The sequence below is a fragment of the Lactuca virosa genome, chromosome 5 (genome assembly GCF_052849685.1).
Source record: "Lactuca virosa cultivar CGN04683 chromosome 5, Lactuca_virosa_CGN04683_v6, whole genome shotgun sequence".
NCBI classification, from domain to species: domain Eukaryota; kingdom Viridiplantae; phylum Streptophyta; class Magnoliopsida; order Asterales; family Asteraceae; genus Lactuca; species Lactuca virosa.
In genome coordinates, this window is record NC_136430.1 from 352,058,375 (window position 1) to 352,130,463 (window position 72,089).

Consider the following 72,089-nt stretch of genomic DNA (forward strand, 5'->3'; position numbering starts at 1 on the left):
CACAACATCCCCTTATGATTTTTGCATTGATGATTTGTTAATTCTGATAATTTTGATACATTGTACTTTAATTGGTTTTGAAACACATGATGTATGGTTTTGATGCTTTTATAAATGAAAATTTTTATCAGTATTTTTGGGATGTTACAACTCCTTATAGCAATGTTAAAAGGAGTAAATGTATATTTTAGAAAGAATACTGTAACACCCTGTTCCGAATCGTTTCCTAATTTGGGGTCGTGACCCAAAGATAGGTTATCATAAGGCTTAGGGCCTTTGGGAAAGATAGATTTAGACCCCTTTGGGTGTGGGTAATGTAAGTTAGACGATTCGGGAGTTTGGTTTGTGATTTGGAGCCAAAGGGTATAACCGTAAATTGGCAATTCGGACCTTTATGAATTTTGGATTTTAGTTCGGGAAGTTTTAAGGCAAGGAGGAGTTGTTAGAAGTGTGGAAATTCTCATTACCTTTCCGCGGATATAAGGATCGTCGACAACGGACTTAGAACGAAGAAGTTATGGCCTTCGGAAGTTGGTGGGTTTAAGGCAAAGCCTAGTACACGGGGTGTACAAAGGGAGTACGTTGTCCGTACTACGGAGAAGGATCGCGGGCATCCTTTAGAGTACGTTGGGCGTACTCCAATTTCATGCAAACCCTAATTTAGGGTCTTGGACCCTATTTAAGCTCTTTAACTAAACACCAAACCCTCTTATCCTCAGCCTCCATCCCATTAAACCCTAGATTCGAAACTCTAAGTTCATTTGGTGAGATTTGAGCTTAAAAGTGAGTTTGTTGGTGTTTTGTGGTGAATAAGAAGAAGAGGAACACTTGGAGGTATAACTTGAGCTTGTAGATCCAGGATTACCTTCTCATTTGCAAGCCTTTTGAGGTAAAAAGCTCACACCTTAGTGGTCATGTGTGCTAGATCTATTCTATGGTGTTTATATGCATTTTCAAGTGTTTTGAGTTCAAATTTGAGCTTTTAATCTACTCCATAAGCTATGGATGTTAGATCTTAGCTCCAATAAGCTTCCTTGTTTAAAAAAAATGAAAACTTTATGGAGGATTTTGGTCCATGCAAGTATTAAGACCTTTATTAAGATTCTTTTTAAGTGTTGAGTCCCATTAAGGCATGTAAGAGAGTAAAGTTGGCAACTTTATTGTTTAAGACCTTGTCTAGGGATCAGATCTGTGTTTGGACAACTTGACTTAACCCAATAAGAGCTTAATGTTGATTTTTGGCCTATGGAGTACGTTGGGCGTACGTGGGAGTACGCTCAGTGTAATGTTGGAATATTGCATCAACAACTTGTACATTGTGCTTCATGGTTGAGTACGCAGGGCGTACTCCCCATGATGGCTATTTTGGGCCTTTTAGGGTTTGTGCCTTTTAGGGTTTGTGCCTTGTTGGGCCATTGGACTTTTGACTTTGGGCCATGGATTGACTGTAGGCTTTCTTGGTATTGGTACCATGATAGTTTTTGGGCCCAATTAGGAAGTTGGGCTATATTGGGCCTTGGGGTGCCATTTAGGAAATTGGGTTTTTTGATCAAAGGGGCTGGGCCAAGGTTTTGGGTCAAGAAAAGGAAAGGGTAAAATGGTCTTTTACCCTGGTTATGGGTTAAGTGGCTTTGATTCTTGTTTATGGGTTGAGATCCAATTATTAATTGGATAATTATTTGATGGTGCTAGCGCGCAGGGATTTCCGGATCAACAGTTTGAGAATTTGTTGAGAGATTCAGCCGCATGAGGTGAGTTTCCTCACTATGTCTAGCGGGTTGAAGGCACCAATGCCGACCCATGGTTTGTTATGCTTAGGATGCTAGATGTCTGCGTGACTCTTGCATATGTTATGTGTTCGCATGTTTACCGGGCGGAGCCCGATGCCGGGCGGGGCCCAATGACCATTCTGAATGCTATTTATCTTTGTGATTATTGCATGTGTTATGTGTTTATATGATTATATGTTTATATGTATACCGGGCGGGGCCCGATGACAGACATATCTATATACCAAGCGGGGCTCGATGTCGGGTGGGGCACGATGACGAATGGGGCCGAGTGTATGTATGATATGTATGGTATGTGGTATTTAAGGAACTCACTAAGCTTTGTGCTTACGGTTTTCAGTTTATGTTTCAGGTACTTCTGTTCGAAAGGGAAGAACTCGAGATGACTGTAGTGCACACACCACATCGTTCTGCATTTTATAAAACTCTAATGTACTTGGATGTTTATTGATACACTCTTATTCACCATGGTTTTTTATGATATTGTTTTGGATAATGGTTTTATTAATTTAAAAATCGAAATTTTTATTTTTAATTTTTAGGACGTTACAAATACATATATGGATATCATACATATTTAGCAAGGCTTATCATAAAAGGACTTTCTCATACTCGTGTCATTGACTATGGTCCTTATCATACTCATGACATTGACTATGATCAAACCTTTTCACAAGCAGTTATGATTAGATCAACAATGATATATTTACTATAACTTCATATTCTTAATATGAGTTATAGCTAATAGATTTCAAGAAATACAGCTTTTCTTAATAGACATTTACTAGAAGATATTTATATAGCTTAGCCTTGAGGTTTTCTTAATCCATGTTATCCTAACAAAATGTGTAATGCTTAAGATCCACTTGTGGATATAAAGAAAACACCTCAAGGTTGGAATCATCATTTTAGTATGAAAACACAAGGTATGCTTTTATATCAAATTTAATATAACATTTGTGTTTATTAAGAACTAGTGGGAGCATAGTCATATTCCTAATCTTGTATGAATGAGTCATACTTAATCATGATGAATTACATTCTGACCATGCCCGACTCTTTCACATTGACTTAGAATGTATTTCTAAGATGAAAGACTTAGGAATGACAAGATACATTCTTGGATTGTAAAATCTACACATATAGATAAATATGAATGTTTAAAAGTTCTAAATTGTTTTGCATAAATTAACAATATTTTTGAAGCATTCTTGGCATTGTCACATGATACCGTTTTGAGTCTGTCTCAAAAGAACCTAGTACATAAGTTTAAGCTAGAAGAAATGATTTATATTGAATTTCTGTAACATCCCGTTTTGAATAGAGTGATTAAATAATAAATCAGGAACCCCGAGAAGTAATTATTTTGATTATTTTATATTATTAGAGCTTAAAATTTAATAATAATTATTGGAATGTAGTTTCGGGGGTTAAAGAATGATATTGGACTTAATTTGAAAGGATCTTGAATGACTGGGGTTAAAAGAGTAAATTCTGGACCTATGTTGAAAGGAATTGTTGAGTGAGGGGTTGTGGTGTAAATTACGGACTAGATTTGAAAAGATTCTTGAAGCCAGGGTAGAAATGGTAACATTTGGATTTAAATTGAAAGAAAGAATGATGGAGGGGCTGATCTTGTAATTATGGGAAAATGTCTATAAGGAGCGGGGTATTTAGCCGTTACCCATCCGGTAACCCTAACCCTAGTCACGACTTGTGCAGCCGCCACCCCACTCCCTCTCCACTCTCCTTCTCCAATCGCCGCCATCTGAAGAATCGTCGGACGTCTGGGTCGCCGGAAGAAGCCGCCAGGACCGTTGTTGTTTCGGGGAGGACCGATCGAGGTTGTTGGTCGAGCCTCGTCGCTGCCACTGCCGCCATACGGTTGTTTCACCGAGTTGTTGTGGCCGCTGTTGTTTCCTATGTTGCTACCGCCGCCACCCACGGTGTTGGGTTTATTTTTCGGGCACGACGCGTGTACCGCTGCTGTACTCGGTGGTTCGAACCACCTTCTCCTCTCCTCTCCGTTCTGTTTATTGATACGTCGCCACCACCACTGTTGGAGCCTTAAGACCACCGGGATAGTCGGGGACGTCTCTCTGCCGTCTAAGAAGAAACGCCGCCGCTGCGGACGTTAGTGCGGCTGCTGCCGTTATTTTCCACCACGGGTGGGTGGCCACATCTGTTGTGGGTATGTAAGTCGGGTGCTGCTGTGATTATTGTTTTTGGAGCATTTCTGTTGGCCGGAGATTCAAGGAAAACCCTGCTGCCGCCATGCACCACCGTAGGTGGGTGTGTTTTAGTGGCTGTGTGTATGTATTAGTGGGTGTATATTATTAGTGTGTGTGTGTGTGTTCTTGGATGGTATTGTAAATTGTACAAATGTAATAAAGGAAAGAAAGTCAAAACCACCACCGTGAGGTGGTGGCTGCCGCCACCGGCCGCCGTGTCGGGTGGCGGTGTGCCTTGTTTGGTTTGTGACTCGTTTGGATGTTTGGACAAGGGACTACTAAACCCTAATGGGCCAAAAGAAACCCTAGTGGGCCCAATGAGACCTTAATGGGCCCAATAAAGCCCTAATGGACCTAAAAGCCCAACAAATTGATAATGGGCTAGTATTTGGGTTGGAAACCCTAATTAGGGTTTGGAAAAACTTAATGCTAATAAAACCCAAATTTTGAGAATTAATCGGGACACACACACGGGAATTATTTAATAGTTTGAAATATTAAATAATAATCATTGGCAAAGATTAATCTAAGCAATATTGAACTTAATGGATTAAGTCCTTAGTGGATTAAGTTCTTAATGGGTTAAGTAGGAAACTTAACCCTAGTCATCATTTTATGTGAAACCCTAATTTCACTTGGGCCTTGAGTTGAGCCTTTCCATTGGGCTTTGGTAATCGGATCATTAATGGGCCACCCAAGAATGATCATATGGACTAGAGTGTATTGTTGGGCTTTAGGGTAAGGCCCATGTGAAGGTCTGGGCCCAATTTGGAAAATTGGGCCATAGATGGGCCATAATTGGGCCTTTACGATTATGTGATATTGGGCCATGGGAATTGGACTGGACTAATTGGATGGGCCTTAAGGAAAGACCATGTAGAGGTCTGGGCCCAATTTGGAAAATTGGGCCATATGTTGGGCCTTGGCCCATTACTTGACTTTGGGCTTTTGGAGTGTGAGTTGGACTTTGAGCTTGGGACCCAATTATTAATTGGGTATTGTTTGATGTTGACAGTTCGGGAAGCTGTCAACCAGCAGCTGGAGTTTATTTTGCGGGACTTCAGCAGTGACAGGTGAGTTCTCCTCACTATATCAACAGGGTCTACGGCACCAAGGCCATCCCTTTATGATTGTATCCTGGTTATAGGATGTTGCTATGCTATGTGATCTGTTAGATCTGTATGATTATCTGTATACATGTTAGTGACCTGGTTAGGTCGGTATCCTGGTTATAGGATGTTGCTATGCTATGTGATCTGTTAGATCCGTATGATTATCTGTATACATGTTAGTGACCTGGTTAGGTCGGTATCCTGGTTATAGGATGTTGCTATGCTATGTGATCTGTTAGATCCGTATGATTATCTGTATATATGTTAGTGACCTGGTTAGGTCGGTATCCTGGTTATAGGATGTTGCTATGCTATGTGATCTGTTAGATCCGTATGATTATCTGTACATATGTTGGTGACCTGGTTAGGTCAGTATCCTGGGCATAGGATGATGCTATGCTATTTGATTTTGTTAGATTGGTTGACTGTTATATATGCTAGCGTATGATATGTATGTGCACATGTTTGTTTGATTGGGGGTTTGGGTTGAGGCGGTCCTGCTTTGTGCTGAAGGCCAACATACCCAGGGCGGACCGGATAGACTACAGACCCAGGAGGGTATGATAGTCAGACCGAAGGCCCGGCAAGCGGTCCGGATAGGCTGAAGGCCCTACGAGGCGGTCCAGACTTGCCAAAGGCTCGGAGAGCGGTCCAGATAGACTGAAGGCCTGCGAGGCGGTCCGGTCAGACTAAAGGCTCATTATGCATGCTATTCTGTACTTGCTGATATGATATGAGTATGGTTATATGAGGTTGGTATTTTGGGGGAAACTCACTAAGCTTCGGGCTTACATTTATCGATTATTGTTTCAGGTATTCGGATGACAGCGGGAAGGCGAAGGCGTGATCGTGCACCTCCTTACATTTTTATGATTGATTCTGGGGATACTCTGATGTTTAAATTATTTTGAAAGTAAACTGTAATGATTTAATGGTTTTAAACGTTGTAAAAAGTTTTAAATTTGGCATGATTTTTATGGGTGTTACAAGTTGGTATCAGAGCCTTGGTTTGAGTGAATTGGAGGAACACTCGTGTGAATCCAGTCTCAAATCAAGGAAAGGATTTTAAAATGAAATTTTAAATGGTTTTCAAAATAAGTAAAGGAGGATGCAGGGTGTACGATCAGCCAGAGCCAGTAAGTAGACCCCAAAATACCATACAGTTATTTGATTATGTGATATGTTAGAAGAACATGCTAGTACTAGGCTAGGGATCTTCAGGAATTGAATGATAGAATTGCCTGATTACATGATGCCTGCTAGCCTAGGGTTTCCTTATATGAGATTGACATCATTACTGTAGTTACTTGTGTATGCATCACGACTGTATATAATTAAGATCTTATAGCCTGAGAATATTTGATTTAGCCTTATGTTCTGTTCTTCTTTGATTGGGAGCTTAGGGTAGGATTGGATATTCGAAAGTCTATAGGGTCCAGCATTATGTATGGTTAGCATACACTAGTGCTGCAGCGTTGGTGGAAGTTTCATTGATGGGTGGGTAGTGAGAGGTCGGGAGGCCAGTTATGAGATATTTAGCATTCCTCTAGGAGTGAGGATCTAGCGCTCGCTATGTTATGTATATTGTTAGGGTGTTGTGGTGATACTTGAGACAAATATGGGTAGGTGTGGAAGGTAGTATGGGCCCGTACTACTGAAAGCACAGGACCCATACGCGTAGCAAGGAAGTCACAACCCCTGGGGTTTAGTTGGGAGTTGGTTTCCTGTCATCATATAGGTTACCAGAGATCCTTCTGATGTATTATCAGAATGATGATTACGAGACGTTTTGCGACCGGATCCGGACCAGGATCGGGAGCTGGCAGCCAGGATAGGCCAGTATTGTCAGAGGATCGTATCAGGGAGATTGTCCGGGGTCAGATTCCGGAGATGTTTGGGTCTATCAAGACCGCCATGGTTGAGTATTTCGACGAGCGCTATGTAGCCATTGCTGAGACGGCTGTCGCAGCAGCTTCAGCAGCTGTAACGACGGCAGGGAAAGGATCTGGTCGAGCTTCCCAGTATCGGGGACTTGTTATTGGCACATATTCTGATGAGCAGAGGGCTGCAGTTATCTAGAATCAGGGAGATGTTCTGTACTTGTTACATTCTGTGGGTTAAGCGGGAGAGTCTAGCACATGCGTTCTAGATTGAGGCTTTGGGGGTTTTGCTCGAGGCCGGAATGTGAGTCGCGGGGACTCCGGAAAGGAATGATGACTATGTTCAGCTGGGGTTTTGCAGCTGGAAGTGGAATGTTTGATTGATGGATTGGATTGTCGTTTTGTAGGGCAAGAACTGTGCCCCTCATTTTTCGAGCTCAAAGGAGTGAGCAGGCTTGTGACCCCAAGATCAGGTTGTTTTCCAGCTCGGGGTTAGATGGTTGCAGGGATAGACAACATTATTTCGGTGCAGGTGGGTCGAGGTGGCATAAGTGTGTTGTGAGGTCCGGTTTGCCTTGGATCTCTTGTATCGGGCGATAAGGATTGATTATACGATCTACTGCACTTTTGGGATTGTAGACTATGTCTTGGGAGTAGTTATAGTCCGGTTTAGGGCAGAGGTTGTTTCAGTTATTGCAGTTCAGCTGTGCATGATCGAGCTGGTGAGTGAGTCAGAGTGCGAGACCCTGAATGATACGATTTCTAGATCCAAGAGCGGGAGATTTGTTGGAGCACCTTGGGAAGAAGGGTATTATATGGGAGGTCTGCGGACAGGTCCTACATGATGGTTATTCAGCATTTTCAGGATTCGGTGGTTTTAGTAAGCGTTATTGATTGGCGGGGGAAAGCGCCAAGGGAAGTAGCTCGTTGTTGAGACATTAGTTGGAGTATCTATCTTTGGACTTCAAGATTTGGGAGTGGGATCATTCGAGCATTAGGGACTGTCGGTTTTACTGGAATTCAAGAAGTGTTCAGCTAGTTCTTAGAAGTGTGTGATCACTTGTGGTTGGCTAGTAAAGGAGTACCTAGTTGGAAAGGTCTGGTTGTCATCAGATCGATCGTTGGAAAGAGAGAAGGCTTGGGAATTCTAAAATTTTCATGTATTGTGAAGACTTAGTCAAAGCTAAGTGGGGGAGAATCCTCCCGAGATGCAGAAGCAAGAGTAGTGTTGAAAAAGGGGTAAGTCTCGTATCGTTTTCGGGAAGGAAGACAACCCAAGTGGCTGTTTGGTTTGAGAGTTATGTAGATTGGGAGTTCGGTAAAACTCCTCAGCATGGGAATCGTGTCCTTTCGGTGCTTGATGGCAGAATTTGGGAAATCAGGTTGGGATTCTAGCCACGATTTAGTTCAGTGGTGTGTTAGGTCGAGTGCGTGTTCGACCCGGTTTGGAAAGTGTTGTAAGACTACGGGGGTAGCCGTAGCATTCACTAGTGGTCAGTTAGTATGGAAAGTGTTGCAAGACTATGGGGGTAGCCGTAGCATTCACTAGCGGTCAGTTAGTACTATAGTGTTGTAAGTCTGTGAGTGTAGCCGTAGCATTCACTAGGTTGGTAGATGGCATGAGTGCGTTGTTAGGACGCGGAAGGAACAGTAGTACCCCCAGTTCGGGTGCAGCAATGCGGATGTGGAAACCCATGGATTGAATTTCAGAATTACCAGACGAATTAGATCTGGTTAAGCCAGCGATAAGACTGTAGGAACGCCACTACAGTTATGAGATCAAGGAAGCAAGAGATTGCTTAAGGTCGTTGGTGATATAAGCCTACCATTGGTTAGGTAGCAATCACTTTTAGTCTTGGATTGGATGACGTTAGGATTCGACACATGGGCCCGATCGGTTGTATTAGGAGGTTGTTAGAGCCACAGTGGCATGATAACTAGTGAAAATTAATTCCAGGGAAGGATTTCGTTTGGAAGTCGTGTGAGGCAACTATGTGGGAGTCCTTTAGCTCTGCGACCGGGCCGGAACCCAGTATTTCAGATGAGTGGTACTCGGTTGTGACGAATCAAAGGATTTTAGATGGGATGCAAGGATAGGTCCTTGGATTTCAAGTTATGGGTTAGACCCGAGTTATGTATATAGTGGTGTTCCAATCTAGGGTATTCCATCATGAGGATGACCGGACCCTACGATTGAGTGGACTTGGCGTGTTTGGTATTCCAACCCGAGGGTTTATTGGACCAAACATGTGTGTCATACAGGGGTATTCCATCCTAGGGATGATTGGACCCGTCGTGGGCATGTCTGGCATTCCAGCCCGAGGCTGATTGGGCCAGGTATGAGTGTTGGTGCTTATGAGCTGGTTATTTTATGTATGTGGTTCGGGAACTAAGGAAACATTCTCTTGACAAACCTAAAAGGGTTCATCTCCCAGTTTCCATCCCGTTGTTCATTATATTACTGGGAATTGGTTATCGAAACGAGTTTCTCTTGAATGAGTACCTAATCTCTTGTCAAGAAAAGAATTAGAGATTGCAGTGTGGAATTTGTGATTCTGTTTCGGGTGAGGACCCCAGGTTATTAGCAGTTGAGTAGCCAATTGGGAGATAAGTGCAATAAATTCAACAACAATGATCCAGTGTGGGCAGTCTATCAGGAAGCCAGACCATCTCGAGACTTCAGAATTCGGTTTGAGTAAAGGTGATCTTATTGCAAGGGAATCGTTTATTTTTAGGTTTTAGAACCCTGCGAGGGTTGGTTGCGGTTGCCTTGGAAAGGCTAGGGTTATGCTCGGGATGGTAGCCAAGTAATTCATGTTGTTGGCGTGTAAGGAATGATAAGAAACGATTTCGAGGACGAAATCAAATTTAAGTGGGGGAGAGTTGTAACATCCCGTTTTGAATAGAGTGATTAAATAATAAATCAGGAACCCCGGGAAATAATTATTTTGATTATTTTATATTATTAGAGCTTAAAATTTAATAATAATTATTGGAATGTAGTTTCGGGGGTTAAAGAATGATATTGGACTTAATTTGAAAGGATCTTGAATGAATGGGGTTAAAAGAGTAAATTCTGGACCTATGTTGAAAGGAATTGTTGAGTGAGGGGCTGTGGTGTAAATTACGGACTAGATTTGAAAAGATTCTTGAAGCCAGGGTAGAAATGGTAACATTTGGATTTAAATTGAAAGAAATAATGATGGAGGGGCTGATCTTGTAATTATGGGAAAATGTGGGGCGGGGTATTTAGCCGTTACCCATCCGGTAACCCTAACCCTAGTCACGACTTGTGCAGCCGCCACCCCACTCCCTCTCCACTCTCCTTCTCCAACCGCCGCCATCTGAAGAATCGTCGGATGTCGGGGTCGCCGGAAGAAGCCGCCACGACCGTTGTTGTTTCGGGGAGGACCGATCGAGGGTGTTGGTCGAGCCTCGTCGCTGCCACTGCCGCCATACGGTTGTTTCACCGAGTTGTTGCCGCCGCTGTTGTTTCCTGTGTTGCTACCGCCGCCACCCACGGTGTTGGGTTTATTTTCCGGGCACGACGCGTGTACCGCTGCTGTACTCGGTGGTTCGAACCACCTTCTCCTCTCCTCTCCGTTCTGTTTATTGATACGTCGCCACCACCACTGTTGGAGCCTTAAGACCACCGAGATAGTCGGGGACGTCTCTCTGCCGTCGAAGACGAAACGCCGCCGCTGCGGACGTTAGTGCGGCTGTTGCCGTTATTTTCCGCCACGGGTGGGTGGCCACATCTGTTGTGGGTATGTAAGTCGGGTGCTGCTGTGATTATTGTTTTTGGAGCATTTCTGTTGGCCGGAGATTCGAGGAAAACCCCGCTGCCGCCATGCACCACCGTAGGTGGGTGTGTTATAGTGGCTGTGTGTATGTATTAGTGTGTGTGTATTATTAGTATGTGTGTGTGTGTTCTTGGATGGTATTGTAAATTGTACAAATGGAATAAAGGAAAGAAATTCAAACCACCACCGTGAGGTGGTGGCTGCCGCCTCCGGCCGCCGTGTCGGGTGGCGGTGTGCCTTGTTTGGTTTGTGACTCGTTTGGATGTTTGGACAAGGGACTACTAAACCCTAATGGGCCAAAAGAAACCTAGTGGGCCCAATGAGACCTTAATGGGCCCAATAAAGCCCTAATGGACCTAAAAGCCCAACAAATTGATAATGGGCTAGTATTTGGGTTGGAAACCCTAATTAGGGTTTGGAAAAACCTAATGCCAATAAAACCCAAATTTTGAGAATTAATCGGGACACACACGAGAATTATTTAATAGTTTGAAATATTAAATAATAATCATTGGCAAAGATTAATCTAAGCAATATTGAACTTAATGGATTAAGTCCTTAGTGGATTAAGTTCTTAATGGGTTAAGTAGGAAACTTAACCCTAGTCATCATTTTATGTGAAACCTTAATTTCACTTGGGCCTTGAGTTGAGCCTTTCCATTGGGCTTTGGTAATCGGATCATTAATGGGCCACCCAAGAATGATCATATGGACTAGACTGTGTTGTTGGGCTTTAGGGTAAGGCCCATGTGACGGTCTGGGCCCAATTTGGAAAATTGGGCCATAGATGGGCCATAATTGGGCCTTTACGATTATGTGATATTGGGTCATGGGAATTGGACTAGACTAATTGGATGGGCCTTAAGGAAAAACCATGTAGAGGTCTGGGCCCAATTTGGAAAATTGGGCCATATGTTGGGCCTTGGCCCATTACTTGACTTTGGGCTTTTGGAGTGTGAGTTGGACTTTGAGCTTGGGACCCAATTATTAATTGGGTATTGTTTGATGTTGACAGTTCGGGAAGCTGTCAACCAGCAGCTGGAGTTTATTCTGCGGGGCTTCAGCAGTGACAGGTGAGTTCTCCTCACTATATCAACAGGGTCTACGGCACCAAGGCCGGCCCTTTATGATTGTATCCTGGTTATAGGATGTTGCTATGCTATGTGATCTGTTAGATCTGTATGATTATCTGTATACATGTTAGTGACCTGGTTAGGTCGGTATCCTGGTTATAGGATGTTGCTATGCTATGTGATCTGTTAGATACGTATGATTATCTGTATACATGTTAGTGACCTGGTTAGGTCGGTATCCTGGTTATAGGATGTTGCTATGCTATGTGATCTGTTAGATCCGTATGATTATCTGTATACATGTTAGTGACCTGGTTAGGTCGGTATCCTGGTTATAGGATGTTGCTATGCTATGTGATCTGTTAGATCCGTATGATTATCTGTACATATGTTGGTGACCTGGTTAGGTCAGTATCCTGGGCATAGGATGATGCTATGCTATTTGATTTTGTTAGATTGGTTGACTGTTATATATGCTAGCGTATGATATGTATGTGCACATGTTTGTTTGATTGGGGGTTTGGGTTGAGGCGGTCCTGCTTTGTGCTGAAGGCCAACATACCCAGGGCGGACCGGATAGACTACAGACCCAGGAGGGTATGATAGTCAGACCGAAGGCCCGGCAAGCGGTCCGGATAGGCTGAAGGCCCTACGAGGCGGTCCAGACTTGCCGAAGGCTCGGAGAGCGGTCCAGATAGACTGAAGGCCTGCGAGGCGGTCCGGTCAGGCTGAAGGCTCATTATGCATGCTATTATGTACTTGCTGATATGATATGAGTATGGTTATATGAGGTTGGTATTTTGGGGGAAACTCACTAAGCTTCGGGCTTACATTTATCGATTATTGTTTCAGGTATTCGGATGACCGCGGGAAGGCGAAGGCGTGATCGTGCACCTCCTTACATTTTTATGATTGATTCTGGGGATACTCTGATGTTTAAATTATTTTGAAAGTAAACTGTAATGATTTAATGGTTTTAAACGTTGTAAAAAGTTTTAAATTTGGCATGATTTTTATGGGTGTTACAATTTGCTTGGCAAATGAATCAACCATTAAGGTAATATTATGCACATGACTAATGATTATGCTATGAACATATCATGAGATACCAATTGAATACGTGGTTAAGTCATTGGATGACTTTAAGAACATTCTAAGAGTACTTAAGAAGAACTAAGAGAATGTATATGAGATAATCGGTTTTGAATAAGATCTTCATGTAAAGAGCTACACAAGATGCTAACTTCAAAACAGATTGATATAATTATGAGTTATAATTCGATTCTAACTTCATTATGGAATGAAGAATAAGTTTTGTAGGAATGAGGTCCATTAAAAACATAATTTCACAATCTACTAAATAAGAATACATTACTACTTCAAAAGTTGAAATCCTTGGATGAATGATTTCATTGAAAAATTATGTTGATTTCTGCCATTCAAGGATCACATAGAAATCTTTGTGACTTCGAAAGTATACTTAATCAAGCTAAGAGAATCTATGTCAAGAACACCAATCATATTCTCCAAGATATAACTATACTAAGAGTAAAGTCAAATATAGAGATGATAGTATTCGTACAATTCACACAAATTAAATTTAGTCGGACCCATTAATAAAGTCCTTCCCTTTAAGCTAAGTATGAGTGATCACACTTTAGCTATAGGACTTTATTATTCAAGAAATGAGATTTTGATTTGAATTTTGTATTTGGATATTGGAACATTAAGACAACAACTATTATATTGTTTTGATATATTGGGATATGATCATCACATCAATACTTGTTGTGTTCTATATTAACATGTTTAATCCATTAATAATATTTTTATTCAAAAATTTCATAGTTGGTCAGGATGACGGGAGCAATTATGAAGTAAGACTAATATGAATTGGATTGGTTGACTCTCACTTGATGAACGTAAGCAAGTGGTTGTAACCAAGTTTCATAGATACTTGTCAGAGAACTAGTATTGAATGGACCCGTATCAAGATCAACTCATAGATCGCAGTTATGAGTGATACTTGATTAAAAGGTACTATCTTTGTATCCTTAAAACCTAAGATACATAGTGAGACTTAACTGTAGGGAGTGTTGTGCTTAGATATGGTCAAATGTTGATCCTTAACCGGGTAGTTATAAAGCCGTTTTCAAGTATGGTGTGAACTATGTAGGGGGCTTATGTAGTCAAGATAGGATTTGTTCCTCTTATATGTGAGAGCTAGACCTCTAACGCGTGTTACCCGAAGTTAAACTCCAAATGAGATTGATGCGATCCAAGTCTCATGTTCAACAGGATGTCTGTGACAAAGGGATAACTAATAAACTTACCTTATACATCAATTGGGGCATTAAGATTTTAGGAATTGATGTTGATAGAATGACACTAAGTCATATATTACTGGGGGCATTGAAATGTTGCTAGATGTTCACCACTGTCTATATCAATCTATGACGAGTCTTGTGTAAGTAGGAGAGTGAAATATCTATATGTCCAAAAGTCATTATAGAATGATATTACTAGATAATATATGATCCTAAATGGTCACACTAACAGCAACTTGATGCAAATATATTATTTATAAGAATTTTATTCTTGATAAATAAATATATATCTTGTGATTAATTGGAAATTATTTATTTCATGGAAAAATTAATTTTCAATGCTAAGTATCGAAATATATCATAATATATAATAATGTATGATTTATTATGCCATGTACATCTTTTTGGACCAAAAGGGGGTTTTCTATTATGTGGATTTATATGTTTTATAAGTTATAAAAATTAGAAGAGTTTTTATAGAAAAACTAGCTTCTTCTTTTTATAAAATCTTCAAGGAGACCATATAGGAAAAGAAGACATGCTTGCATTTATTTAATCATAAAGTCGTGTTCTTACACTTGTAGCTTTTTGTTGCTAGATTCATGATGTATTAAAGCATCAAGACTCAATGGGTAAGGATTTGGATTAAGATGATTAAAAGGATTTCATGTATCTCTTATTTTACTAGCCAAAAACCACGAAATTGTGGACTTCCCATCTCCATGTTCTCTCTAGTTTTTGTCTCTTAAAGTGTTAAGATCAAAGTAGGAAGCATTTGATACTTTACTTGAACTCTCCTTTAGAACAAAAGCTTTGTTTTGTTCTTAAAGGCTTAAGAGATTCTTTTATTACAAGATGAAGACTAACATCTTATCAAGTTGGCTAAATGTTGGTGGATATTTCTAGAAATCTTTTTCCTTGGAGTTGAAAGCCATCTTCATCAACTTCCTAATTGCCAAAAGGAACCAAAGTCTTCAAAGGTTGTGTCATTTTCTTCTTCTTTGGTTATGTTTAATCTTTCTAAGTTCTTGCAAAATGATATTTTGGTGGGAATAAAACCAGTTTTATTTTTTTCAAATTTAAAGTCTTTTGTTGTTATCTTTGTGTTTATGAATCATTTTTGAATAAAAACCCCAACAATAGTTTCCAAACCACAAAATCGACAATAAAGGATGTGTACTCCTTATATTTCACAAGAAAACCAAAAAGGGAAATTGTACCAATAATAATAGAAAATGAGTAACCCCCCCCCCAACCCACCCATCCACCCACCCACATACACACACAAATAAATCTATTTCTCAAAGCATGTCCTTAGTTCAAAAGTACGTACCCGAAAATAAACTATCATAACGAGAAAAAGAAACATATATTTTTAAATAATATACATATGTATAACATAGCACAAAAGCGAAAACACAAGTAGAATACTTATTTTGAGGACAATTGTTCCAAGGTATGTGTACTCACCAGAAGTCCTAAGCTTGCAGTCACCAAAGATCTTCTAATCTCAAGCTATGACACTTCCAACTCCAAAACCTCCCAATCAACCGCCTAATATCATTACAAGGTGTCAAATGACCAAAATACCATTCTATGCATTCTAAGCTCAAATACTCTAAATTTATCTAAGGTGAATTTAGGATGCCAAAAGGGACCAAAGGGTGATCTAGAATCTACACAAAAGATCACAATCATAAAAATGGAACAAACCGGATTTAAGGATTATTTTACATTTAGCCAACCAACTCCCAATAACACTCCAAAACAACTCAAATGACTCAAGGAAATTAACATGGGATAAAATACTTCCAAAGAGCAGAAGGAAGGGTCACCAATTGGTTCATATCCTTGATATCACCTTAAAACGTCTACATTTTATAAAAATTATTTTAATCGTTAAAGAGGATAAAAAGTCCAAAAAATAAAGGAGTTGCTTTAAAAGGAAAATTCCTTGATTCCATACTTACAATAAACACACCAAAACCACTTCATGAGGAAATAAAGATGTTATGAAAGCTTTAAACATGGAATATAACTTAATACCAAAACACAATATTTCATTGAACATTTAGAATTCATTTGAACACTAATTAAGACACCAAATAAGCTTATTAATTCCAAATTCCTCAAAGAATTCTTGAATACCAAAACTAGACAAGATGATACGTTTAAAGTAGGAATTCAAGTATGGAACATGGTTCCATAATCATCAAAGTTGAAATCCAGAATTAAAGTAAAGTTTCATTCAATATTTTATAATCTCACCATGAGACAAGGATTGCCAATGGATCATAGATTGGAATGGAAACACATAATCTAACATAATATCAACTTAAATCATTTTTTGAAACCATAAATCTTGATCTAGAACAGTTTGGGTTTGGAAATACTCAATTCATTACATGAAGCTAAACTTGAATCAAACTCTACAAATCTCACCATTAGTTATGAATTAACAAATGGATCATGGGTTTAAAAGGACATAAGCAATCTAATCACAAATCCAAGCTTATATCATTGCATGGAACCAATAACTTGAATCAATAAATCCTAGAAAGGAAAATACCTAAATTAACACCATTGGAACTAAGATTTGATTCAAACATCATGTAATCTCACCATAAGCCAAAAGGTTCACAAATAGATCATTGATTAAATGAAAATGTACCATCTAACCATAAACTTAAGCTCATATAATTACTTGAAGCTTCAAATTTGGATTTGAAGATCTAGGGATTAGAAACCCACCAAATCATATTCAAACTCACAAATCTCCTAACTAGTTGTTAGTTGGAGTTTGAAGATAGATCAAGGAGTTAAACTACATCGAAAATCTTTCAATAATCACTCAATTTAAGCATAAACTCGGATTTCACCATTGATGGTTAAGAAAACTCATCAATATAACTCCAATCTCATAAATCTCACAACCATTTTTTGGTTGGAGCTTGGAGATGGATTAAGGAAAGAAACTACAACATTAATTTTATATAAACATCACCAATAGAGAAAAAAATTTGGATTTTACTTCAACATGAACCCTAATTCAAATTTAGGGAAACATGGAAGAAATATACCTTAGATGCAAGATTATTCAAAAGGTTTGAGAAAGGATTCATCAAGCAATTTCAATCACCAAAACACCATGATTTAAGAGGGAAAAATCAATTATAGAGGTGAGAGGAAGGTTGGACCAAGAGGGGAACAAGTGAAAGGAGAATGGGAGAAAGACAAAAAAAAACACTGATATGCCTACACGGCATCAAAAGCGCGGGGCGCTAGGCTCTTCCTCTAAAATTTCCAGATTTACATTTTTGGTCCCCACGCAAAATTCCTTTCATATTTGGTGCCTAACTTGGCTAGAACTCAATTAAAAAATTTATCTTTTGTCTATAATATGCCATTCCCCATCATAAATTTAGCATACCTAGTCCGGGACACTTATTTGGTCCGTTTTTGGTTCAAACATGGACCCCTGAACCTTAAAAGTTTTCTTTTGACGCCCAAACTCTATCATAATTTATTTATGACTTACCAATAATGTTTATGAGGGTTATTAATAAAAATTATTTACTTCTATATCTATTTATTTATTTCATTTCAATTTATTTTATTTTAAAATAAAGAAACTTTTATTTTTACCAAAATGCTCAAAACTTCTATCCCCAAAAACATGATGTTACAATTATCCACCGCTTAAAAGGATTCTGTCCTCAGAATCAGCAAGGGAAGAAAAAGCCATACTCTTCCAATATGAATTATCAAAACACCTGATTTCGATCATCATAATTAAATCTTGTTGTAGTAATTGAAAAATGGTGTATACCCAACACTAGGAAAAATATATGTAAAAAACCACACTCGTAAAAATGGAAATATCATGAATGAGAAAGTTGCTCAAGTTATGGTAATGACTTCCCTAGACATTAACTACACATGTTTTTTAATCATTGTAACTCATGTGTCTTGTATGTTGCTATTATGCAAGCTTCCTTACAAGCCATTGTAAGCGACTCCTCAAGTACCCAATCATCTGTAGATGATTTTTCAAATGATGACTACCCTACAGTTAACGGTCCTAAAAAAAAGGTATATTCAATGCGTTGGAAGGATGTCGACCATAAAAGACAAGGTTGTTTCTTGTTCTACAGATCAAGTGTTGAACGACTAAAAACTATGGTGAACGTGAATATCATCCAAGAACGTATCCCAAGTGCAAACTTGTCTGGACTTCTTAGCAATATGAACATACACGTACATATTTTATCTATCATTGTATTGTTCTTTTCAATTACCATATGAGCGAAAAAAATATACATGCAAATTAGTCCATTATCATATTTTTAATGAGACCAACTTTTTCATCAATAATGACTAGTTTTTGACATATACCATTGTTTCCCTTATGAATAATCTTTTTGGTGCACCTATATATCTTCTTAAATGCGTTACTTTGTGTCATTCATAGTAGAAGGTACGTGTGTATATATATATATATATATATATATATATATATATATATATATATATATATATATATATATATATATATATATATATATATATATATATATATATAGTAAGGTGGATACTTTGGTAATTCTCTTTGAACAATGACATTATAGCAAACTAGTAGTGACCTATGTTTTCATTAATTTATTTCAGATGTCACTTCTGCCGTTTCGTGTAACTCTAATCCAGTCAAGCAGAGATCATATTTTGAATGTCATCATGAAGATGGTAATCAATTTTATGTGCTTTTGTCTTCCGTTTGTTCTTATAGACATAGTTTATTTGGCCTCATTGGTGTATTATTTATTTTCTAAACTATGTCTTATTTAACTGTATTTTAAATTGTCTTTATTTGTTTTTGGATAAGAAAATTGATAGTATTGATTATAGAGTATGAGACAACACAGTTTATAATACCAAGCATGTCTTTGTTTTTTTTCATTACTTAACGTTTTGCATATATTTGGTTCCACAATTAGACGTATTTTATCATTTACTTAGATATTTGATACAAAAAAATTTAAGAATATCGATGAAAAACAATGAAATTTTTTTTTTCTGCGTGCTGAAATTTAATTAATTATTTTATTTATACTATAGAAAAAAGTATGTAGATATAAGTAGCCTAAATTATAAAATCTCGTTTAAATAAAATATGTGCCACAAAAAACTTTTCTTCTACTCTAACACATAAAAAAGTATCACTAAAAGATTAAAAATTGCAACGGCGAACACAAAAAATGTCACTAAAGGGTTTTAGTGATAGCGTTTCTATTGACACTTATTATGTGTGTCGTTGATCATCTGAGAAACATGTAATGACTTTTTTGGGTTTTTAGTGATACTTTTTGTATGCTACTAAATGACTTATTTTTTTGTAGTGAAATAAGCTAAAAATTGTAGCATCAAATAAAACCTAAATGATAAATCCCACAAAAGAGAGAATTTTTTGCATCTTAAAATGAAAACAATATTTGGTTTTTTCTCAAGAGTGTGTTACCACCATACTATGTAGATAGTAGAAATGACCACTGAGGGCATCCACAAGGTATTAGATTTCATTGAGTTCAATGGATTGTCATATCATCAGTGTCTATTCCATATAACTCTATCAATATTATTCTACAATGCATTAAACTTTATAAAGTTCAATGAAACATATGTAAATATTTACTTAAGAATTAGAAAATACTTTCTATTTCCCATTGAATGTTCAGTGATTATTGAACTCCAAATCCATTGAATGTTAATATGGAATCTCGTAATAGTAGAGTTTCATCTATCCATTGAATTACAACTAGGTTTGTCACTTTATTCAACTCTCTCATTGAACTCTCCGTTGTGGACACTCCTACTCCATAATCGGTTTTTTTTATAGAATAAATAGGTATATATTAATTCCAAAGTTTCATTTACATAAAAAATTTGAAGAAAAAAATATATTTTTATCTCACACAGAATCTATGGTAATATCAACAATTTTTCTGAAAAAATGACAACATTGTATGACATTTTCCTAAAATCACTTTTACTTATATAAGTTTTGTTACATTTTGGTTTCATTTATGAGTAAGAACACATATTTTGGATTCTGGACATCGGAAATATGTTTAATTTTTAACATTTTTACACAGTGAACATTTTGTATGACTGTCATTTTATTATACTTCATATGTTGAACCGAAAAAGAGTAAAATGATTCGGTTTTTAAAGGTCAAAATGCTTATTCCGGAAAAGTTTTTCGAATTTCGAATAGAATGCAAGTTACTTAAAGTGAGTCATTCTTTTGTTACTTTAATACATGTTACTTAAATTTGAAGCGCAAGGAATATGAGAAGGAGCCAACATTGGTGCACGTGCAAGAAATAAGATAGATTATTTAGGCACTAGGATTCAGGTTACGTCTCAGACGAGTCGTGGTACTCGTGAATAAAAGTCATGGTTGATGACTTATGTTTTTACGATTTTATGAGGAAGAAGCACTAGCGTGTACTCTAGTGAGTGGGGCTTAGTTGATTGAAGTATTATACATATATAAATGAATAACATGACATTCTTAAGTTTTTTTAATGCAAAATAACATTGCAATCAATATAAACATACAATTTAAAGGGTTATTCAAATAAGGCGTAAAATATTGTTGACTGTGTGACCGACTAACATTTCTTAGACTTACTCTTAATTTATAATACTGATTTTGCTAGATCGACCATAAACATAGATGGGTAGTCCAACGTTTGTATCTCATCTGTTGGCAGCTGATGCATTTTTTGAATATCGGACCCTCTTCTTGGGATAAGATAGTATTAGGGTTTTGTAGACATCCATCATGACGTTTGTCTATTAGTGAATGTAAAATTTTCATCACTTCACATGGTTGTTCGTATTCAGTGGGAGGTGGCACATGATACACAACCTCTATTTATGTAACTTGATACACATACGTCATGAAAAACGTCTCAATCATTTTATTGCAACGTGGAAATCATAGGTATTTGAAATTAAATATCATGTGACCACATGACTACCAGAGCATTTGCATTTCCTGCAAGTACTTTTCTCTTGTTGCTTAACGATATCATTCTTCTTGTGGTTAGTTACTTGATAGTTGTTTTTTGATCAGGTATACCCTTAATGTTGAAGAATTATGAATCATCCTTTCAATCATATTCTCTGCATACATATACAAGGTAATTGGTTTTTGAAGTTTTATTACAAATGAAAATACAAGATTTTTCCGAGCAATGGTAAAATATAGTTATACTATTATAAGTGTTGTAAAACTCAACCTACTCGGCCGAGTACTCAAACTCAGAAATTTTGACTTTTAAAAAAAAATCTATAATTGTTATTGTTATCTGATCTTTGTTCACAAATTCATTAGAAAAAGTTAACAACATAGCTTGTGGCATGCATTTGGAATCATAATTTTGACGGTAATGTCGACAGAATAAGTCTTATGTGATATGATATGTAAACACTCTATTTTCTCAATACATTCCTTTAGCCTTGAAAAATAACCATGTTCATGATTCCTCACTTTCTATTTTTTTTACCTTCCAATGTATATGTCAAGATTTGGTTGCTTTTGCCCATGGCCAACACTAGGAACATAATTCCCAAGCATTTCCGTTTTAGGTGAGCACCCTCAATCACAAGAAGCGGACATAATCAATTTTTGAACGTACAAATATACAAATTATTTAATAACTAATCAAGTTACTTTTATGGAACGAAACTCTAAAACTTCTTATTATCAATGTCAAATCGTAATAAACTATAATCACTTCAAATAAGTAAATTGAGTTTTCATAATATTTTGGTGTTGGTCAAAATTAGTTTAATTCGGAAAATTGGGTTTTCATAATATTTTGATAATTTAAATAGTTTTAATTTTAGAAAATATTAGTATGGTTATTATTACATATACACGATTTAGTAATAAAATAATTAAAATCATTTTAAATGATAACTTTTTATGTTCATGTACTGTTCTTGACAAATTGCTTTTATTGTGGTTGTTTATAGTTCTCGTTGATGTTAAAAGTTAAAGGTGTATGTTGTTGGTTATTGCAACAGATAAGTTATTATTATTATTATTTTTTTTTTGTAATTACAAAAATTATCAAGATGAAGAAAAACAAACCCAAGTGGCCCAACATCATTCATTGAATCACAGCCTGATTGGACCAAGATGACAGGCCGAACAAAAGCAAAAAGGTAGCAGGCCAAAGGCAGGAAGCCCACCAACAACAAAAATGGAATTTACTCTAAAACTTTTAATTTATTTCCCAATCCAAAAACAAAACATCTACCATATATTTTTTTAGTAAAGAACTACGCAAGTTTTATCAAAATCGTACTTCTGCTATCATTGTGATACTCACTGATACTACACTACAATCCGCTTTCGTACAAATATCGAGAAAAACTATCATACAAAATTTCAGTAGAAATCGTATATGAACAACTTCTTACTGTTAAATTAAAGGGAAACAACAATAAAGCAAAAAAGATGGAATGTAAAGCATTTGTTGATGATGATGATGATGATCAACAAGGTATGAAGTCAAGAAACCATAAGACAACATCTACAGGAAGCTTCACAAGGATTACAGCAAGATTTGCAAGCAGAACACAACAGATGCAGCAAGGGCATATGCAACTCAATATTATCCTGCATTTGCACAACTATAAATACTCTTTAACAATTTTTAATCTATAATTTGAAAGATATACATTTAAAAGAAAAAAGAATTTGTAACAGGTCCATGGATTTCCCTAGATCATATGGTTTTCTTGGGAATTTGATTAAGAAACAAACGTATTTCAAAGTAGGGTGATAAATTTCGATCGATAATCATCCATATTTTGGAACGTTAAAAAAATAATCGCTACAGAATCCATATAAAATAATCGTAACTAGATGAAAAACTGCTATGAATTTGGAAATTTAATCGATTGATGCGATTCAAGATTCAGAAGATGAAATCGATTAGGGGAGGGAGAAGGTGATCATTATATACAAACGTACCCAAAAACATAGAAGATGGAGCCGATGATAGACAAAACTGAGGCAATCAAAGCGAATGGCAAGCTTATTAAGAACGCCAATGGCCTGCATCTGCAACCCATCGTTTAATTGGTTGAATGGGATTTTTTGCATGATAAATTGAATTTTGTTCTTCACGAAAAACCTAGCGCACCCCACATTTTTTGTTTTACAGGACGAGCGATCTTTACGGCGATTGCATTGCTTATAACCGTTTTAATGGCGGTTTCGGCGTTGGTCTGTATTCCTTTATCTTTGGATTCCGTTTCCGTAACTTTTCCTGTGCCATCGAATAGCTAAGAATTGAGGTATTTTTTTTTTTTTTTTTTTACGAATAGGTTTTATCCTTTTTGATTTTTGGTATTGTTATTGTGGTTTTAGCCTAGATTAACTGGAATTGAAGTATTGTTAAGAAAATATTAACCAATGTGAATTACAAAACATGCTCGCGAGCATAAGACAGCATGTTTTGTGACTAGACCACACTCTTGCAGTGATGTTTTTATTGTGAGTGTTTGAAATTATTAGTATGGGCTTAACAATGTCTTGTAAGTATATGTCCACAAGTGTTTATGGAAGAAATAAGGATAAGTTGTCTCTTGAAATTTACCATGTTTTATTATGTCACAACTAGCATTTTAGCTAGGAAATTCTGTCATCATGTAAACATCAACTATTGTAAGACTTGTACTCTAAGCGGATATCATACTCTATGCTTAATTAAAATCATCCATTTGAATCAAAACTCATTAATGAAGTTCCAAAACCTAATGCAATACATCTCATATACTTAACTATAGGTCTAAACTCTAAAAATCCCGGTTCAAACTTATTATGGACTAGGATCCTCTTATTGGGCCTAATGGGCCGGTAAACCTTCTATTTGATGATTTTGGACCAATGAAACCCAATTGGGCTCTAGTTGGGCCCACATTCATCAAACCATAGCAATTGGGCCATGTTGGACCTAAAATAACTCACTTATTCTTATGAACCTTTATAGGCCGTGAACCACCTTAAGGAACTATGATGGGCCGTAAACCCATCTTCTCATGGTAATTGGGCCGTAAACCCCACCCCATTACCACCTTTGGGCAAACCCTCAATAAGAGCCCAATGGGCCGAAAATTCTCAACTTGGGCCTCATAATGTCAAACATGAGCTAATATGCCCCAAAGTTCTCCTCTCTTCTTTGCCCCTCTCATTCTCGGCCCAATATAGAAAAACAAATAAGAGTAAAATAGAGTTTGACACCTCAACATTACCTAGTGGATATCCATGCAAGATTTCATGTATCCATGCAAACCTCAAATCACTCTCTTCATAAGTCAACTCTTCACTTTCCCACCTCTCTCTATCTCTAGGCCACACTCTCCCTCTCCACCCTCATTCACCATTTCAAATCTAACTCATTCTCTCTCAACCTCCAACCTCCTCCCACCCTCTACCTCTCAAAAATTTCGAGTGTGTGTATGTGTGTGTTCTTCAAGAACTTCTCATCAAAGGTCATCATATTGGTAAGATATTCTCTCATTAAAGTGTTTAACTTCATTTTTTTGATAATCTTCACTCCTTAACACTTCATTTCATGATCCATGCTCTTAGAACTTCATAGATCTCGAAAATCACTTCAAGAAAGCTTGTTAAGGCCGAAAACCTCTCCAATTATCTTCCAAAACCGAAATCTCCAAAGCAAAGTGAGTTCATACCCCCTATTTTCGGTTTTTACTTTGTTTTGGGGGAGAATACAAGCTGTTTTGTGTAGATCTATGTGTTTATGCATGCATATGTGTGTTTTCATGTTATATGTTGTGTTTATGTTATAAAAACATGTTAGATCTTTACCAAACTCGAAATATCTACTATATTTGGTGATGTTTGTAAACTAAACCATCATATGTGACATACTATGTGGTGGAAAGGATTAAACATGCTAAAAATGTGTGAAAACTAACCAAAATCGTATAAAGGGCCATTTTTGACAAAATAACCAAAAAGTGAGGTTCTTATGTGACTCACGGTTTTGAGGGACCAAAAGAGTCATTTTTAAATAAAAATGGAGCTTTATGATATTCGTGGTCTTAAAGGGCCAAAAGTGCAAATTTTCACAAAAAAAATGGGCCTTATTTGGGCTTCTCACGGCTTTGGGCCAAAAAGTATAACTTTTGGACTTTTGTGGGCTTAAATGTCATTTTCAACAAAACTGTACCAAAAATGTAAATTTTTGATAAGAGGGATTAAAGATGCGAAAATATTAAAATTTGGGCCAAAAAGATGAAATTATCTATAATGGGCCGAAAATGCACATTTTTATAAAAATCAAGCCAAAAATGATATTTTTGACAAAAGTGAGTTAAAAATGTTATTTTTACAAAAACTAGCCTTAAATACAAGTTTTGTTCTAAAAAGGGGTCTGAAATGTTATTTTTACCAAAAATTGGCCTTAACTGTAAATTCTTGGCTTAATGGGCTAAGAATGTCATTTTTACAAAAAGTGGGCCTTTTATGTCATTTTGGTAAATAATAGAGCTAAAACTAGCAAAATAATAACAAACGGGCTAATTAGGTCATTCTCATGTTTATTGGGCCTTAGTGACCCATTTATATGCTAGTTAGGTCCTGAATACTATTTACATGTTTATTGGGCCTTGATGACCCATTTACATGCTCGACGGACCTTGGATACTCCTTGCGTGCTTATTGGGCCTGTAAATATCTTACATGTGAAATGGGCCTTAGTTGTCCTTTTACATATATTTATTGGGTTTGGGTTATATAAACTCATTCTTTACGAGCCTTGAAATGATTTACATGCTTAGTGAGCCTTAGTAGTTCACTTACATGTTCATTGGGCCTGGAGTGTACTTTATATGTTTTCTTTTCGCGTAAAGTTCGATTAAGGATCTAGTGATACGTGTCGGTTGACACCTATTGAGTGTACGACCGTAGCATGTAGTTATAACCATAGTCTCTTGGAGGGAGAGCGGGGATTTGTGTATAGATTTATACGAGGATGACACCCCACATCTGAGTTGTTCACTACAGCTAGACTAAACTAGTCTAGGGTGACAAAAACCTTATTCTATTTCCGTCGGTGTCCATAAACGCCAAGACAGGCGAAATTTGTTGGGTTTTCTATGCATCAAATACACTCTAAAACTAGGCAGCGGAAAAATCGAAACAACAATATACCTAAGTGTACATGCATCCTATGGATCTATGGCTTCATGTTAATTACATCAACCCTAGAAAACTAAAACATAAGTAAGAAAACATACATCTTATGTAGCCTTTGATCTCCATGCTTGAGATCTTGAACCTCCATGAAGTTGCTTGGATGAAAGGACCCAAACCAGAATCCTTCTAATGGTATCACACCCAATGAAACCAAAGAGTGGGATAAAATAACTAGGAGAAGGGTCAATTTCACAAACCCAAAGGGGTTAGAAATCGTACCTAAGAGGGGGAGGAAAAAGAGTTGGCGAATACTTCAAGCCAAGGTGCAAGGAGGAATAAAATCCCTAAGGCCCTATTTATAGCCTTGGATGCCTCCTTAGGTTTAGTACTCCTTCCCATGTGGGATGGGAGCATAACCACGAAATTTCACTCCTTTCCCATGTGGGATGGAGTGATTTTCATCCAACCCTAATTCCATAAGGTTGTGGAACATTCTTGATTAACCAACTATCGATTAATGAACATTCAACCCTTTAATTAATTAAACTGTTAATTAATTCCCAAAATATATTTCCAATTAGTTTCTAATTAATTATTAACCATAATAATTAATAAACCAATTTCTCCTTTATTTATTCTACTCAATTTGGGTCTTCAGGGCAACCCAAAAGGACTCTGCTATTATTAGAAATATGATCGACAGTTAATGACCTTGGACACTATTCCAACAGTCTCCCACTTGGACAAGTCATCAACTTTACATGGACCAATATTTCTCTAATAATCAACAGAGAGTTAGCCATCCAATGCAACTACCGAACTCTTGATCTAATCAAGATTCAGCCCTTAGATAAGTGATCAACTATCCCTTCGTTCTATGATATCTGTATGAATTCGAGACATGGATAATGGTCAATCTCAAGAATTCAAGATTATGTTTCCCGATATAGATTTGTGACGACTACATCTGACTACTAAATTGAACACATCAATTCCATTCAGGGCTCGGCCAAGCACTTTAAATGTCAGCACCAAATCATTGAGGGACCCAGAGATATCGCTTCTCCTATTAAGGCAAAAGGAACGAATAAACTTTGACTACATAGTTTCTGTCTTTTTCATCAAGTCACACATGGACATACCCTTTATAACTACCAGTTACGGTTAGCGTTGGAGTAGACCAATGCATAACAGAATCATAGAGCAAAACCCCACATGTATCTAGGTTTGAAGAATAGAAGATATTATCGTCTTAGAATTACTCGTGACTGAATCCATGAAGTAATCTCTAAGCGTGGGTTGGTCCAATACTTAAATCTCTATTAAGCACTCATGAGTGTTAGCGCAATCACTATGCTATGTCTAATCAATATGGACAATCCACCAATACTCATGACAATCTTGAATCACTACTTACTTCCAAGAGTATGACCGACTGTGGACGTTTGAGTAAATTAATAATCGGGAAGTGGGTTCCAAACATGCAAAAGTGAGAACGCAGTGATAAGCTAATTGAAATGACCGAACTCCATCATATATTAAGATCACCACTTAATAATCGCCAAATCAAATTAAACTTATACCGCTTAAAGTTCTCGGGGTTTTAAAACAAACCAAACTAAAAGTGTTTAAGCCAATTCATTTACAAATCTAATGCCTCTCGACTTTGTCTGACTGTCAGACATGGTCAATGACACCGGCTTATGGAATGGATCGACAAGATTATCTTTCGATATGAATCATTGACTATGATGTCTTTACATTTGACTCACTATCAAATGTGTTGGTACTTACTGAGTATGTTTCATGTGAGCTCGTGTGACTTGGGATCCATACTCGAGGTAAGTTCACCCAAAGTCACAAGAAACTTCATAAGGACCATCAATGATTGAATTTCAACAAATATGTCACTAATGAATCTCTTTCAGTCACATTGTCCAATTTGCAATTTAACCAACTGCAATATACTCTAAGTATGTTAAATCCACTATGGTGTATTACCTGGTACTCTTTCAAGCTAATATATCACCATTCAGTAAAAGCACGAATTCCGACTGCGAACGGAATTGCATTTATTAATGTGGAACTTAGCATCAATGTAACTCTTACAATGATCTCTTCCATACTATCAATATCATCTCTTCTGTCCTCCAAGGACACTTAAGAATGTTCTTGATCTTGATTCATTGATTCTTGCCAAATTGATCTAATCAAACTTGTCATGCTCAAGGCATACGAGTCATTAGATCTAGTACATGTCATGACATTTATGATCGATCCCATAGCAGAAGCATATGGGACATGACTCATTTGCTTTAGCTCAATAGTCGAACTAGGACATTAACATTGCTCAATGTCATGCCAGCCTAAACTCCTTTTTGAGTTCTGCATGTCGAGTTTCCTCAACATTCAATGTAATTTGGCTTAATCCAATGAATCACTTTGATCTATCTCCATAGATCCTTATTATGTACGTGTTTTGTATCTCCCATGTATATCATAGCGAAACAATTCTCACACCAAGCCAAACTTTTACACTTGCTAAGTTAGAATATAGTTTCTTATGAATCGTACATTATCTATGTACAACACAAGGATGACTACAGTGCTCCCACTAGCACTGACATATATATATATATGGCTTATCTATGTTTCTCGAAATTCAAACTCCTTGAACATTCTCATTGAAACAAAGAATCTAATTACTCCCACTATCTTTGACATATATATGGATTATCTTTATTTCTCGAAATTCAAACTCCTTGAACTTTCTCATTGAAAATAATGATCCATCTTGCGAGATGCTTATTTCGGTCCATAAATGAACTTGTTAAGCTTACACATCTTTCAAAACCTATCTTGGTTCAATTATGTGTTTGTTCCAATCCATGATTGTCTCTACTTGAAGATCCACTTGCACTTAAGGGCTAAGGTCAAGTGCTTGATCTACCAAATTACAACATACACGGATTGAATCTCGCTTTCCATTTCCTCCTTCTATGTTGTAGCCTTTAGGGCCTACCATAGCTTCCGATAGCTGGTACACTCTGATTTCTCCATACCAGTGACTCATTTACCTCAGTAATATAAACTATTATATAACTAGTATATGATGTTATCTATCAGATCTATAAGGAAGTGGTGGAGGTATAGCTCCTTCAATCCTGGATTGAATGCTATGAACAAATATATTCCTCTCATTGGTTGACTCTCGAATCTTATCAAGAGCAATGTGGCTCCCACTAGCTCTTTTGGAAATCAGTTCCCTCTCTTGGACGACTGCCCTTTAAGCAACATACACTTTGTTCTCATATGGATTGTTAAACAATTATCCAAAATGCTTGATGGGTTCACCAACAAGATACAACATCTCTATTCAAATTCCTAGATTGTCGAGCGCTTCACGACGAGCGTAAGCCTCATAATCGTAGACTTCCATATATGGCAGTGAGGGTAGAATCCCACTTCACATACCATAGAGTGTTTCAAGAACCTACTTAGTTGGCACAAGACCAAAGGACTTCTTGTAACAATATTCATGGTACAATCCACGAATTGTTAGCAAACACAATGTGACACATATAGTACAAAATCAATGAACGATTTGTTTCTCTATCCAACTAACACTTCCTAGTGGTAGTGTTTTGGGTGGAGATAGATCATGAAACTCCTTCACGATCACTTAGATGATCGATAAATTTTGGACTGAGATTCTCACTATGAGTGTCTCATCCTATTGCCCAATTGATTCTTAACTTCGCTATATGAGAGCTCTGAACACCTGAGAGGTTCCAGACTCACATTCATACGAAGTTGGTCTTAATATGTATCGTGGTTAATCTGAATGGTCCATTAGTGTGAATTAATTCCAACAGATACTCACATCACCCAGTGATGTGTTCATCATCTATCTTGATAAACAAGATTTGCATTTATCATAAGACTCGAGGTCAAATGATATCCAAAATCCGATCCAACTGGATACTTGGTAATGCATTTCTCATTTATGTATCCAAGACTATGATTCCACAATTACATTTCACCCAAAACTTTGGATGTATTTGAATCAGTACATATTGTGGTCAATCTTAACGACCAATTAGGTAAACTAATTTCAACAGATATTCACAATAATACACCTTATTCAAATGTTCGAATCAATTTTGAACTATTGCTGCTATACTAGCTTCATATATTTCATGAATTTCTTTTAACATGTTAGAATGCTCCACATTTAAATAAGTCAGAACTATCTCATGAATCATGGTATAAACAATTTAAATTATAATACCATAGACTAAACATTTGAAGAGAATTGTCCTTTGATCCCATGAATGTAGCAAGGGCTTGGCATTCATGATCAAATTATCTTCTCCATGTTTCAATCTTCTTACTTCATTTTTAGTAACTGCACATTCTTGCAAATGCCAATACTAATCCTTAGTAAAACACTCAAGGTTTAGAAGTAATGTTTTGATGACATTATAAATCCATATATTTGATTGAACACCAAACATGGGAGAACTAGTTATTATTTGATCCTATGGAAAGTAGCACGGGCTCGTGATCCACAATCAAATTTAACTTCTTCATGTTCCAGTCCTTTCACCTCAAATATACATTTGGGCAAGTTTGCTTTCTTAGTCCTTTTTCTTGTTATGGAAACAATCAGCTATCAGAACATGTCTTATAATAAGCCTTCTTTTTTCCTAGGTATTAGGGCCTAGATTAGGTATACTAATCGCCTTTTAAACCATGGGCAATTGACTTTCTTCTTCTTGACACTTCTATTCATGATAGTAAGTTATGGGAGCATTTTGAAGTATGAGTTTCTATGATTTCCATGTTATTTCCAAAAGGAAACCTCAACATGCTACACAACTCCTTAATGGACATTCCAAGTTGTTCATATCAAAATCAGAATGAACTGATCATATGTACATGTTAGCTAGCCGACTAACCATAGTTAACTCCTAACTCAAGGAAATTCCATTTTACTTCAATATGTCAATTTACAACATACATTTTATAATTGCTCTTTCTAACAATTTAGAATGAAATGTTTGAAGTAACCTAGGAAGAGCTTTAACAAAGGCATGATCTTTCCTTTCGTTTAAGAGAAATATTCCCAAACTACAAATTTGAAAAGATTGATCATCCTCATAGCTAATCCTTTCAAAGGTTTTATAGCAGTAGATTTTAGTGGATAAGGTTATAGACACCATTCAATAAAATTCCATTATAGTTTGTTTTACTTATCCTTAGAAAATAATCACCCTAAATAAAATTATTTTAGAAGACTAGGATCCATATTTGGCTCCATGATGTGTAAAGGGATGCCATAAACACACCATAAAGTTATTTAGGTAGGCAAAGCCCTTTGCCAATTTCGATCACCATGAAATTCCTAGATCTTTGAGATTCATTGACTATCAATGACATGTTAATCTCGGATTATGTTCATCTCAAATTCAATGACGGGGTCGTCGCGGATCATTGAACAGATGGTGAATCGACCATACAAAATTGCGCGGTCCCCGGCTCAAGTTACGCTTGAGATTCGCGAGTTCCACATCATTCTCAACCTATACTCTCAAATTGACGTGTCGGTTAACCACGCGAGCTCCATCAACAAGTTATAAAGAGAATGTGCAACTTTTATGGATAACATAAGATTCACATTAAATAGATTGGGAATTAACCTTGCAAAATCGCATGGTTCCAGGCTCAAGTTACGCTTGAGATTCGCGAGTTCCATATCATTCTCAACTATACCCTAGATTGATGTGTCGGTTAACCACACGAGCTCCACCAACAGAATATAAAGAGAATGTGCAATTTTCATGGATAATATAAACTCACATTCTATTAATAAATCGGGATTTTGTTTTATACTTGTATTTATATTACTTTTAGATTGACCATTATCACTATCAAACCCTTTTGGTAGCTCCATTCTCAAAATGCAATAGGGCGGTGACGGTGGTAAGCGCGAAGCATATTAAAAACCGACCTCATTAGGAATCAAAGAGACCTCTTTAAACCCCTACATTAGAACGGGTGAGCCTAGTCGAGGTAAGACTGACAATGTCAATATTTAAACACGCGAGGGCGCATGTTGTAACTTTCTTATACATATAATAAACACAATTCTAATATATATAAATACAAGGGGTAAATTTAAAACTCTTTAATTAGTTGTCTATTATTAATTCTAATTAATTGCGAGAACGCAATGTAACAATTAATAAATCATGAGGGGTTAATATTCAAATTTATAAATCCATATTATAAATAATATTAAATATTTAAATTCACTATTTAAATAACAAATAAATATTCAAATTCAAATAAACAAATTTAAATAATATATATCAATTAATAAATATTCAAATTCAAATAAACATATTTAAATAATATTTATCCATTATCAAATACATATTCAAATTCAAATAAACACACTTAAATAATATTTATCAATTTTCCAGATTCAAAAACAATTTAAATTAGGTATTTATCCATATTTAATAAACCTTCATATTTGAAAAATGGCAAAAATCCGAAAACCCTAATTCTGTTGAGCTCACGTCGTGAACTCCTTGTTCACGTCGTGAGCTACGACTAGGGTTTTTATCAATTATGAATTTTTCATCCAATCTTCTTCCATTCAGTTTCAAACAAGTTTTTACAGAAAACATGGATCTAGGGTGAAAGTAACCATGAACCAATGGCTCTGATACCACTGTTGGGTTTTCTATGCATCAAATACACTCTAAAACTAGGCAACGGAAAAATCGAAACAACGATATACCTAAGTATACATGCATCCTATGGATCTATGGCTTCATGCTAATTACATCAACCCTAGAAAACTAAAACATAAGTAAGAAAACATACCTCTTATGTAGCCCTTGATCTCCATGCTTGAGATCTTGAACCTCCATGAAGTTGCTTGGATGAAAGGACCCAAACCAGAATCCCTCTAATGGTATCACACCCAATAAAACCAAAGAGTGGGATAAAATAACTAGGAGAAGGGTCAATTTCACAAACCCAAAGGGGTTAGAAATCGTCCCTAAGAGTGGGAGGAAGAAGGGTTGGCGAATACTTCAAGCCAAGGTGCAAGGAGGAATAAAATCCCTAAGGCCATATTTATAGCCTTGGATGCCTCCTTAGGTTTAGTACTCCTTCCCATGTGGGATGGGAGCATAACCACGAAATTTCACTCCTTTCCCATGTGGGATGAAGTGATTTTCATCCAACCCTAATTCCATAAGGTTCTGGAACATTCTTGATTAACCAACTATCGATTAATGAACATTCAACCCTTTAATTAATTAAACTGTTAATTAATTCCCAAAATATATTTCCAAAATATATTTCCAATTAGTTTCTAATTAATTATTAACCATAATAATTAATAAACAAATTTCTCCTTTATTTATTATACTTAATTTGGGTCTTGAGGACAACCCAAAAGGACTCTGCTATTATTAGAAATATGATCGACAGTTAATGACCTTGGACACTATTCCAACAAAATTGTCATTATCTAGTATGGTTATAACGACTCACTTAGAGGAATTAACATTATAAATTTACGGGAAAACCATTCTCATTTCTCTTTGGATTACTCGGTAACTTACTCGCGCCGGTACGCAACCTCGGGGGTTGTTTTACCAGCATTCTCTTTTACAGACAACATCGGGTTGTCTGGGGGCATTCTCTTTACATTCTCTTCATTCTCTTTTGACATTCTATTAAACAATAACACACATGCATTAATACAAGATCAGACACAAACATACTAAACTGTTTTAAGAAAATATAGGATTTTCATGTGATTACAAAGTTATACAAATCATTTTCTCAAACATGCTTATGAACTCACCAACATTTTTATGTTGACCTTTTTAAATTAACTTGTATTCTCATGAAACCGTTGAACAGGTTGAACAGAACGAAATCTGGGATATTTTGTCATATTTTGTTGCATCTTATTTTAACTATTTTGGGCATGTAATATTCAAATATAATACTTGATGTAAACTATGTATGTTGTTATCCTCTATGTGTGGTAATGATGATGTTATGTTCAATTATATACTTTGTGATGATACTACAAGAAAGAAGTCACATCAATGCCCCCGGACGTTTCCACAGTCTGGTTCGGGGGTGTGACAGATTGGTATCAGAGCATTGTTTATAGTGAACTGGCATATCAAATCATACAAGATATGCAACTATAAATACAATGGGACTAAAACACTCTGAATAAAATACATACCTAGGTGTGCGTTAATACTATAACCCTAAAAGTCTCTGGAGGAAATGGAACACCGTGGTCAAACACGGATAGTTATGTAGTCGTATTGGGGGTAAATATAGCCTGATCAACTATATTTATTCAAAATACAACCAACATGTGGTTGGGGGTGTTCATGTTGGGAAGTGAATCTAGAAACTTACCTCGTGTCCAAAAAGCTCTAAGGAACTCAAACCTAAACAATTAAAATACTATAGGAGTATTTGAAATGTTATCTACATACACTCTCCTCACACACTTCTCACCCCTCCGTTTCTCGCGCAATCATCTTGGAAGAATTCCAACAAGGTGTCCTTTACTATCAGACCCTGGTGGCCAATAGGCTAATCGAGGGAGAACCTGGTTTGGTTCAAAGGGAAGATCCAGGTTTAGAACCTGAGGAGTATGTGGAGACAGACTACGAATACGAGAAATCCGATGAGGAGATGGAAGAAGAAGGGAACATTGAGGAAGTCCCTAGCGAGCCTCACTCTTCAGAGATGATACAGGACCATCCCGCAGCACCAGAGGATTACACCGACCGACTACACCTCTTGTAGGAAGAGGTAGCCACTCTTTGCGGAGCTGTGCGAGCAGAGCAAAGGAATAAAGAGATCACTCGAGAGATGAGTGAATTGACTGACCTTGTGAGGCAATATTTTAGCATCTGAGCACCACCACCAAATGCATCCACCCACGATTAGGATCAGCTCCACCCCCACTACTATTCGTTATGATTCTCTTTCGCGTACTAAGATGGTATTTACTAATGAAACAATTGTGTGTTTTCCTTATTTCATGCTATTGCATGAATTCACTTATATGCACAACCGAACCACCCCCCCCCCCCCCCGCCGAAACCACTGGATACTCAAGGATCTCGGAACCAAAATAATCCATGTACTCTGTGGGTGGACTTAATATTCGTGCATAATCTACTATTACTTACCACCATAAATACATCATAGGGATGTGGGTTGAAGCATTTAGAACCATACAAAAAGACGCAAAATTTATAGAGTACAACCAGAAATGACCATCGTTACTTACGATCTTGCTTATCATCATGCAGCAGAAAAGGTCATCCCACAGAAATAACAAGCACACCAATGAGACACCAATATTGCAGATGGACTCTGCTACATTCCAAGCTGCTGTAACAGCAGCCGTAACCGTTGTTATGGCACAACTCAACGCAAACAACACCATCAGAGGTGGAAATAGTGTCGACAACTCCAGCCGAAGTAACAACCCCGAAAACCAACGAGTGACATCTTATCAAGGCACTCCAAACCCCAAACTTAAGAGCAGGAAGTGAGAGTCTGGGAGTAAGAGAAAGGGACAGCCAACTCAAGGATCCTCAAAGAAACAACATGATGTTGTTGTCCATGCGGCCATGACACCTACTACATCACCTCCAGCAGGACCATATGTTGGAAGCCTTCCAAAATGCAAAAAGTGCAATTTCCATCATAAGGGAGCCTGCCGGGAGCTATATTGCAATAGATGCAACAAGAAAGGACACACCGCCCGATACTGCAGATCCCGACCACGACAGAACCAACATCCACACAACAACAACAACAACAACAACAACAACAACAACAACAACAACAACAACAACCGCAACAACAATAACGTTGGGGTTAGTCACACTTGTTACAAATGTAGAGGAACCGGTCACTTCAGACGCAATTGCCCCAAAACCAACAACCAGGGAGCAGGAGGATCGGGAAGAATCTTGACTTTGGGTCAAGGTGAGGCAATTCAAGACCCGACTATTGTTACGGGTACGTTCCCACTTAACAACACTTTTGCTTGCATCTTATTCGATAGTGGAGCTGAGCGAAGCTTCGTTAGTAACAAATTCAAACACCTACTAAATCAACAACCCCAGAAGCTAAACGAAGCCTTCACGGTGGAGATGGCTAATGGGAAAACCGAAACAACTAAAGATGTTTACGTAGGGTGCACATTAACACTAAATAATCATTCATTTCAAATAGATTTGATGCCAATAAATATTAGGAGTTTTGATGTGATAATCGGCATGGATTGGTTAAGCCCCCACCGTGCTGATATTATGTGTCACGAGAAGGTCGTTCGCCTTCACCTCCCTAACCACGAAACCCTAATAATATATGGTGATAAACCTGGCGCCAATCTTCGTCTTATCTTGTGCATCAAGGCGCAAAAATGCTTGCACAAGAAAAACTACGCATTCCTCGCTCATGTTGTGGATAAAGCCAAAGAAGAAGTAGACATTAAAGACATCCCAGTGGCATGCAACTTCTCAGATGTATTTCCAGAAGACCTTCCGGGAATACCCCCAGAAAGACAGGTTGAATTTCGAATCGACCTCATACCAGGAGCCACATCAATTGCCAAATCACCCTACAGGTTAGCTCCCGCCGAAATGCAGGAGTTATCCAGTCAATTAAGCGAATTGTTGAGTAAAGTATTCATCAGACCAAGCTTCTCACCCTGGGGAGCTCTGGTCTTGTTTGTCAAGAAAAAGGACGGATCCTTCAGGATGTGCATCGATTATAGGGAATTGAATAAGCTCACTGTCAAAAACCGATACCCACTCCCTCGGATTGACGATCTATTCGACCAACTTCAAGGAGCTAGTTACTTCTCCAAAATAGATCTAAGATCCGGTTATCATCAACTTCGAGTACGAGAAGAGGATATTCCAAAAACTGCTTTCCGAACTCGATACGGTAATTACAAAATTGTTGTGATGCCCTTCGGTATAACAAAATTGTTGTGATGCCCTTCGGCAGAACGAAATCTGGGATATTTTGTCATATTTTGTTGCATCTTATTTTAACTATTTTGGGCATGTAATATTCAAATACAATACTTGATGTAAACTATGTATGTTGTTATATTCTATGTGTGGTAATGATGATGTTATGTTTAATTATATACTCTGTGATGATACTACAAGAAAGAAGTCACATCAATGCCCCCAGACGTTTCCGTCGTCTGGTTCGGGGGTGTGACATATTAACCATCAATGTAAATGTGAACTCCAAGGAAAAATTGTAGAGAGGGTGTCTCCTTATTCCGTCTGTATGACCTAGAAATTGCGTTTTGGATGTTAGGAGTTTTGCCATATCTCCGATTTACGTAGTGGGAGTGTTAATTGCTATTAGGGGCAGATATTATATGGGGCTAGGGGGGTTGTCCCCCCCCTGATTTTTTTGACATAAATAGTCCATATACTTTAGTTTTATACATATTAGGCCCAAAAATATAAAATTTTGACTATGACCCCCTCTGTTCACCAATTTTTATACAAATTTTTCGGCCCACCCCAAATGAAAGATTGAAGCTCCGCCACTGATTGCTATAAGAGGATGTTAATAGCAAGTTTACTTCTTGGTGCTTCACCATGTTGGCTCCTTCTGATCCCTTGCATATAACTGTATTACTTAGGTTTTTAACAACATAAGGTTATATGAAATATCACACATAGATTATGTTTATGTATCTACCTTTTGCATGGTTGAGTATGGATTTATGGGACGTCAATGTAATTTATTGGTCAAACCATGGATCTTTTTCGTTGCAGGTGATTTAGATACATGAAATATGCATTATTTTCATAAAACAATTTATTTTTCATTATAATGAACTATTTGTTGTTTAGGTACCCATGAAGATTATTTATAAAGAAATATGCATGCATCAAGATGCATTCGAAAATTGCTAGGCTAGAGGATACAAAAGTTAATTTGAAGAGAGAGGTTATAAAAAATAAAATAAAAGGTGACAAAACGAAAGCGAATGATATGATAGTAATTTAATTTGTAATGTACCAAATTCCAACCGTAAAATCTTGAAATTAAGAGTGCAGTGTTTACCAAAAGGTTTAATTTATAATGATTAATGAATCATAAAATCATATTTTCACGTTACATCGTCACAGTAAAAATACGGAAGCTAAGTCTTGTTTTGACAACCATAACGTAACATAAAATGGATAAACTAGATGACATGCCCTTCCGAGAATGTCCAGATATCTCAATCATGTCAGCTCCTTGCCCTTCGAACCAGAAGAACCTGCAACTAAAAACATAAAGTAGCAACTATAAGCCTAAGGCCTAGTGAGTAATCACAACACTCGCCCATTATACAGATCATATGCATTTAATATCATGCATATAAACATCAAGTAACAACCATATATTGCTTACTTTCTATCATATAACATATGCTAGCACACATAATGTCACACCCCCGAACCAGACGGCGGAAACGTCCGGGGGCTCGTGTGACTAACAATTGAATAATCATCACAATGAATATACATGAATCATAACACGATCATCACCAACATTACATAATACAACTAGCATTGTTTACATCAAGTACTTTGTTAAAATACATAAGTTCAAATTGTTAAAAGTACGATAAGTGCTGTTACATAAAACAAAACCCTACACACTTGCATATCTTCCAGCTTAACGATTACCTGAGAATACAAGTTGTTTTGAAAACGGTCAACATATATAATGTTTGTGAGTTCATAAGTATGTTTGAGTAAAAGTCTTTGTATCTTTCATAAAAACCCAGAAAATCCGATATTTTCTGTAAAATGTCTGAAAATGTTGTGAAAATCAAGTATAAATGCATGTGTGAATTTCATAGTTATAGCTTATAAAAGAGTAGTTTAGTTTCATTGTATTGTGAATAAATAATAAATGTATATGAATAATTTCCCCCAGAAAATCCGATATTTTCTGTTTTATATAATGTCTAGATTCTTGTATCGTTAAATAAGTTGTTTTGCATTGACACAATCGAAGAGTTTATCTTCAAAAGTTTACTTTTGGTATTGAATCCCTATATGAGCCGTTATAACCATGCATGATAATGACTAGGTCGCCCGTCTTGGTATTTTTCCAAATGTCAGTCTTGCTAAGGATGTTGTCGCCCTAGATTGGCCTAGTCTAGCTGTAGCGAACAACTAAGGCGTGAGGGGTCACCCCGTATAGATCTATACACAAACTCTCGCTTTCTTACCAGGAAACTCTGATTATAACTACAGGCTACGATTGTACACTCAGAGGTGCCAACCGACATGTCTCACTAGATTCTCAACCCCTTTTTGTATTATGTTTAATGTTTACGTATAAGTGGTATGTTTTTGTATTCGAAAGGTACATATATAGGTATACGACATTTAATGATTACACAAAGGATTAGTTACGGCATACTAACATGTGAAGTTTCCATTCCAAGCCATATTAGCATGTAATTAGACCAAAAAGTCCCAATAACATGAAAAAGGGTAATTTAGGCCCAATAGGCATGTAAATGGGCCACAAAAGCCCAATAAACATGTAATCCATAACTTAGGCCCAAATTAACATGTAAGTGGGTCGCAAGACCCAATAAACATGTCATGGAAAACATTGGGCTCAATATATACTTAATTGGGCCCTTATGGCCCAATGGCCAATAAATGTGAATATTAGGCCCAATAAATAGTTATCCGGCGTATTTCGTTCGTTTGTTTTGTTCCGTTGTTTGTTTTAGCTCAAGGTTTACTAGATGGATGATAAGAAGCTTTCTTTTGTAAAAATGACATTTTTGGCCAATAAACCTCAAATTTTTAATTAATGCCTAAAGTTTTGTAAAAATGACACTTTAGTCCATAATTTATAAAAATTTGTAATTTTGTCCCAAGTGTTTGGAATTTCACAGATTTAGCCCAAAAAGTTATATTTTCACATTTAGAACCCTGTTTTGCATAAAAGTACATTTTCAGCCCCCTTGGTTGTAAAAATTTACACTTTCGGCCCAATTTTGGAAAATTTTACATTTTTGGTCCAATTTGAAAATAAATGTGATTTTCACCCCTAAATTTGGTTTGCTTACATTTATGACTCAAAATTTGGCCAAATTACATTTTTAAACCTCAAAACTTCATTTTTTTCGCAAATTGGGCCCAAAGGCCGTGAGGCCCAAAAGTTTTGGCCCAATAAGCTTAAAATTGCATTTTTTGCCCTTTTTAAAGTATGTTTAACATAAAAATACCTTTTTATATATGTAGGACCGGTTTGGCCCTTATAAAAACATAAACGCCACTTTTTGCCCTTATCTTTTGTTTTCTTGACAATTTTGTCCTTTAACAAGGTTTTTGTTGAAATCTTTTGTATCGAAAACTTGTAATCACTTTTGGCATGATAATATGATGGGTATAATGTCATAGTTCATAGATCTTTGCTAATAATACTTAGAATTTTGAGACTTGTTAAGATCCAACACATTTTTACTAAATAAGTTAAGTATTCACACAAAACATGCATATAACACATAGATATACATATTTTACTTGCATTCTCCCCCAAAAATCATATGAAAACCGAAAACAAGGGGGGTATGAACTCACCTTTGCTTGATGTTTCAGTTTTTGAAGAAGAAGTGGAAAGAGATGAAGTGATTTTCGGCCCTAGCAACTTTCTTGAGTGGATCTCGAACTTAAGAAGTTTTCTAGGAGTATGATCACTAAAAGCTTGTTTAGAAGGAGTGATATAACATAAGAAAGAAGTTATGTAACTTGGATATGTAAAGACTTACCAAGAATGATGATTTTTGGTGGTGGAAACCTTCTTGAAGATGCTCTAAATCTCGAAAATTAGAGAGGAAAGGAGGAGTGTCTTTGTGAATGTTGGAGAGAAATTTGAAATTGGAGTGTGTGTGTGTATTTTCGGCCGAGAGTAGAATAAGAGAAGGGAGAGAGAGGGGTGAGGTGACTAGCATGGATATATGGTGGTCCTTGCATGGATACACGATGTATAAAATGGAGGTGACATCCCCAAGTCAACCCCCCATTACACTTCTTTTCTCTTTTTTTTTGTTCTACACATGGGCCGAGATTTTTGGGCCAAGAAGAAAGGGTGCAGTAGTTTTGGGCCCATTAACTTTAGTTAGGATATTTGGGTTCTAAACATAACTTTTTCGGCCCATTGGGCCTTTGGAAGCATTCACGGCCCAAATAGAATAAAAGAATGGGCTTATGGCTCACTAAGGTTAATTGGATTAGTTATGGCCCAATAAGGCCCATTAGAGTTAGAATGAATCATTCTAGGCCCAAATGGTTCAAAATGTTATAGATTTGGGAGTTGGGTCCATTTAGAATCTAAATAGGGTTTCCAAGCCCAAAATTAGTTGAATTGAATACTTATTGGTCCATTAGGCCCAATAAGGAAATCCTAGTCCAATATAGACTTAAACCGGGATTCTTATGGCTTCAGACTCTTTGATGAACATGAATGGTGAATCTATATGAGCATTGAGTGAGATTCTCATAACCCCATTCAACTAGAATCCCTCTGAGAGGTCTGTCTCTAATTGACCTAATGCTGTCACTTCCCTCTGAGAGGTCTATCATGGTCTTACATCATTATAATCCAACTAGATTCCCTATGGTGGTTGTTCTCTAGTTAGCATATATACACCACATAGTATATATGATAAGTAAGCTCATGAGAACTCACTTGAACAACCAACAAGATGAAATCCAAAGAGCTAAATTAGTGGTACCGAGTCTTCCTCAAATCACTACACAATAAATATCTCTTGTTTAATAATTAAGGTAATACATTTATCTACATTTCCTTATCGAGTCTATGTCAAATAAAAAGTGGTTTTGTGGGTAAAAGACCATTTTGTCCTAAAAGATCCAAACCCAACACAATTTACCAAAAATCAAACTGGTCAAAAAGTCAATGACCAATGACCAACCGTGTTGTGGCCATACCTTGACCGCATCGTGGTCCAGTCACGACAAAACACAGACGCGATACTCCCTTATCTACCGCATTAAGGTCAGTCCTTGACCGCGTCATGATTCTTTTGGTATAATAATTCACTTATTAAGCACTTAATCCATACAGATCAAGGCTCATATCTTCATATATGATTCATCAGAGTGACCTAATGGATAAAGTTTCTAACTTTATCCATTTTAAGGGCTAGATCTATTCTAATTTACAACCTTAACTTGATTAAGTCCAATAAAGCTCATAAATTGTTGCATGGTTAAATGTGAAAATAAGAAAACACAAATTTCTTCTTTCCAAAGTCTAAATTAATACACATTTGCCACCCAAAGTTCTAGAGTTGCTCAAACTCAAATAACTCTTAGATCTAAACATTGACTTGAATAAAGTTGAGATCTTGAAGACTTACAATGTAGAAGTGAGGATAAGAAGATGGTTTCTTGAGTTGCGGATGAGAGCAAACACCAATCTTGAACTCTTGAGAGCTTCTTATCCTACCCAAGAGATTCAAGAACAACAACACATGGACATGGAGTTAGGGTTTCAAGCTGAGAGGATGTAGGCTATGTTGGAAAGAATATCTAAGGTCATTAACTAGTTGGTAATATTTCTAAACAATAACAAGGTCCTTTTTGGGTTGCCTTCAAGACACATATGATGAATTGAAAGAAATAGATATAAGGAGAAAATAAGTTTATAATTTATTATGTTTAATAAATTAATCATGAAATATTTTAGAATTGGACATCTTTTGGCTCTAAAAAATTGTGGCATTTCAGTCATACTTCGTGCTTTTTTTGCTCTACTATTTGTCCCTCAATTTTTTCTCTGCCATTTTTGGTAGAACTTTCAAAGTTAGTTGTTAGTTTTGGTGCAAAGGTTTTTTGGTTTCTTACGGGTTTTTGTTTACATTATTCTTATATTGAACTCAGTTAGCTATAAATCTTCATGCATGTCAAAATTCATCCATTCATTGTGCAGTTATCTTATATATAGTTGTGATTGATTTCATAAAGTGCCATATAATTATTTTAATTTAATGATCGGTACAAAAAAACCAATACTTTAGTTTTTAATTACATTTTAACATGAAAAATATGATGGTTAGTTTGACTTGTAATAAATATTGAATAGAGAAATTATGTATGTACCTTCCAAATTGCGTTGTATACTCCTTGTGAGTGGAATAATGTGTATGTACCCCGTGATTTGTCAAAACCAATATTTTATGATTACATAGAATCTATCACATAGTTTTTAGTTTTAGGAATGACAATTTATAATTATGTTTAATACTTACGAAGATTTATATAAATGATATTTTAAGCTAGAACGATAAATATTTAAATAATTTCGGAATGTAGAAAAAACCAATTATAAAAGTTACAATGCACTTATTTTAGTGAATTACATATATATCCTTCAAGCTTCAATTTGAATTTTAAATTCAAATATTATATAAAGATTAGATGTCGATTCCTGATAAGTTATTGTATTTTCGTAAATTATATACATTTTCGCATGAACCTTTCCACACACACACACACACACACACACACACACATATATATATATATATATATATATATATATATATATATATATATATATATATATATATATATATATATATATATAGGATCGGATAGAAACCCAAAAAACGGTAGGAACTGCGAGGACACTTTTTAACCATTGATTTTGAAATATGTGTGGTTGTGATAAATCAGATCTTTCCTTTTTTTTCTTTTAAAATTTGTGGTGGCAATTTTGAAATTACTGAGAACTTTTTCTGTTTTTCTTCTTAAGGGAAAAATACTTGAGGACAAACCTGTCAATAATGCATTAGAAAACCCTAGTTCATGTTCTTTAGCGGAAATTTCTTGATTGCCAGCTTCCTTTCTTCTTTTCTCCCCCGTCTCTCTAAAATCTACTACTGAATCCTAAATTGTACTACAAAATTCGTTTCAAATCTCGTAAACTCATTTGAAATCGATGTGTATTATGGAAATTAGTCCAGTACTTCGTATTTTACCTTTTTTCTTTCAATTTCTTCGATAACCGAGATTGGCTGAACATTTGGTTTATAGTTTCAAAGTCAATGTAACCCGGTAAAATTGATTTGAGTACATTTTCTTTGATTATTTCTGTTTTTATAATGTTTCTTTGTTTTTTTTGTTTGAAACCCTAGTTTTAGAAGTGTTTTGGGGTTTTTTGTTACTTTTTTTTTCATCTTTGATCTTCTTATACTTGTACTTACTTAATTTGTTTGAAAATCAATCCCAAAATTAGTATTAAGCTTATGTTCTTTTAATGTCATTAAACTTTGTGATCGATTACACATTTGTGTTATAGTTTCGAAGTTAATGGAAGCAAGTAAACTCAATTTGAACACTTTTTCCTTCATTATGTGTGTTTTCTTTTATAGCGTTCTTTGCTTTTGTTTCGAACCTTAGTTTCTAAAGCACTTTCTTGTTTTTTTGTTGGTATTTTGTGTTTCATTTTTTGATCTTATTAGAGTTTAAATGCATTATTGATGGTAAATCTTAGTTGAAAGTTAACTTAAGTTATTATTATCAGTTCAGAAATATACTTTACAGCTTGTTAACATAAAATGATATGGCCTTAGGATGATGCATCTAATTAGATTCACACGAACATGAAAGATTGCATCAGAGATCTTTTTCAAAGTCTCTTCAACAGTGAAAATGATAATGTTCTTCAGGTTATGATCATTATACTTTTTATGTATTGTTGTTTTCATATTGTTTTACATGTCACTTTTTTACTTAAAATAATATTTATGCAACTATTTTACTTGATTCCTCTTTTATGTAATTTAGGTTTTGAGTTAAAGTTTGCAATTATGGACACTAACTGGTATGGAAAACAAGAAGCAATCAGAAGTTTGAATGTTCTGTACAAAACATTATGGAGAAGTATGTTTAAGTTAAATTGATTTCTTTGGAAACATCTTTGATGTTTTGGTTTTTATCCTTTAATTTGTAAATATTAGGGTTGTTATGAACTCAATTAAGGTACATTGTTAGTTTTTACTAATATGTGAATTTGGATATGAAAGATAGTAGTTTGTATGTTTATGATTCATGTTATCAACTTTTATGTTCCATTTTATAGAAATTTTCCATCTTATTAAAAGTTTATGGATTATGATGAGTAATTTGGATCATGTTATTGTCCATCTTATGGAAATTACCCAACTTATAGAAATTATCCATCTTATAGAAAGTTCTATAATCCATCATCTTATGTTATTTTCTAAAAACAGCTTTATGGGTTATATATTTTTGGATCATATCGTGATCCAAAACTTACTTTGGGATTCATTTATCCTTTTTGAATCATAGAAATTATTTATCATAACTTTGGATCTTAAACGATAGTTATTAATAGTTATCATCCTAATTTTGATGATCGGTCTTATATAAATTGCCCATCGTAATAAAAACGCTTTGGATCATAGAAATTATTGATCATAGTTTTTGGATCATAGACTTCTTGCGGCATAAAAGTTTACCTCTTAATTAAATTTCAGTTATTAATAGTTATGATGCAAACATTTATGATGCATATTATATGAATTACCCATCATAAGTAATCAGAAACGGTTGGATCATATTAAGTTATGGACCGTAGTCATGATCCAAAACCTTTTTGATTATAGTTTTTGGACCATAGATTTCTTGTTGCATAAAATTTTACCTCTTACTTAAATTTCAATTATTAATAATTATGATGCAAACCTTATGATGCATATTATATGAATTGTCCATCATAAATAATCAGAAAACTTTTTGATCATATTAAGTTATGGATCGTAGTTATGATCCAAAACCTTTTAATTCCTCTTATATTTTGGATGTATAAATACTACATACTTTTTGGATCATAAATCTTTTGAATCATAAACATTTGTAAAAGATTTGATCCAAAAAAGCTATAATTCAAAAAGTTTATGATCCTTAACATTTATGATCATAAAACATTATGAATAACAAATGTTATGATTCTTAATCTCTTATGATTCAAAACTTATTTTAGTTGAAAATATTATCATTCTAATAATATGATCTAAAATGATATGATACAAAATAAAATGATCCAAGATATTATAATTCATAAGTTATGATTCAAAAACGACGATTAAAAAACGTTATGATAAAAACTGTAACTTTACAAAATTCTAGTAACGATTATAATATTATGAAAAAATCATATCACAAACAAAGATTTTAACATAAGACGATGTATTTTTATGTTGTATTCTATGATGTTACAAACAAAATAAAAAAATTACACCTTTTGATTTATAATAAAATTATAAACAATTAATATTACATATATATTATGCCACATAATATTAATATATTATTGTTTTAGTATGAAATCCATCGATACGTAACAAAAAATAAACCTTGAAAAAAATATTGAACATAAAATGCGTATAATCATATATTATTTATACTATTTAATAACAATTAAAAACAACATAAAGAACATTGCAACACAACGTAATTATGAATTCATTTTCACGTAACAAATTGGCACAAACAATAAATGTAGAGTTGTGGGCTAGGCCACATATGCAAAAAACAGCGGACAATTGATCCATAATTAGCGACACAAGTTTGCCCCAAGACAATTTTATCTTTTACATAATTAATATAAGAGTTTTATAAAATTTAATGTAAAGTTTATAAAAATAGAGTTTTATAAAATTTAATGTAAAGTTTATAAAAATGGAGTTTTATAAAAGATGAGTTATTATTTGATTATAACAATCTACTTTGATTTGAAGTTTAATTATAGCATTCAAGTTTGATTCTTTTAAATTTAATTAGAGCATTATACTTTGATTTGATTTTAATATGGTATCATAATTTAATTTGATTATAGTTATAACGTTGTACTATACTATGTTGCTATTAACGTCAATTTATATCGTAGTGTATGAGTTTTGATCCTATTAGCGTCAAGTAATCTTGAGGAGGGTTTGAATGAGATTGAGAGAGGTTTCGTTTGTGATCTTTTTGAGTGTCCGGCTTCGCAACGCAAGGTCCATAGACCCCGTTAAGCCATGATTTAGTGTCCTACACAATCCCGATGATTGTGCAATAGTGTTTTATCGTTTTGGTTCGTTGTTTAGCACTGTTAAGGCTAAAGAATATCAAACACATGAACTTTCCAAATGATGTTTTCTCATTAAAATAGTGAATTGTACAGTGATTACATAACGTAAACCCTAACATACAAGGGTTAATGGAGTTGACCGGTTTAACTTGTTGACTTTGTTTGACTTTGACTTGACCGAAATTTGATGGTTGTCACATCATCCCCCCCGTTAGAGGGAATTTCGTCCCGAAATTTGCATTTTGACTGGGACTTCAAGAGTTTGGAAAAAGATGTGGAAAACGTTTCGTAGTACAAGAAATTAATTTTGGTGAGGAATAACCCATCTGATGTCACATAACGACCTTGGAAATTTCTTATTGTAACTTGAACTGAGTCGATTTAAAAGGAGTTTATTGTTTTGGGATGATAGAGTATTCTATGTGTGCTTTTATACTCCCTGTTTTATCCTTGGTATTACCACTATGAATATTTTATAACGTAGTTAGCGAGTTCCATCATTACTTATGTTTCAACAAATTTTGACGAAATTTGCATTATAAGTTCTACCAGTTCTTTTATAGTAGCTTGGCATAAACTAGTCGTATATCATTAAGATTGCAAGGGCATTCGGATGGGTGACCCCGCCTTAAGCCCACAACCAAACAAGAAACAGGGAATGAGGCGAAATCACACATTCTAAATCCATAGAATCTTAATGATATATGACCATAATGTTTACACTAGCCATCATAGATTCCAGGGGCGTAGTATTATTGGGGCCAGGAGGGGCAGTGGCCCCCTCCTGATTTTTGGGCTAGAAGTAGGAATTGTAGTTCAAAATAAAATAGTTATAAGCCTGATATCTTCAAACTTGGGCTTTGGCCCCTCCCGATTCCTAATCAGAATTGTCCAATACTCCAAATTCTCCAAGCGACCAAGCGGTATCAAGAAATCAAAATCGATTCATCCCCATTTGCCCAATTCGCTGCCTATCTCGCCTGCTGTTCGTTTGTCGTTGTCTCGCCAAGTCAGTCGCGTGGTCTCACTCTCAATCTCGAAATTCATCCAAGAAATACTCATATTCCAGCCAAGAACAATCTATTATACTCAAATCTTCATCCATCTTGAAGCATTCATCAAGGTATGTTGTTAAAAGTTTCATATTCATACAAGAAACAAATTAAATCCACCAAAATATCTAAAACTCATTTTATGCATAAACCTGATTTTTCTCAGAATCCCATCAATAAAATAAGAAGTTCTGGAAATTTTCAGAAAATAACTTATTTTTATTGAATTACTATAATTATTGCAATAAAGTAGGGCAATAATTCACATAAAATACTTTTTGCATTCAATAAATTTTGAGAAAATTCTGGGATGACTAATATATTGATTAAACATAATTTATGAAGTTTCATGCATTTATATTACTGTTTACTATTATTTATGATTTTATTGATTAATTAATAATGAAATATATAAAAAATACTTCCCATAGTCACAAATATCTGAAACTTATACACTGGGCTCTATATCATGTTATAAAACTATGGTTAATTTTACAGAATTTGTGGAAATCATTTACTATTTTTCCCGAATTTTGTTGTTGTTTAATCATTAAAGTATTAATAAATACTAAAACAGTTCAGAAAAATATAAAAATTTTACAATAATTAATATTGTATGAAATAATGATTTCCTAATAATTTCATAAATTTTCAATTCTGTTTACTATTTAAAACCATTTTCCTAAGTATTTAAGCATGTAAAAATGCATTTTAATGATTATTTCATATAAATAATTGTTAAAATCTGTAAATAATTATAATTGGGCAAATTATTATTTTAATAAGAAATTATTAAAATCTGGCCTAAATTGAAAATATAAATTAATTATGCAAAGTAATTAATTCAATTTAAAATTCATTTAACAAATGAATACCTTAATATTATAATCAAAATGAATTATTGTTAATTCATCTAATATAAGAATATGTGTCTAATTATTTGTATTAGTACTCTATTCTCGTTTAGCAGTTCCTAAACCAAAACTATTAATTATATTAGGTTCTACGCCATTTTGACTCGAACCGTCTATCGTACGACACACGCATTTCGTTTTGGGACTAAAGTGAGTAATCTACCCCATATTTTATAATTTTCAATACTTTTGGGGTGTATCATGTGGTTCTAATATGTTCCAACTTCATTTTATTGTTTTATCACAATTGAGACATTGTTGGGACATTTATACGTGAGTCATTAATTGTATAACTATTGTTTGTTTACGCTACATGTACTTGTAGTGCATTATCATTTTTAGTCTAATCTCCATGACTATGCCCGTATTCTTGAGGTACGTTATGGACAATAATAGCGCTATTGGGTTGACCACCCCGCCTTGGGACGCTAAGGTGATTGATCGCACGTGGTTGAGTGTGTATGATGATTAGATGCTCCATCCTATATATATATATATATATATATATATATATATATATATATATATATATATATATATATACATATGTATATATAGGGTGAGGACTTATTGTTGTTGTTATCATTTGTTAATCAATTTTTGATTTATAAACCGTTATCTCAAATACAATTGTTTGCCGACTTCAAAAGAAAACAAATTTCCAATTATAAAGATTTCAACTTCACAATTTTCTCTACTAAAATTAGATTACTCACCAACTCTCGTAGTTGACCTGTTTTTACCCATGATGCAGATTTGAAGAATGAAGTTGATGAAAAATAGGTTGTGCCTTAGAAATCCACAAGACTATTTAAATTTGATGTAATAAATGTTGTTCGTATTTGGATTTGTATTTGTATGTTGTGGATCTTGTTTGCATACTTAGTACTTAATTGAATCTAATCATATTATAACATAGTTGTCATGAGACTTTGAACAATATATCACGCCTCGATCGATTCCGACAAGGATCGGGACCCTATATATATATATATATATATATATATATATATATATATATATATATAGATAGAGAGAGAGAGAGAGGAATGATCATTTGCGAACTTATAGTTTTTCGAGAACCCGATAACTAAAAGTGGAATGTTAGATAAAAAAAAATGGGACGGCCAAGATGCATTGTGACATTTTTGTAAATAAGTGGAAAAATAAAAGGACGAGGGTACATTAATAAAATGATATTGGGGGTATTTTAGGGATCTAGAAAATGAACCCATAGAATAAACTGATCAGAACCCTTTTTCATGTCACAATAGCATTTTCCGATTTCTGATTATGTACCTTCGGCGGATAGACGAGCTCTCTGTATACCCTACACGACCAATGACGATTGATCTCCGCCTCATCTCCTACTCCAAGGTTGCAATTTTCCTCCTCTTGAAGATGATTTTCCTGCTGAAAATTAAATCCCAAAAACTCTTCATCATCTACAAACACATTGTTGAATGTATGGATGGGTGTAGGATAACTGGACTGAAGGGGTTCCCTATCAACAAACGCAAAGCCATCTTCCGAATCGTAGCTCAGATTCCATGTGAAATCCATCGGGGTTATAGCTTCTTCTTCTTCTTCGATCGATTTTTCCTGGGTTTTGTTGCTTGAATCGATTAGCCCCATTGGGTAGTCATTAAAACCACTGATTTTTGCGAGAGTGGAGATCTCCTTGTTCCGCTCACCACCTGTTCGATGAAATGCCTCAGAGGTATCGACAACAAATGTAAGCAACTCATGCTCATGGTGATCATTCTCGAGCGCATCAATGACAAGTTTCGCTTCCTTCATCAGCCAATCAATAGCTTTACTGGGTCGATCATACCTAAGCCTGTCTTGAACATCATAAAACTGTATCGCTGTGTTGGCTGATAAACGAACACGCCGATCCCTCGGACCCTTTGATGTGCAGACTTTGCTATGTCGATCTTTTCTTCTGAGTAATCTAACGATTCGCCCACCTCCTTCTACTTCAACTATCTCTCCAATTCCTTTGCTTTTCCTTATTCTCAAATCTCACAGGTAACTACCTAAAACTAAAACCCTCTTTGCATATTTCATTTATGTCACACACTCAGTGTGTGTATCTGTGTGATGTGGGTTTTAGATATGGTAATAGTACTATCAGTTTGATGATGAAACAATGCATGTACAGATGAATCACTTATATCCTTTTATACCAATTTCCTTATCTTTTTTAACACTAGAAACAAAATTTCAAGATTCACATGTATAAAATATGTCCATTTTGATGTATTTTTTATACAAATTAGTCTATTTTGATGGCCTTGGAAGGATCCTTATTTTTTTATACCAAAAGTAATAGATATATTTGAAATTTGTGTAGAACAATATAATGCGATTTCTAAACAAAAATATTAATGTTATAAAATATTGGTGCTTTATTTTTGAGTTTGAAAAAGAATAGGTTACACTTCAAAGAACTTCCGTTATGAATTTTTCACATGGAAACTCTTATGTATATTAAATCAACTCTGTTTTTATGGAACAACAGTTTCAAACCATCAATTGCTACTACGTTCTCTAGAAGAATGCAAGTTTTCAACAAATTCAACATATGTTATTGGTGCTTTATTTTTTAGTTTGAAAAATAATAGGTCCTATTTTTCTAAATGGATCTCTATTATTTATGTGTTGGCAGTGATGAATTTAATGTGAATCATAAATATACTAATGCATATTTGATTCATATAAAAGTATAGTGCACTCGTTAATATGGTTCTCATAGTGGACAAATATATGTTTTTATTGGTATGATATGGTTAATTAGTTGTTATGATTGGCTAATCTGGTTCTGAATTCTGTGTGATATTGTGAAGAACTTAGATCTGTTAAGTACTAACTATTGTTAGATAATGTTTTGACATTTTTCAGGTTGAGTGGTATGGATGCCATTAGTCTTGGAAATGAAGTAGAAGATGGACTTATTGCTGCTGATCCTAACCTGTCATATTTAGTTTTATGTGGTAAAGATTTTTGTGATGCAAATGGTATAAAAAACAATCACAAGTGAATGACATATGAATTACATGTGATTCACATGTAATTCACATATGAATTACATGTGATTCACATGTAAATCACAAATGAATTACATGTGATTCACATGTAAATCCAATATGTCTTACATGTAATTCATATATATATATATATATATATATATATATATATATATATATATATATATATATATATATATATAGGGGATAGGGAATATACATTACAGCCCCACCTAAGCTTAGGTACTAAACTTTTAAAATATGACGTTTTAACATGCTAAATATACTCGGTTTGGTTTCACTTGGTAAATATATCATCATCCATAACATTTATTTCTTTCATTATCATTTTACCATCTCTGTTTTCTTTCCTCAATTATCGTTTATTACATCACCCAAGTGAACATTACTAAACCCTAAACCTAAACCCTAAACCCTAAATTTAAACCCTAAACCCTAAACCCTAAATCTAAACCCTAAACCCTAAATCTAAACCCTAAACCTAAACATTAAACCCTAAAACCTAAACCCTAAACCCTATTGTTTCGATCTTGAATTTACATCTTGAAGTATTAATCGTGAATCCATTAACCGTAATCTTTATATAGTAAAACAATGTATTTTCAAGAGGTTTAGTACCTAAGCTTAGGTGGGGCTGTAATGTATATTCCTTTTTCCCATATATATATATATATATATATATATATATATATATATATATATATAAGTTGAGAGTTTAAATAAAAGGTTGAAAATAAATTATTAATTAATGATACTCATAATAAGAAAAATAGAAAAACTATAATGGTTTAACCCGGCCATGTTCGTATGGATCCATAGGCCCATGTATCTAAATATAGCACTGGAAGACGAAAAGGGTCGGGAAATGGAGAGGTTCCCGAAATAGTAGTTGCGTAAAGATTCGTCAAATATGCAGTGCAGTAACAGCAGTTTGAAAGGGAAACGATCAGAGCCCCGTCGGAGATACGATTACGATCGCTCGTTGAATTCACATCCACCACTGTTCCGATGGCTACAAACAACTCAGAGGCTCAAGGATCGTCGGCTCCGGTTAAACCAGCTCTTCGAAAGCCGGTGTTTACTAAGGTCGATAACCTTAAACCGGGAACTACAGGTCTGACACTCGTTGCCAAGGTGCTTAGCTCCGAAATTGTGTTGCAGAAGGGACGTGCTGTGTCTCCTAATCTCCGTAATGTTCGCATTGCTGAATGTCTCGTCGGTGATGAAACCGGAACCATTCTCTTCACTGCTCGCAACGATCAAGGTAACCTCGCGTTGTTTTTTTTTTATTTATTATTATTTCTGTGTTGCAAAACCCTAGAAAATAGAGCGATCGGATCATATTGTGTTAATGCTACGACCGATCGTTTTGAGTTTCTATTTTCATTTGTGATGATGTGACTTTTTAAACCCTAGGCATGATTTCATGGTTTACCGTTCATGTTTAGCAAACCGTGATTCGAAACTTCACTTCCATGACATGGCTGTTGTTTTGAGTTTGTTTCTTTGTGTTACTACTTACTACCACATTTTGTAGTCAACTGTTGACTTTGTAGGGTCAATTGAGCCATTTTCTAACTCTCAAGTCTGCGGATAACTACATAGAAGTTATTAGAGAAAAAAATTTGGAGATAAGAAACAAGAAGCAACTTTGTATAACAATCTTTGCTCATTCTGTTTTACAGTTGATCTTATGAAACCTGGTGCTGGTGTCATCATTCGAAATGGAAAGATTGACATGTTCAAGGGCTCGATGAGGCTTGCTGTTGACAGGTGGGGTCGCATTGAGGTAACTGATCCTGTCACATTTGAAGTTAAAGAGGACAACAATCTTTCTCTTGTGGAGTATGAGCTTGTAAGTGTTGCCGAATAGGTAACCCATCTTTCTTATGCTTAATTATTCTGATAGCCTGATATACTACGGGTATGGATCAGAATAGAAACATGGATCTCTCCGCTTTATTATCAAAAACATATTACTTTGGTGGGATCTTGATTGGGGGAATGTTTTTGCTATTCTGTTTATATTAGATCTTCATTGCTCTCATGTTAATTTACCTCAAGTTTTTCTTTCAATATTTCTTGATGCAATATTTGAGTGATTAAACAAATATAAACCATGATTGGATTAACAAAAGCACGATCAATGAACATGTGATGGGTCAATTCTTTATACCTTTTGTGCGCATAAAAGCACGCACATTTAAATTCAAGGACACATGCTGTACATTTTACTAACAGAATAACATCAAGTGAGCAAAAGTAATTACATATTTACATGGACTCTGACTATGAAGTAAAAAAATATGTATTGCTTGAATTATGTTATACTAAATCAATATGAACCTTATGTTGATGAGAATGCTTTTGGCAAAAAGACTTCACTCTATCAAGAGCTTCTTCAAGAGAAGATGGATCTGCAGCGAAAGTTACACGAACCCAGTTTTTCAAACCTACAGTAAGACCTGCAAAACCCAAAAAGGGACATTTATGAGCTCATTATAAAAGTCCACAATATGTTACAAAAGGGTTGTAATCTCACCTGGAAGAAGAATCACGGATTCTTCTTTAGCTAGCTTGAAACAGAAGTCAATATCATCACTAATATCTTTTAGTAAAGAAACATTCAGTTTAACCTACACAAACCAACACACAAAACAAAAGAAACATTTTTAACAAAACTTTAAAGTATTTACCATTAGATTTAAACCAAAACACCTAAACCCTTACCATAACAGCCATAGCTCCCTGTGGTTTTTGTGGGCATGTCAAACAAGGGATTTCTTGAATTTTCCTGACACAAATATCTGAAGTGTTCTTCAGTATGCTAAGAGTTTTTGTAAAGAACACTTCTTTCGTATCCTCAAGGATCCGAGGAACAGCTGCCTGAAACATTAGAAATCTTTTTTTTAATCATTTTTAAATCTCAAAAACTTATGAAAATGGAAGTTAGGTGACAACTTAAGGTGCACCATGTGGAAGTTACACAAAGTGTTAAATGTGGAAAGAAACACAAAAGAAGCACCTGAATGAAGGTTGCTGGACCACCACATATATCAAAGTACTTCTTTAGGCGCTCAATGTTCTGAGAAAACAAGAAAGATTATTTTGCAATTCAAAATATTTATAATTTAAAAAAAAAGTGTTAAGTACCTTAGCATTTTTGAAGATGCCATTAGGATCAGTTGTAACAAACCACCCGAGCCTCCAACCTGGGACTATCCATCTTTTTGACAAAGAACCAAGTGTAAGAATAGGAACCATTGACCCAAAAACACCCATAGGCACAAAAGGGTTTTCCCCAAAAGCTAAATGCCCATAAACTTCATCTGCTATAACAAGAATCTTATGCTTCTTTGCTGTTTCTGCAATCTAACATGAACCTCAAATCAATACCTTTAAGGGTCTGTTTGGTATGGAATTACATATGCATATTATATTTAGTAATTACCTTTTTTAAATGTTGATAAGTGTAGACATTGCCACAAGGATTCCCAGGGTTTATGATAACAATTGCGACTGTATTTTGATCTACCAATGCATTGACTTCATCCAAGTCAACCTCCCATCCTTTTTCTGGAATAAGATTAAAATGTCGAATTTCTACATTTCTAAAAGCTGCACAAAGTTCATAAATTGGGAATCCTGGTTTTGGAACTAAAATATTTGCATTTGGTTTAGCTAGAATCGATATAGCAACTTCTATAGCTTGTGTGCAGCCAGCTGTTATATAAACATCATCAGGGGTTAGTTTATACGGGAGATCTTTCGATAAATATTCCGATATTGCCCTGAAAATAAACATAAAGAAAGAACAAAACTAAGATTAAAAAAAAAAAATTTGAAAAAACTATGTAAAAGAAAACTTACTTTCGTGTTTGTGGGAGGCCAATAGTAGGTGAATAGCCATTGAATTTGTGGGATTCAAGAGTTTGAACTACAGAATCTTGAACAAGATCAGTAGTGGTGAAGCAAGAATAGGCAGTTGGGTCTCCCATTCCTAAAGAGATTACTCTGTTCTTGTTCATCTCATCAAGACATGACATTAAAATACCCAGAATACCCTTTATGGTTATGTTTGTTGGTGTCTGCATCTTGAAATTGATGGGGGTATACTTGTCTTTGCAACAATATATGCTATTACTATACAAGGTAACACGATGTAACTTGGGTGTTATACTGAGTAAAAAATTAAAGTGTGATGAGTGTTGACTATATTGATACTACGAGATAAGTACATTGCTATGTGGTGCAATTTGATATCTTGATTTTTATTTTTTTTATTTATAAGTTTTTATTAGTTTATTATTGTTTAATTAAAGCAATTTAAAGTAATGTATTAATTACAATTACTTTAGGCAATTTCTGATCTGTTTTTTAGCTTCTTTTTATTTTGATAAAGAGAACTTAAATCGACTAATATATAAATTTATAGGTAAAAATCACATATGATTGTATGTAGTTTGTACCATAGAAACCGAAAAAATCATGCAAAAAAAAAAAAAAAATACAAACATCTAGAGTTTACATAAATGGCAAATGAAAACATGTAGAAAATGATGGATACATTTTTTGGACTTTTTTCATCTGTTTTTCTACTTATATAAGTTTTTAATTAAGTTTAAATTAGGAATGTATGTTTGTTTAAAGAGCAAACTATATCAAAATCATTGTAGTTTCAGAATTTTTTTGGTTTAACCCTCCAAATATTTTATTTAATTCTAAAACATTTATTTTAAAAAAAATCAGTGTAACCTGGTAAATGTGGTTCTCTAAGGTAAAATATAGAAAACTACTCCAGTTTTGCGTTTTTTGGTTTTATAATCCTAACACATTTTCTATCGTTTAACCACAAAAACTTCACTTTTCTAAAAAGAACCCACCATAACAAAGACAAAACGCATAGATTTTTAATTTTAATTTCTGGAATTTATTATGTTTGGCATATAGATCTTAGGAGCTTTAAGAAAAAACTCGGAAAAAAAATCAATACGAGCTTTAAGTTTTTTGCTTTAATTTTTATTTGAAACAAAATGCTCCTAACTAAAAGTTACTTCAATGAGCTTTTTGCGAGCTTTTATTTTCCACTTTTTGAGCTTTTTATATGAAACAATATATTTATAATCCAAAAACAGTTTCAATGAGTCATTAAGAATTTTTATCTTCCAGTTTTTCAGCTTTACAAGTTAATTTTTCCAAAATTTTCCACACATAAATCGAATATGAATTATAGGAGGTCAAGGACACACTTATGTGACGACTCTTTGTATCTTATGCAAAGACTCTTTTAGTTTTTTTATTCCAAAATTGACGATGCAATAAAATAGAATATGAATATGAATTTTTGTATATTATGGTGACTGGTGAATTTTAGGTAGAAAAAAGGTATTGTTTTTATGGTTATAAATCATAAAAAATATCATCACGTGGTTAAACTGAAAAAAAATACTAAACTATTATGGTTTTTAATATAATTTACTTTTAATAAAAGTTGAAAACCCTCTATATCCGGTTAAAGTCAAGTTAAACATCAAAATATAGAATAATCAATGGCTAAAAATAATATTAATAGGGTAACTTTACTTGATTATGCACGAGTTAGTTGAAACATCCGCTTTATAGAAGCCAATTGTAAACGATTTACGATTTCTAAAAAAATGAATTTTTACATTTACATGGAAGCAAAAGCAAACTTTGTTTATAGAAGAACCTTTAAAACGAAAACACCTTGATTTAAGCGGATGTATGTTTATGGTAAGAGAAGGGAAGAGAGTAGAGAGTGGAACATACCTTACGATACAAATATTAAGGGAAGGAATTACCAATTTGGCTTTCAAACTCCGAAAAATAAAATGTGTGAGCGATGATGCATCCTCCAATTCTCCATCCTCGTTGCATTGCATGTTCTATATATAAATATAAAATACTATATACCCAAAGAGAAAGAGGGCGGTTCGATTTTACTGACGATAACTCCACGACACTTGGGAAGGATTGGATAACGTTTCATCCTACAAATCAAACCCCATGAGTCAGCACACATGTCACATGATAAGCCTAACATATCAACAATTCATCACCAATCCAAGACGTCTCTCCCACTCCTGCCACGAAGCTATTTCATATACTTATAATATATTTCGCTAAAAATATTTAAGTAATTGTCATTAGCTATTCCATAACAACTTTTCCTATCTAATAAATGAAGGTTTTTTTTTTTTTTTTTTTTTTGCCACATGTCATCTTCTCCTTCATTTTGACACTTGTCATTTTGTGAGAGTTTTAGAATTTTTATTTTCCACTTGTCATTTTTTAGGGATTTCTATTTTCTTAAAATAAAATTCCATAAAATTGTAATAGGTTCTATAAGGAAATAAAATCATCCTATTAATTTGATAATAAATTCTCATAAATACTCCAAACGATTTAATTTCTTTTGCAAATGTTTTAAAAGATTACATTCTGTTATGTAAAGTATTACTGTATAAAATATTTCATGTTTATATATTGATATTAAATTTTTATTTTTATTAAACCCGTGTAATACACGGGTCTCACACCTAGTATATATTAAAACAAAAGGTTGTGTAAAAATTGTTATTATCTTGTACTACATAAAATAGACAACTGTTATAGTTGAAGTTCCGAAATTATAACTCTTATAATAATAAAAGTTGATGATGTTTAATTAGATCTATGAACTTTTTTAACTCATAATATATTATTATTTTGATATTAGAAATAAATAAGAAAAACGATCAAATAGTTGTATATTAATTTTTGAGAGCTGAAAAATAAGAAAATTCAACCAGTGTCGTAAAAAGTAATCATATTATTTGAATTGTTATAAGATAAATAGGTTTAACATAAAATAAAATAAAATAATATGAAAAAAATTTATGGTGATTAACTTAATATATAAATAAGTAAACCATAATGAGAATAATGAGACTAGTAGTAAAATATATAAAATATTCCTTTTTAGGCTTATTGCTAATAAATATCTTAAATATTTCCATAAATAAAAAGTTTATTAATTTAATATCATAATAAAATAAACAATAATAAAATTTCATCAACAATGTTAAATATAATAAAATGAAAACATTGTCCGGTTCATATATATGTATTATGCAAAATTTCTATTTTAGACTTTTTGCTAATTAACTAAGTTAATAACAATGAATTATTGTTTTAACATTAAAACATTTTATTTTTTAAACAAAGATTTTAACTAAGTGCAACTCAAAAGATATAAGTGTGATCGTTTCACATATATTTTGAACCCAGGACGAAAGAGAATAAAATGCTCTTAAAATATATATATTTCATCATTTTTTTTATAATAACTCAATAATTGAAAGAGAATTATTTGTACTAGCATCTACATATAACAATTTTTATTACAAAAAATTTATACATACATAATCCCTAAATAATTGATACATATATATAATAAAGTCCATAAAAACTTTGAACTCATTTAAAAGATGGGGCCCTAGACGGTCGCCCTTATCGTCCACCATCTGAAACGGGCTTGAATATAAGTGAAAAGTTGATTAATTACATTGATTTATTGCATTGATCTATTGTATTAATATATGAGTTATTGTCACTATAGCCCAACAATCTTTAGTATAATGGTTTTAAATGGTCCATCGTGGTTTTTTTACATTTAAAAGGTACGAACTTGTATTTTACTGGTCATTTTGGTACTTTTACCCACATTAGAAGGTAACATTGCTTTGTGAAGTGTCAAGTAAGCATGTGAGTCAACATTGACTTATAAATTTATCAGTTTAGTTTTATTTCATTTCTTTCAAACTCCATAACAATAGAATACATTACCAGGGTTATGATTGCACAAACTTGAGCTCCATTGTCGTAACGTGCAAACAACAAAGAGGCCTGAAAGCTGAGTTCCACCGCCCCTTCTGACCTCTGCTGTCACCCAGTTCATGTTCACCCAGTTCATGTTCACCCCTATGTAAATTTGCTTAAGTTTCAATCTTGTGGAAGTGGAACTAATCTTCAAACCCACTCTTTCTTGTGATTGCACGATCTGTTTCTCATCTCTTTAATCGAAAAATAACAGTAAATAACTATCTCAGAGTAGCGGAATGGAGTTGTTCAGGAAGGCGAAATCGGTCCGACTAAAGAGCCACCATGACAAGTACATCTTGGCAGAGAGCAACGACGAAAGTGTGCTACAAGATCGTAATGAAACAACAAAGAAAGGCATTTGGATGGTTGAATTTGTTGAAGGATTCGACAATGTCCTCCAATTGAAGTCTAGTTATGGGAAGTATCTCACCGCATCTGAAGATCAAGTAATCATCGGTTTCACTGGTCGGAAAGTCGTTCAAAGTATGCACCAGAGGCTGGACTCCTCAATCGAATGGGAACCAATACGAGACGGGTTTCAAGTTCGTCTCAAAACCCGTTACAGAAATTATCTACAAGCCAATGGTGGGTTGCCTCCATGGAGAAATTCGGTTACTCATGACATTCCTTACAGGCATCATGATTGGATATTGTGGGATATTGAAACTATGGAAGCTAGACCAGAGGAACCATCGTCGTCGTCGCCCTTATTCGAATCGATAAACCCAAATCTAAATTCGTCCTCATTTTCTCTTAGAAGCTCCATATCTGGCCCTACTGAGGTTCGTTCAAATCATCATTCATTGCTACACATTTGGATTTGCGATTTTGCCTCACTTGTTGTGATGCACACCACGTGTTTATGGAAATGCAGGGAAATGATCCACCAGCTGCAAAGAAGGAAGGGATGATGGTGTATTATATGGTGGTGGATGATGACAGGAACGTTGATGATGGTTATGAAGAAACATCATTTGCATTCGAGGGGCATGGATTGGAGGATTTGATTCTGAATTTGGAAGAACAAACATGGATAGATGATATAATCGTGTGCTCTAGGAATCCATTGAATGGCAAGCTTTTTCCACTCTGGTTAGCGTTGTCACCCAAACAGCTCCGATTGTAGCTTGGCCACAACAACAATGGCGGGTTCCGGCGACGCTTCAAGAAACACAACAACGACCACAGTCTGCAACAGAGATGGATGAAGACAAAGAAGAAGAAGGTGGTGGGTACAAGGTCGTTGCCAACAAGATATATTAAGTGGCTACTGTCTAGAGAGAGAGAGAGAGAGAGAGAGAGAGAGAGAGAGATGAGGTGGATTAGTTACGTGTCATTTGCAAACTGATGATTAGGATGGGGTCACCGGGTAACCCCTTCAAATTTTTCAAAATGACATTTTAAAACCTAAAAATACAAGTTTGTGCCCTTCAAATGCAAAAAATAGTTACGAGAGACCATTTAAACCGATATACTAAAGTTTGTTGGGCTACAATGACAATAACTCTTAATATATTAAGTCTTTCATCTTCTAATATGATCCTTAAAAAACTACAAAAAGTAATAAAGTTAGTTTTTTATTTTTTAAAAATAAAAAAAGTTACTATTTGTACTAAGTATTATTTTAATATTAAAACTCATAAAATTTCAACTAAAAATTATTTAGCATTTAGTACTTAGAAGATTTTGTTAAATAATAATGATACGTATTATTAATATTTGTTAGCATTATGTCATAATATGTTAAAAATAACGATTTGGTAGTGATTATAAAAAAATATACATCAATATTAAATTTTTTTAAAAAAATTTCATTAATTTTACACATTGAATATATAAACTAAAGTAATACAAATGGTTTTTTATGGTGATTAATTTAAAATATTAATAAATAAACAATAATAAAGACTCATTTTAATATCCTTACATGTAATAGACACAACATAGGGCTCTAGACGATTAAAGAATAATAAGATAATTATTCATCATGCCGATAAACATATTTTGTTGATAGAAGATTATTTAGGACAAATAATCTAAATGAAAGTTATAGTAGTCGTTAAACTGAGAGCGTGCATATAGAGGACGTCCAAATCCGACTTCATGTGAGGAAGTTATGATTTTTCGAAGTTTCAGCGCAATAGTATGCGACATAGAAACCGAAATTAAGATCGGTCGATTGTTAGGAAAATAATCTAAACGAGAGTTGAATATCTCATCAATACCTATCTGTCGACATAAAAACAGTCGAGGACGGATGTCGTATGTAAGAGTTATGATTTTTACATGGACTTTAACACTCTAAGTCTGTTAAAAATATAACTTTAAAAATAAAATGATAATTAGCCGACGAAATCTAAACGGAAGTTGTAGATCTCATCGATAGCTATGCGTGGACCTTACATGTGGCAGAAAGGGGCAGGATCAACGTCGCTCGACTTGCGTGGCACGCCTCTTCTCGGCGGGGCGTGTGCCTATCCGGTTATAAATACCCCTTAAATTTTCTTCATTTCTCATCCGAAACTCTCTTATCTCTCTCTGAAAACTCTCTGGTTCTTAAGCTCCAAATTTTCTAGACTTCTGAATTTTATCCAGGCTCTATGGTAGCTAGAAGCTCGACTAGTAGAAGCTTTCGAGTAGGAGTTCTTCCAGTACAATCTCCCGGTTTTTGCTAGAAAATCTTTGTAAGTTAAGCTACACTCATATCGCTTTTGGTGTAACTTATATTTATATTTATATTCATTGTTATGAATTTATAAATAAGATTTATCAGTGATTCCAAGTCATTATACTGACTAGTCTACTTACGAGAGTGGTGTCTAGGCTGGATTTAATGAGGTGTTTAAAGTAGGATTTCCAAACAGTACACTCTGTATATCAAACGAACCCTACCTCCGATACGATCCTACCTGGTTGTTCCTTACTAGAAAGATCTTGATGTAGACAGTGGTGTTAGTGAGGAATATAGACTATCATTAGTCACCAGTTTTATAAGACTAAGACTTAGTGACATTCGTACCTAGGTCACATCAAGGGAAGAGTCTAGGTGTTAGGTAGAGCACTGCCAAATTCTTGAGTCATCCACTTATATCAAGTGAGTGCATACTTACTTTCATCTTACACATAGATATTAAGTATTTAGATAATTGAATGCTATATATGCTTATGTGCAAAGATATTCTGTGTTAGATGAAATGTTATAAAGATAAATTTGTATGATTTATACTGTATATATTTTTATGAATATAATCTATTGGGTAATGAAGGGTAATGAAAGGTAAAAATGATAAGATGCCATAGCACGATGAAAGATGAAAATGATGATAGGATGTCACAAATTTAATAGTACTATTGTACTAACAATGTAGGAACTTGTACTATTGTACTAACGATGTAAGAATGGTGGTTGTCGATGCCAACAAAATTAATAACCCTAAATCTAGCATACAAAATAGTGTATAATGGTAAAGAGGTCGAATCCACGGAGATTGGTTCAATTTTATAACTCTATGAAAATTTTTTTGTAAAAATGCTTGTAAAATGACAATAAAAGTAAAGATGGGGGTTTTGGTCTTTTGAAATACTTTAAATAAAACTAGAGTTAGACTAAGATTTAAATAGACAATTCAACAAAAACTAGAGTTTGATTTAAAATAAATGAAGGGAAGTTGGTTGATTTTTGGAATACACCACATGGATTTCTTAATTAACTTATTATTAGACAAAATGGAACAACACTTGTGATTTAATTTAACTTGGATATAGCAATTCATAAGCACAAATCACCTCAACTCTTCTTTATAATTAAAATGGTTAGATGAGCTCAAAACACATTTTCTTAATCAAAGTCACAAAACCAATGAAGCATGTAATTTTGTGAAAATCAATTAGCATTAAGTTTTAAGAGTTGCCAAGTCCCAAAGATAATCAAATGCTTACATTATCATTATGGAGGAAACATTTCCATAGTTTAAATGAAATGAAAACAAACATATAAGCCATTTGTTGCTTACTAATTTGAGGGTTTATTACTTAACCAAGAAATTAGCCAACAAAATAAACATTCATTTATCCAAGCTCATGATCAAAGACAAATAAAAAATAAGAAGATGTTTGACTAGAAAACATTTCCATAAATTTCAAACACAAGATAATATGAAGTCTTCAAAGCAACTAATCATCCATGGGTTAAACAATAATAAACCAAACATAAATCTAGCCTAACATGGCCAAGATTAAAGAAAAACAAAGTAGTTTAAAGATACCAAACATTGTTCAAGATTGAAAGATGAAAGAAATCCACCAATCTTCAATTCTTCCTAGAGAGCAAAATGTATTCTATCTCCTAAGAGTTCTGTCTTCCTTCCCTTCTAAACTCCAGTAAAAAATGGTCAAAAGTCAGATACAAAAGTTACCCAAAAGGATCCCACCAACTTTCCCCAAATAGAGGCTTAATGCAAAAATTCGGGTCCTTCACAACGCAATCCATGCGGACCGTTTGTGGTTCCACACGGACCACGTGGGTGCTGCTGAATGGGCTATTTGGCCCATTTAATGGTCCTTCTAGATTGCTCCTTTGGTTCTTGGTCCAACCCATATGTATAAGTTCTTGATAGCCCAATTATGTCTTCCTAACTCTCCCAAGATGGCCCATTGTTTTCTTGATCTTCTATAGCTCAAAACTCTCTTCACATCATCATCATTCTTCATCTAATATTAAGCCCAACTTGCTCCTTTGATTATGTTGACATCAGGCCCAATCGCACCACTTTAATTCCACAAGCAAACCGCAAGCTTCCAAAGGTCCCACACTCCTTCCATTCCTCCATGTCAAATACTCTTTGGTAAAGCTTGCAATTAAGCTCAAAAGACTAGAAAGTACCCGATAAAGGTGAAAAATAACAAAAAGAGAAAATAGGCATGAAGATTAACTAAAATGAGATGGAATGAACTAAAATAAACTAGGAAAAGAAGTAGTAAAATGAAGCTATCAAATCACCCCAAGATTAAACCTTACTTGTCCTCAAGTAAGACAAGACTAAAATGAACCTAGGATGAACTATCCTAAGAAAAATAAAAAGAATGGACTGAACCATATAACCTGGTCAAGATTAGTCAACATGGTAAGAGTCAGCCTTGCATGGACCCTATGTGTCCTACGAGTGTTCCCCACTTTAGAACCATAAATCACATTCCCGAACCACTTGATGTGCGAATAGATTTCGTCTGGATGTGGCAGCCATCAGAACGTGCTAGACAAAGGAAACATGGGATGCGCCCAGTTGGGGCACTTTAAATCACCAATGCAGATCATAATTCATGAAGGAAAGATGCCCCCATACACGATGATTCCTACATTTGTCAGGCCAAAGTGTATAATAAAGAAATAGAGTTTTTGAAGCAACGACCTCCGGGAAAACATCCGGTTTCAAAGGTCTCTCCCTTGTACTATCTACGATCTACCGTCTCACCTTCATAGCCTTTCTCACAAAAAATCCGAAATAAAAAGAAAACAAAATAAAAATGACTCAATCTGAGAACTAGACATAAGACAACCTAAGTTTTCAATCTTGAACTTCTTCTCTCCGTCTTTTGTCGTTTTTTTTATTTTTTTTTACTAGAAAACATGAGCTTGAATCTTCACTTGATCTCTTATTCTTTTTTTTGTGCTGCTCCTTTTCTTCAAATTTTTTTCTTGGTTTTGTTGTCTCTTCGAATCTTCTTATTTTATTGCTTCTTTTTGTGGCTTCGCTTTTCCAGTTTTTCTTCATTTGTTTGTTTTCTTCAAGGCTTAGAGATTGCACCTTAGGTAGAGGCTAGAAATGAATACCTAATGATCATTGACAGTGTGTCAAGATCTACTAAAAAGGGTGGGGAATGACTCAAGAATGAGTGTTACCAAAAAAAACTGTGGTCCCAAAAATGTGAATTGGGGGACCTCTCTCAAAGTTCATCAATATAAGGTGCGATGAACAAACTTAACTATCTATCTATTCTAGACCCCTAAAAAAATTTCCTACTCTAAAAAGGTGGTGAGAATCTAACTAAGTAAGGCTCGGGCGAGACTCGAAAGTACTAAGGAATACTTCCCCCAAAACCGAGACGCGATTCTTCAAGATCTTCACAATACCTTACCGGGCTAATCTTTGCATGCACACATCTTTCTGGCTAACCACTTCCATCCCCACCTAGACCCAATCAAGCTACCTGCATTTGAACCCCACACAAGCAGTTCAAAAAGTGGTCTTTTTAGGATCGAAATGTGCCCCACTTGTCGAGCACAAGAAATTCACAACAAAACCCAGGACCAATCTATGATTCAATACTTATGACCCTGTTCCATGACATCCAAGAGGTGAGAATAAATGGATAACAAAAATGCATGTATGCTAATGTCTTAAGCTAAATGTTATGCAAAAATAAAAAGTGGAAAAGAAGAAAATAAAATTGAAATTTTATATATAAAAAAATGAATGCAAATTAAGGCTAAAATGCTATGAAATCCTAGCTAAAATGCATGAGAAAGAAAAAAGAAAAGGAAATTCTCCACCCCAAGCTTAAAAATAAGCATTGTCTTCAATGCTTGGGGCAGGGCGAAAGTACCTAAATCGGAGGGTCGGGAGGAGGATGGGGGTATTGTAGGTAAGGGTAGGGTAGGGTGGAGGGGGATAAGGATGAGTGGGGGGGGGGGGGTATGGATATGGAGGAGGAAGCAGTATGTTCTCAAAATGGTTCTGTGATTGGTTCCAGCCCCATATATGATGCATCTGTTGTGACATGATTTGGTTGGAGACACAAAGAAGATCGAATCGTTTGGAAAAATTAGGGGGGGGGGGAGCTGGTAATATCCGGGGGGCACTTGTGGTGGCGCTTGTTGGGGACCATGGGCGGTCTCATCGCCTAACTCTTCATCTATGTGCATCTCGTCATTGTCTTGAGCATGGAGTGCGTCCTCGCAAATCGTCTGGGTGATGGTTCTCTCGAGTCTCCACTGAATGCAGTCGTGGTAAGTGAAGTTTGAGACTCTAGGGTCGGGAAGAATGAGATAGCCGACCCTTGAGGACAAAACCATGTGAAACCACCCCCACTCCGTCGGCGGATATGATGCATGTTTGTTTGAACTCGGGCATCCAAAAGAGTCTTGTTGTCTACGGGTGTGTGGTATTTTGGGAACTCAATGTCGAGACCGAGGGCTAAAAGGGTGACAAATCCTCAAATGCAAATATCACCAAACGCTTTAGGTTTCACGAGGGCACATTTGTAGAAAAAGAATGAGGCGAAATCTAGGATAGGAGGGTTTTCACGCCTTTTCATGCACCAAAGGAAAAACAGATCAATCTTTGTGACTTGACCGACTTCTTTTAGGGCAAAGGCAATACACACTAAGATACAATGGGCAATGCGGAGGCATGGGTGAATGATGGAGGTTGCCTTGTCGCGACCGACACAAGAAAATATCTCACCGGTAATTTCTGTCCAAAAAGTCTCATGGTTGAACTCGGAAGGCAGTGAATCGAAAGCCGCAAACGTGTTTGTTGATGGCAATCCCATGATGTCATTTACCCTTGCGAAATCGAGAAGGATCGGTTCCCCCATGAGTTGACTTTTCTTCTCTCGTTGTCTAACCCGCAGTCGGCAAAGAATTCTGTAGTAGGAAGCTGGTATGTATGTGCCATGAGATTGAGAAAATTCTCCCACCCGATATTACGGAACAATTGGGTAACCACATTGAGAACTCCCAATTCGGTGAGTGTAGAACAATTGGGTAACCCCATTGAAAACTCCTAACTCTTTTTGTAGTTTTCAACCGCTTTCTTGTCCCGGAACCTTGGAATGCTTGGGTCGTCATTTCGTCCCCTAGCCGGGGCTTTTCCTAGGTCAGCAGCCGAACGCTTTCTTGAAGTAGACATGACCAACCTGTAAACAAATTTCCAAATCGAACATACGAACAATCCAAATATATAATGATGTAATCCAATTCACCAGTCGACTCCCTATGGACCTCTAAATGGATCACCAAACCAATTCAAATATGTTTCCTAGACTCATTTGATGCAATGCCAACTATGTTATCATATTAAATATGCACACAGATTATTTAAAGTCAAGGAAAGAATGTACCCCGTTGGTGACCACGAATTCTGAAAATCAAAAATTGCGCGTGAAAATCCGGAATTTGAAATCCTTGCAATACTCCACCCTAAGCTTGAAGCTTAACTCAATAGCCCATAAGAAAGAATTTATCGTGAAAACTTGAGAAATCTGGCAATGCTTTGAATATCCGGTGAAATTTTCCGGTGAGCTTCGAGAGATATTTCTAGTGGGGTTTGTAGCCTAGACCAAGGGGAACACAATGGTGGTGTCGAAATTTCGATAGGTGGTCGGAGGTGGCCGGAAAATCAAATATTTCGACGAAGTGGTTGGTGTTCGGCGCTGCTAGTTCTAGGTGGACCGGGGAAAAATTTAGATGGGAAATGTAGAGCTCGGAAAATAGGAGAGAATGCCGCTAATTTCACGCGATTCCGACCGGTGATTTGACAGGAAATCGAGTTTTAGTGGTGAAGATGGAGGTTTCTTCAATGGAGGTTATAAAGAGAAGGAAAGAAGAAGTGGGGAAGATGGGGTCGGCCGTATGTATGGTAAAGGAGTTAACTTTTGGTCATACATGATCAATGCCTGAGTCAACAAAAGTCAAAACCACATGCGGACGTATCTTGAGTACACGCGGTCCGCGTGTGTGCTGCTGAGAGAATTCTGAATTTGAAGAATGACGCGAACGATAGGCTGGAGTACACGCGGTCTGTTTTTAGGTCATGCGGTCAACTTCTTGAGTACACGCGGACCGCGTGAGTTGTGCTGTAAGGATGCTGAATCTTCATTTTCATGCGATCAGGCTCACGCGGACGAGGGGATCAGACGCGGACCATTCGTAAACCCTTTTTGTGGGAAATCCAAAACCTCCGTGCTTAGCCAAAATGAACCCCGAGAATTCAAAATTCAACAGAATTTGACTTCAGAATAAAGGAGAGCTCGTGTAACTCTCTAATTCGAATCGTTACACATTTGGGTGGGAGTGATGAAAAGTAGATGATTCGGGCATTCATAATTGGTTTTGGTGACAAGGGGCGTTTTGCTAAATTGGCAGCGGGCCTTTATGGAATTTGAATTTTGTGTTCTGGGAACTTTAAGTCAATTAGGAGATGATAATAGTGTGGGCTTCTTGATACCTTTTCATGGATATAAGGATGGTCGAAATCGGAGTTGTATCAAAGAAGTTATGGACTTTGGAATGAATTAGGGTTTGGGGAAAACCCTAGTACGTGGGGCGTACCAAGGAAGTACGCGGGGCGTACCGAAGCGAAGAGGGTTACACCATGCGTAGTGTAGTGTACGCTTAGCGTACTTTGGAGTTGGGATCAGGGTGCGAGACCTTGTACGCTGGGCGTACGATGGTCAGTGAGAAAACCCTAATATTCGCATTTGTACCCTATAAAAGCTTTACGTTAGCCCCTTTCCATCATTTCTAAGTCAGCCTCCACACTCTAAAAACCCTAAATCGACCTTGTAGCCTCTTGGAGGTGTTCTTGAGCTATTGGGAGGCTTTGATGCTCATTTTTGCCCTTGGGAAGGAAAGAAGAGAAGTTTGAAGTTGTTTTGCTTGGTGGGAAAGCTTTGGATCCAGAATCATCACCTTGTGGGGAAGCTTTTTGAGGTAACAAGTTTGCATCTTGGCTTATGTATGATAAGTTCTCTTCATGGCTCGTTTATTATGATTTTGGTCTTCTTTATGATATTATAGACGAGTTAGGTTGTTTAAGGGTTCATCCTTTCATATCTGAGTTTATTTTGTTGCCCTTGATCATAAAGGTGCAATCTTTATGGGTATTATGGAGTCATGCATGCATTAAGTCAACCAATAAGTCCCTTTTAAGCTTAAGAGCTTCTTTTAGTCTTGTATAAACGTAAAGGTGGCAACTTTACGTGGTATTCCAACTCAAGGAGGTCAGATCTGTGGTTTGGAAAGCTTTGTCTTAATGGATTAAGTGAAAATCAAGTTTGGACTGAATAAGGTGAGTATGCTGGGCGTACAAGCAGGTACGCGCAACGTACAAGCCTTCAAGCGAGTACGTTGCACGTATGTGCCTGTACGCCCTGCGTACTCGGTCTGAATGGGCTTGGTGTGTTTGGGATTTGGTTTGGGCTATCTTTTTGGCTTGGTTGCTTGGGGATTTGTTGGACCAGCTGAGAATATGTGTTTTGGATTAGGAAAAGTTAATGGGCTTTAGGGTAAGGCCTATGTAAGGGTTTGGGCCCAATTTGGAAAATTGGGCCATTAGTGGGCTTTAGATGATTATTGGTTTGTGGGCCTTTATGATGGTGAGTTTGGGCCTTAGTCTTGGACCCAACTAGGTGAGGGGTAAAATGGTCTTTTTACCCCATGTATGGATTATTGGATTTGGTTTGGAACCCAATTGTTGATTGGGTGTTATTTGTTTGATAACATGGGGTTTCTAGCGGATCAGCGGTCAGAGATTTATTCGTTGGTTCAGCTGTCGAGGTGAGTCTTCTCACTATATCCATGGGTCGAAGGTACCAATGCCGGCCCATTACTCGATATGTGGTCTTAATAGTTTATATGCAATGGTTTTGTTAGTTGGTATGTAATGACTCATGTGGAATGCTAGTTGTCTCTGTGATACTTGTAGGAAAGAACATCGGGGGAGCCGATGGCACTTGGATATCAGACCATGGGGGGGGGGGGAACCCATGACATTCCAGCTAAAGACCATGGGGCGAGCTCATGACACTTGGATATCAGACCATGCGGGGAGCCCATGGCATTCCAGGTAAAGACCATGGGGGAGCCCATGGCACCTGTATGTATGACACATGATATTCTGCGGTTGTATGTATGTGGTATTTTGGGGAACTCACTAAGCTTCATGCTTACGGTTTTCAGTTTATGTTTCAGGTACTCCGATTTTCAAATGGAAGAGCTCGGGATGATTGCAGAGAACACACCACATATCTCCGTATTTTGTGAATTGCTCTGATTTGATGATGTTTTGCTAAATCTTGGTTACCTTGGTTTTATGGGAAAGATATGTATTAACGAGTCATCAATCTAAAAACAAAAATTTTTGGTCATGATTTTCGGGACGCTACAAGTTGGTATCAGAGCCTTGGTTTGATGGATTCGGACATACTCTCGGGTATGTCTGAACTCAATTTGAGGATTTGGTAAAGTTTTCAAAAGAAAAGTATTTTTAGGAAAGGAGTTGTTCTAAAATGAGAAAGGGTGTGGTGCATGTAATCAACCGAGCTCAAGTAAGTTTTTCCCAAATTACCCATTCATGTTATATGTTAGATTTGATTTATGAATCTTATAATCGCATGCTAGTTAGGGCTAAGGATCTGCTCAGTTTTTGCATGATAGAATACTAGGAGAGATGCATTTGTATGTCTATTGTATGAGT

The 72,089-nt window shown here is 35.6% G+C and overlaps 4 protein-coding genes and 1 long non-coding RNA gene across 7 annotated transcripts; 3 read left to right on the forward strand and 2 right to left on the reverse strand.

The window, feature by feature from the left end:
* Positions 1-10,315: 10,315 nt before the first annotated feature.
* LOC145116997 (uncharacterized) lies at positions 10,316-12,869 on the forward strand. The gene is made up of 3 exons (XR_013712423.1): positions 10,316-10,877; positions 11,832-11,889; positions 12,742-12,869. It is a non-coding gene; the product is annotated as an uncharacterized LOC145116997 (long non-coding RNA).
* Positions 12,870-22,677: 9,808 nt separating this feature from the next.
* LOC145113417 (uncharacterized) lies at positions 22,678-52,659 on the reverse strand. The gene is made up of 6 exons (XM_079049512.1): positions 52,653-52,659; positions 50,978-51,702; positions 23,443-23,579; positions 23,266-23,355; positions 22,810-22,908; positions 22,678-22,708 (listed from the first exon to the last, which is right to left on the reverse strand). The coding sequence occupies exons 1-6, from the start codon at positions 52,657-52,659 to the stop codon at positions 22,678-22,680; spliced, it is 1,089 nt and encodes a 362-aa protein (XP_078905638.1).
* Positions 52,660-53,568: 909 nt separating this feature from the next.
* On the forward strand, positions 53,569-54,804 carry LOC145116360 (uncharacterized protein At4g28440-like). Its single transcript, XM_079052701.1, has 2 exons — positions 53,569-53,992; positions 54,414-54,804. The coding sequence occupies exons 1-2, from the start codon at positions 53,737-53,739 to the stop codon at positions 54,599-54,601; spliced, it is 444 nt and encodes a 147-aa protein (XP_078908827.1). The 5' UTR covers positions 53,569-53,736; the 3' UTR covers positions 54,602-54,804.
* Positions 54,805-54,875: 71 nt separating this feature from the next.
* On the reverse strand, positions 54,876-58,726 carry LOC145116359 (putative aminotransferase TAT2). 3 transcript variants are annotated; one of them, XM_079052698.1, is made up of 8 exons: positions 58,519-58,726; positions 56,599-56,907; positions 56,180-56,519; positions 55,882-56,100; positions 55,754-55,813; positions 55,459-55,614; positions 55,271-55,364; positions 54,876-55,193 (listed from the first exon to the last, which is right to left on the reverse strand). In XM_079052698.1, exons 1-8 carry the CDS (start codon positions 58,629-58,631, stop codon positions 55,054-55,056), a joined length of 1,431 nt encoding a protein of 476 aa, XP_078908824.1. In that variant the 5' UTR covers positions 58,632-58,726; the 3' UTR covers positions 54,876-55,053. The 3 variants fall into 3 exon arrangements, with proteins under 3 accessions (XP_078908824.1, XP_078908825.1, XP_078908826.1); XM_079052699.1 differs by having other exon boundaries at positions 56,599-56,871; positions 58,519-58,723; XM_079052700.1 differs by lacking the exon at positions 58,519-58,726 and having other exon boundaries at positions 56,180-56,451; positions 56,599-56,764.
* Positions 58,727-60,848: 2,122 nt separating this feature from the next.
* On the forward strand, positions 60,849-61,875 carry LOC145113418 (uncharacterized). Its single transcript, XM_079049513.1, has 3 exons — positions 60,849-61,394; positions 61,487-61,685; positions 61,727-61,875. The coding sequence occupies exons 1-3, from the start codon at positions 60,849-60,851 to the stop codon at positions 61,873-61,875; spliced, it is 894 nt and encodes a 297-aa protein (XP_078905639.1).
* Positions 61,876-72,089: the final 10,214 nt, after the last annotated feature.

Excerpts from the sequence above, each read along its gene's own strand:
- LOC145113417 (XM_079049512.1), bottom strand. Across the intron at positions 22,909-23,265 it reads TCCATCTTCTATGTTTTTGG|GATAATATTGAGTTGCATAT; the intron begins GTACGTTTGTAT and ends GTGCAAATGCAG. Across the intron at positions 22,709-22,809 it reads CCTGTAGATGTTGTCTTATG|TAAGAAGTTGTTCATATACG; the intron begins GTTTCTTGACTT and ends TTAATTTAACAG.
- LOC145116360 (XM_079052701.1), top strand. The coding sequence starts at position 53,737 with ATGGCTACAAACAACTCAGAGGCTCAAGGATCGTCGGCTCCGGTTAAA. Across the intron at positions 53,993-54,413 it reads CACTGCTCGCAACGATCAAG|TTGATCTTATGAAACCTGGT; the intron begins GTAACCTCGCGT and ends TCTGTTTTACAG.
- LOC145116359 (XM_079052698.1), bottom strand. The coding sequence starts at position 58,631 with ATGCAATGCAACGAGGATGGAGAATTGGAGGATGCATCATCGCTCACA. Across the intron at positions 56,101-56,179 it reads CTTATCAACATTTAAAAAAG|ATTGCAGAAACAGCAAAGAA; the intron begins GTAATTACTAAA and ends GGTTCATGTTAG. Across the intron at positions 55,615-55,753 it reads GTCCAGCAACCTTCATTCAG|GCAGCTGTTCCTCGGATCCT; the intron begins GTGCTTCTTTTG and ends CTAATGTTTCAG.
- LOC145113418 (XM_079049513.1), top strand. The coding sequence starts at position 60,849 with ATGGAGTTGTTCAGGAAGGCGAAATCGGTCCGACTAAAGAGCCACCAT. Across the intron at positions 61,395-61,486 it reads CCATATCTGGCCCTACTGAG|GGAAATGATCCACCAGCTGC; the intron begins GTTCGTTCAAAT and ends ATGGAAATGCAG. Across the intron at positions 61,686-61,726 it reads CTCTAGGAATCCATTGAATG|CTCCGATTGTAGCTTGGCCA; the intron begins GCAAGCTTTTTC and ends TCACCCAAACAG.